Source organism: Cinclus cinclus, chromosome 13 (genome assembly GCF_963662255.1).
Source record: "Cinclus cinclus chromosome 13, bCinCin1.1, whole genome shotgun sequence".
In the NCBI taxonomy this organism is placed as follows: Eukaryota; Metazoa; Chordata; class Aves; order Passeriformes; family Cinclidae; genus Cinclus; species Cinclus cinclus.
Window position 1 is genome coordinate 13,652,897 of NC_085058.1, and position 69,517 is coordinate 13,722,413.

At 42.3% G+C, this 69,517-nt stretch overlaps 2 protein-coding genes across 5 annotated transcripts in view; both read right to left on the reverse strand.

The window, feature by feature from the left end:
• Window positions 1-6,559, reverse strand: part of FAH (fumarylacetoacetate hydrolase) — a 16,597-nt gene extending 10,038 nt beyond the window's left edge. The window contains exons 1-6 of the mRNA XM_062501571.1: window positions 6,464-6,559; window positions 4,109-4,219; window positions 3,373-3,494; window positions 2,214-2,263; window positions 669-759; window positions 48-145 (exon numbers count right to left, since the gene is read on the reverse strand). Coding sequence (XP_062357555.1) covers window positions 48-145; window positions 669-759; window positions 2,214-2,263; window positions 3,373-3,494; window positions 4,109-4,219; window positions 6,464-6,544 — 553 coding nt within the window. The 5' untranslated portion in view covers window positions 6,545-6,559. The remainder of the gene's footprint in view (window positions 1-47; window positions 146-668; window positions 760-2,213; window positions 2,264-3,372; window positions 3,495-4,108; window positions 4,220-6,463) is intronic.
• Window positions 6,560-9,656: 3,097 nt separating this feature from the next.
• ZFAND6 (zinc finger AN1-type containing 6) lies at window positions 9,657-45,731 on the reverse strand. 4 transcript variants are annotated; one of them, XM_062501743.1, is made up of 7 exons: window positions 45,664-45,731; window positions 42,901-42,991; window positions 20,951-21,120; window positions 19,764-19,875; window positions 17,527-17,627; window positions 11,218-11,331; window positions 9,657-10,624 (listed from the first exon to the last, which is right to left on the reverse strand). In XM_062501743.1, exons 3-7 carry the CDS (start codon window positions 21,099-21,101, stop codon window positions 10,476-10,478), a joined length of 627 nt encoding a protein of 208 aa, XP_062357727.1. In that variant the 5' UTR covers window positions 21,102-21,120; window positions 42,901-42,991; window positions 45,664-45,731; the 3' UTR covers window positions 9,657-10,475. The 4 variants fall into 4 exon arrangements, with proteins under 4 accessions (XP_062357727.1, XP_062357729.1, XP_062357728.1 ...); XM_062501745.1 differs by lacking the exon at window positions 42,901-42,991 and having other exon boundaries at window positions 45,664-45,700; XM_062501744.1 differs by lacking the exons at window positions 42,901-42,991; window positions 45,664-45,731 and adding an exon at window positions 38,793-38,863.
• Window positions 45,732-69,517: the final 23,786 nt, after the last annotated feature.

Genomic DNA, 69,517 nt, shown 5'->3' on the forward strand with positions numbered 1-69,517 from the left:
GAATAAAATAAATAAGAATCCACATTAAAATCCTCCCAGAGACTCACCGTTGTCAGGTTTCATTTGTCCCACAGGTCTCCGGATGGGCGTCCCAGACACCACAACAGACGATGCCCGGCCGTGATAACCCACAGGTAGGTGCAGCCTTGAGAAAGAGCACCACAGGGCCTGAGTCAGCTGTGTGCCAGAGCAGATTTTGGGGTGGCAGCACCACAGGAGTACAAGGTACAAGGAGAAGGAGCTCTGTATACATGGGCACAGATCTCAGCACCTTACTCTGATACAATGATGGAAACGAAATATAATCCAAAACCACATTGCAGTCTTAATGCACTTCTGTTGCACTGCTCCAATTAATTCCTTTGATCTTCTACTTTCTTTTCACTCAGCAAAACCTAATTTTTTTAAGTATATTTGTCTTTGAACTGAGGGGACTGCACAGTAACTGGTGTGGCCACTGCAATGAAGGGCAGGGCAGACTCACTTAGGCTGGGACATGTGGAGTTTGGTTCTAGTATTAAACTCTGGACAACACCAATTCTCATCTGCTATGAACTGAAACCTGAAGTGTGTTCCTGGAAAACTACTCAGACCTTTAAAACATCATGTATATGTGCAGATAAGCCTGCAAAATAATGCTGTCCTTGAGAATAATCCAAGCCACCCACCAGTTTGGCATCAGAGCGTTCTCCTTGCCCCTGAACATGATCCCAACATTTGTGGCATGTTGGCGTGAAGAATAGAAGTCAGTGTAATCTCCTGCACGAGGAAAAAAAACCCATAAAATAGGGATCAGTGGCAGCAAAGTCCCTCATCTGCGGGGTCTAAAGCACATCATATGGTGCTGGCAATGAAAAGAGCAGGAAAGGAGACAGCAAGAGTGCTCAGAGGATGTCATTAATAGCATAAAGAGGTGATTAACAGTTCACCTATAACTTATGCAGCCATTTTTTTTTTTTTTTTTTTTTTTAATCTCCGGTAGAGAAGAGGAGGGAAAATGCAGGAGATAAAGCAGCAGCCCCCGTTCCAGAGAAGGCAATTCCCGCCCGGTACCCGGCAGGGACTCGGGAGATACTCAGGACATCTGCTGCCCTCTGCTGCCATCCCTGCAAACAGCTCCCACCCTCCGATCCACGGGAAAACGGAGCCGTGAGGGTGTGAAGACACAAACTGGGAGGGTGTATCGGCATTCTGCTGGTTAGTGAGCTCAGGAAGCTATCCAGCAGCTCCGGGAGGATCCAGCAGCAGGTTATCCCCTGCAGCTCCAGCCTCCCTGAGGAGGACCAGCCACTCAGGAGAAGCAGGAACCACACGGGACAGAGCAGCTGTGGAACCCTAAATGCCTTGTGTCTGTGAGATACAGCTCGGTCACACCAGGGCAATGCTCTGTTCCCAGCACTGATGGGAACCAGGAGCCAGCTATCTTCTGACAGGATATGCTCAACCTGAAACTATTTTCAGGAAGGTGTCACACCTATGGGAACTCTTCATGGTTCTGCTGGGACAGGCTAGACTTTGTCCCAAACCAGGGCTGTGCCCCGTGGAAGGCAAAAGCCAGCTCAGAACAGAGCTTGCATGGAAAATGGGCACGTTCGCTTCCCTGTTCCTATGAAGGTCCTGCCCTCAGGTGACTTTGATCAAGTTGGTTTGGGTCCAAATGCAAACTCCTGCTAAAACCAGGAAATGCTTACGTATCTCTATGAATATAGCAAACCCAAAGCAGTCAGTGGCCTCATGAGAGTGGAGGCAAGGTTTGGAATGCAGAGTAATGGTTTGGGAATGGAAACTCCTACTTGTTCATGAGGCTGTGCTGGAGTATCTGCCTTGGAAACTTTGCAACACCTGCATTATTTTCCGATAGCAAAAGGAGAAATTGTTGGAAACTGAACAAGGGTTTCTTTCCTGGCTCTAGTCACAAAGGCTTTTGGTGATGGCAGTCTGATGGCAGGAGTTATGTACCACCAGACACCCCTGATTTAGTGGAAATTGCATCAGGAGTGTTCTGGCTGTTATTGAGCTTCCCCAGGCTTTTATTCTTGTGCCACAGTCAGCACCCACCTTTCATTATGTACAGTAATCTACTTCTGGCTGCTGCAAACCCCATTCCCTGTCACAGCTATGATGTGTCTGTCTGAGCAAGCTGGAAATAAAGCAGCTGCTCTGTGTGGGAGCAAAGGGCAGTGCCAAGGAGCCCTTGGCTGCAGGGGACTCACCAATGTGGGCAGGCAGGTGCATCATCGCAGAAGCTTGAGGTACAAACGCTCTGAAATGAAAAATTAGATCTCAGAAAACTTGTAGCTCCCACCTGTAAGAAGCATAGAAGAGGCTGAGTTGCTCTCCCAGCTCCTTCCTTGAGTTAGTTTGCAGAAAAACCCCTGGCAGAAAAGCTGGTGACTGCACAGGCTGCGGTTACTGGGATGGCTGCACCAAAAGGAGCAGCTGTCAGTGTGTGAGTGGGGAGGGGACATCCCTGGGGCTGGCTGCATTCCCGAGGGACACAGAGAAACCCCAGTGCCCACGGCCAGGACACCACTGCCACTGCCTCTGTGTGGGAAGGACGAGCTCATGGCATGTGGCTCCTGGGCTGTCTGATTTGAACTGAAGGCTCTGTTCAGGGCACAGGCAAGCAGCAGTTCAGACCTTCTCCTGCTCATGAGAGCCTAAATACTCCCAGTGCCCATGGCAGGACAGGGAGGAACAACTCCTGCTCACTCCAGAATAGCACTTGTGGTGTTTAAAACACCACTGTGGACCAACGAGAGGTGTGGGTAAATGGACACACAGAAGAGAACAGAGCACAGTCCTCCCCTCCTGCCCCTACACCACTGCACAGCCCCAAATCTGAAGCCAATTTGTGACCATGTACTCAATTTTAGCAAAGTCTGAAGAGTGGTTGCTGAGGACAAACTGGGGGGGGGGTGTTTCCCCATGCCTGCTCCAGGTGTGACAGGCAGGGAGGGAGGCACTGGGGGAGCTGGAAGAGGTGGAGACCCTTGGAGCAGCGTTTCTCCTTGGATGGCCACAGTGGAGGGGCCGTGGCCAGAGGACCAGCCCAGGCCATGCCTGTCCGGGCAGCCCCGCTCAGCCCCCACAGAGAGGGAGCAGGGCTGGACACACCCCAGGGCAGAGCTCCCTGTTCCCAGGTGGAGGGTGACACCCTGGATCTGTGGGCAGTCACGGGACTAATCAGAGATTAATCTTTACGTAATTAAGAGAAGGAAGCACTCGATGTGCACAAACCCCAGTTAATTCCCATGTAGGAGGCAGGTGGCCACGTCAGAATGTTGGTTTTGGTGTCCTGTCACTCAGGTGACACAGGCACAGCTGTGTCACACACCTCACTGTGCCTGCAGCCACCCCCTGCTCCCTCACCTTCTCCGCAGCTCCGTGTCGTCCCTCAGGGTGGGCTCTCCAGACGACAGCAGTTTTTGGAGGAAAGCCCTGGCCTCTGTCCACGCCGGCCAGCCCAGCCCCATGAAGGCATTCAGGGTGGGCTGGCAGTGACACAGACGTGGGGGCAAAGAAAAGAACACGTTTTGCTTATCCTTCACATGCAGGAAGATGTCCCACATTCTCATCCTGGTGTTGGATGCCCATGGCCAGGGTTATGTGGCTGTGGCTGCCCAGATCCCCCTGCCCACAGTTGCCCACACCCCCATCCACACCCCACAAGTCCCCTGCAGCAGGACCTGCTGCATGTTTGCATCACCCCATCCCAACACACCACTGCAGGCCCTGGTGGCTTTGATATCTTAACCAGTTGTAGACAGAGGTGGTTTGTATTTACCTTTATCCTTAACGCAACCTCCCTGTCATTAATATCCCATCCATGGAGTGTTGAAGGCACAAGCAGGAGTGAATTAACATTTAAGCTTGGTGTCAAGACACCTGCATTGCCACAAGCTGATTACACTTCCCTGGAAAATGACCTTTGGACCCCCGACGTCCCTGCTCTCCTTGATAACACCCTGTGATGGTTTTTGCTCTACCAGAATGCTCCTGACAACCTATTTTCAGTTCACATTCATTATCTCACCACAAGTTGCTGAAGTGCTTACAGAATATTTTTAAAATGTGTGTGGAAATTAAAACAGACTCTGATAAATACCTGGTCAAAAACGTGCTGGTGTTTGGCAAGAGCTGGTCCATTGAAAAGATGTTTAATGATGCTGAGATCCAAAATCTGGTCTCCAATTGCTACCCCAAGCCTGTGCCGAGGCTGCAAAGCAGCAAGAGGAGAGAGGAAGAGAAGAAGAGATTATGCTTGTTCCCAAAAATGCCCCAAAGAGGGCACAGGGGAAGACAGTGACCACAGAGAGTTTAGCCCATCCAGGACAAAGGTCTGGTACCTCAATGGGCCATCAGGAGCCAGTCTGAATCTGGCTAATGAAAAACATTAAGCCCTGTGAGCAGAGCATCACTCCAGACTACCTGCAGAACCTGAGGGGTAGAAAAGAGTCTCATTCCCATCTTTTGGGGAAAGGAAAGCACAACAAACTGAGGTTTCTCTCCCCATCCTCTTCCCTCAGAAAGAAGCTGACTTTCTCATTAACACCCCTCATTAATGACAAGCACTGCAGAATAAGCCCATCTGTCTGGAATATGCTGTGAAGTAGGAATTCTACAAGTGGGGAACAGTCACACAGAGAGGCCGTGGGCAGGATGGATCCCATCCCTATGGGTGTGCCATTGGAGAAATGGGAATTTCTGCACCCCAGCTCCTCCCCAGAGGACTGAGGGTGCTCTGGACTGCTCTGGTGATACCAGGAGGCACATGATGAGAGCACATCATGCTCAGGCACATGATTGCTGTGCCACATCTGCCCTCCATCACCCACCCTCACACCACAAGAGGAGCTCAGGACATGAATGCTGAGCCCAGCCTGGGTCCCTGCTCGATCTTCACTGCAGGAACAGCATCCCCACACTTGGGGAAATGTGACAGATGCAGCCCAGGAGACAAAGCTCCTGTTCATGCCCCGGGTGTGTGCAGAGCTGGTGGTGAGCAGCACCACGGCAGCTGCACAGGGCAGAAACACACCACAGCCTCCATTATTTGTGTCTTCGGACAAATACAGACAAACTATTACAGCCACTCTGAAAAGCAGCTCACCAAAATAACCATCTTCAGACATCCATGCTATTAAACCTATTTTTCAACCTTTAATTTCCAAACAAGATTCCAAATGTGGTAGTAAGTGTTTATTCAGCAAGCATTCCTGCAGAAAAAAAAAAAATCTAAAGGTCATGTCAGGTTAATTTGTAACTGGGATAGTCAGGAATGACACCAATTGTTTTAGCCTGAAATCATTAAAACATTCAGCTACTATCAGAACATTATTCTCCTAAATAATAACTCTAAGTCTTGCCTGTCATTTCACAGGGTTTGAGTGAAGATGGTTTTTTTCAGAGAATAGTTACTGAGGAAGGCAGAAAAATAATCCAAACTTGCTAGATAACAGCACGCACATCTAGGAATAGATTAAATGCATCATCTCATTTTATCTTTAGAAAATACCACATTAGAAAACACCATCTTCTGCTTCAATTTTTTTTAAACATACATGGGTAACTAGCAGACACCAGGAGATAATCATGAAGTTTCCATAAGCAATGACAAATAAATTCTCCAGATTTTCCTTCTGAGAAGCAGCTCTTGGCTTGTTTCCCTTTCTCCAGGAGGACACATCTCTGGAGCTCCATCCCATCAGGCACTCAGAGGTGTGAGGTTCAGCCTAGCTGGGCTCAGTTCTCATGAAAATTTGGAACTGGGAGCTACTCCCTTGGCAGAAAGGTTGAGCCGTGTTTTCTTATGTGATCATCATAAAACAAAAGGCCTGGAGCTGGCTCAACTTGCAGGCTTCGGCCAGAGCTTCAAACATGACATGTTTGCACACATTTAATGCAGCATTGCATAAATACACACCCAATAGAACACAACAGGTCAGCTGCAAAAACAGGTAGAACACACATTTGGTGCCCTGGTTTAATGCTTTGGCATTAACCAACAAAACATCAACAAAACTCCTCAAGAGCAGTAGTTAATGGGGCTTCTTAAGGGTAATGGTGTGATTACAGTCACAAAGAAAATGAAAGACTGAGTTAAAAACAAAAAGTTGAGTGTGAAATGTGCCATGCCTCTACATAGGGAGGGGAAGGGTCAAACACAGATTCAATGAAGTCACAGAAATTATCAAAACCACACAAGAGCTACTGTACAAATCAGCCAAAGTACTTCTCATCAGTATTAACACTTCTGGTTTCTTTTGTGCAGTTTCAGAGAAATTGTGATCAAAATAACCACACTAAGGAAACAGCTACAGCTTTGCCATCAGATCAGGAAGCCCATGACCTGTGTCTCAGGCTGGGAAGTCTTCCTTTATCCTACGTTTCTGGGAAATTCTACTGTGTCATAGCCCTGGAAAATTACAATAGCCCAAGAACAAAGTTTGCTGTTACTCACCTCCTCCTTCGTGGAGAAAACCCCATAGGGGAGGTTTTGGAGAGGAAAATCTGAGTCCTTGTCTACCCGGATGAAAGACATGGTGACCCCCGAGCAGTCCCTGCTTACACACAGCTCCCACCTCCCAGGTGCTACGTGCCTTCCTTGAAGGAAGAGCCTCTCCAGGTGGTGCAACCCAGAGCAGAGGAGCATCAAATCCCACCCTCCCTCCTCAGACACAAACCAATCGCTGCTCTGTCACCATCCCACCCCTCTGCCTGGTCCCTGGCAGTGGTTAATCAGTGCCAGGGGTTTGCCTGAGTCAGCAGCTGCTGATGGCTCCCAGCCAGGCAGTGACCCTGGTGAAATGGGGTCTTCCTGCTCACAGCTACCTTTCCTGGAGGTATTCAGATGTGTAGGTATGGCACTTAATTTAGAGGTGGACTTGGCAGCACTGGGTTAGCAGTTGGGCTAGGTGTTCTTGGAGATCTTTTCCAACCTTAACACTTCCATGATTTTACAAACCTTCAGATGAAGCTGAGGCCTTCCTGTAACAGGTAACTCGCTGTGGGTGAAGGATGCAGCAGCTCTAAGACCAGAGGTAACTGCCCTGGTTTAACTTTGGAGGGGTCACTTACGTGCCAGGGCCCCAGTAAAATGATTATGTCCACACTGATTCTCCCAGCACAAGCTCAGCAGCCCTTGGGAAGTTGCACAATTCACACCTGAAACTGCACCTGTTGTGGTTTTTAGTTTTGCAATGCTGCTGCACCTTGTCAAGTTCTTCCATCTTCTCCAAATTGTTCTACCATCTTAAAACCAGAGATATATGTGCAGCCAACCATAAAGAACAGGGAGGGTGGTGCTTCTGCTCCCAATTCCAGCTTTCTCCCACCTGCAGGAGAAAATTCACTCATAGTCAGAAGCAGAAACCAGAGGGAACATCCTTGAAATTAGAACATCATAGCAAAGGCCTCATCTTTCCAATAAGAACAGGAAGATGCTTGTGATTGCCAAGCTAAAGAATTGGTTTGCTGCTCAACCTTTTGTTTTTCCTTTCTTTTGGCAGAGGAGTCATTAGAAGAAATGCAGCAAATGGTACAGACTGAATTGAGTGCAAGATGATATAACAGTATCATCTGTGACAGCTGCTCACTCATTGAGACACAAGCTCACAAGGTGCTGTTTGAAAAGGGGTCTTATTTAAACATTACAATGCCTAGCTTGTGGAAGATTTCTTTAGATTCCTAAAATTTCCCCTGACTGTTGGAAATGTTTTAAATGTTTCACCATAGTGAAAATGTTTTGTGGACAGATTATAGGATCTGGGCTATAGAACCTGCATATTCCAAAACTGAAACAAAATCACATTGAAAACCTGTTCCAATACAGTGTCCAAAATGAGGACACAGATTTACTCAAGCATTTTGCACTGCTCTGTGAATGTGCTGGTGTTAATCAAAATGTTAATCTGCTAGCCTCAAGCTGATGACACAAAATACAGATTGAACTGCAGATCAACCACCAGGATAATGCAGGGCCACTGCTAAAGCAAACGAACGTGACACACCTTCTCAGGTGTCACAGAAAGGTGGACATCCAGTCTAAATGTTAGCTTGTACAACAGGGCCATGAACTCCTTCCATATTAACTCTTGAGCCCCCTGCACAAGCCAGGCTGAAGGAGATGTATTAGATGGCTGGGAGGACAGGTGTGGAAGCAGAACTCCCACTGTGGTTCTGCCCCACCATGGGCACTGGCAGGTGAGGATCCTACTGTGTCATCAAGAGCCAGAGGAGCAGTTGCTTCATAACTGGGGGTGGCAAAGGAAGGATGAGTATTTTTGTTGCACCTTTTCTTCTTTCAGGCACAAGAAAATACAAACTTAACAGGTTTTCCCCTGCCTTGTGAAATGAATGGTGTCTTTCTCTCTGCCTGGCCCAGAAAGCATCACTGTCAGGTGAAAAGCAGATTGGTCAGGAGGGCACATAGGAGAGAGAAAAGAATATGCTTAGGAAAAGGTGACACCAGAAATAGGGAAGAGGGAGGAATCAAATTGAGAAGGATTAGAGAATAGGGAAGTAGCAGCAAAGAGGAAAGCAAACAGAAACACCCACCAAAGGTGACACTGCTGTTCTTCCATGCTCTGTGCTGTGTAAGAGGAAGTTTAGCAAATGCTTTGAGGAAATACAGGATCTCTGACCCGTGATAAGGCAGACCATTACTGAAACTTGCCAGTAAGTTATTTATTCCTTCCTTCCTTTACTCTAAACTCCATGTGCTTCATAGATTGTGGTTAGGCCATTTCTGCAAGCACAAGCTACTTCATTTATTATTCTCTCTTGCAGATTACATTCTGTAACGACCATAGAAAGCACCTTCTGCTACACAGTTTATATCCTAAATGTAGTGCTTTATCTACTAATTGCCAGCCATAGCTTTTAAAGAGCATTCAGAATTTTAAAGGATGGGGCCAGTTTTGATTAAAAATTTAATGTTTTAAATAAAGCTGTGCAATCACATTTGTTTCACAAGTACTCCAAAGCAGCAGCAAGTCACCCAGTGAGATTTCAACTGCAGATCAGGACCATCTGGAGAGGAGCTGGTGCTACTTTATCAGATACTGTTATTTGGTGACAAGCAGCATTGGCTGAAATTCCCATGGCACTACATAAGCCACCTTTAAGTTATGGAGATGATCTGAGTTGAGGCAGAGACTTTGGTCTCAGGACAGGCAGCTTTGAAGAAACAAACTTACTGAGCATCCTCACAAGACAAGAAAAGAATTATTCTTCCAACAGTGCCACCTGCCATACAGTGGATCCCAAACCCACAGAACCACTTCCCAGAATCACACACACGACTCCACAGCCTACTCACAGCCACCTAACTTTCACCTTTAGGTCTGGCCCAGCTGAAGTAAATTGTCACAATGTCACAAATGCCCCAAGATCCTCCACATGAGAGACGTGCTGCACAGGAAGCATGGAGAGCTCCCTGGGCAGAGTGAACAGACAAGGTCTGGAAACTGCAGTGTCTCTGGAAATTACAGGTGAAAAGATAAAAAAAAGCCATCAGAATTTAGCTGGCATTGGGACACATGTGACAGCTGTGAATAAATACATTTCAAGTAAACGAACCACCAATGGAAGATCCCCATTAAAACAAAGCAAGAGAAATCCAACTTACATATGCCAGAGACAGCCATAGGGGCTCGGATTTTTCAAAATTTTATTTAATCAAAGTTAAGACGTGGATAAACATAAATACAGCACAGGTACTTCAGATCATTCTTCATATTTGTGTACAGACAAACTGATGGATGTAATCCCAATGAAAACTGCAGTCAATGAAGTGCATACAGCCTTCCCCCCACACACACAAAAACAAACCCCAATTAAAAAAAAAAAAGAAAACAACAAAAAAACCCCACACAATCTCAGCACACACTCTCATTACAAATGATTCATACATAAATAGGTAGAGGGTGCAAACAAGCTAATATGCGAACATGTATAACCTCTCGTTAATGGGAAAAAAAAACCAGAAGCAGCCATAATGATTAAAATACATTCAGTTACTGATAACTAGTTGTGCCATACAAGGCATTATCAATAAAAAAAAAAAAATGGAAATTGTGCTGCAGAGAAAAGCTATATACAACAAGAAAATAAACTGCAAAGTTAACGCATGCATGTCTTATCCTGGAAAAGCACAGCCCTCCAATATTTTCTCCATGTTTGTTATAAAAGCCCTCTGCACTCAACTAAAATTAAAATGATCTTAAAGGATAATACTTGTAAAGTTTACTTAAGTCTTCAGCCACAGAAAACTGCAATGAAAATAATGTTCAGAGTCATTTTCAAAAAAAAAAAAAACAAACAAAAACAATCTATTCATCTGATGACATGCATGATTAAAAGGTCTAGGCAAGATACACTGCTCTACGTTCCTGATGACTAAGGAAAAAAGCTCAAGTCAATTTAATCTGCAGATGGTCAGAAGATTTTTGTATTCCAGCAGAAGCAGCAGTTCAGATCTTCTGGATCTTTTCCCCAACAACTACAGGATTCTCTTTTCTGATTTTCTCAGCAGCATCAGCTTTGTAATTGTAAGAGCAACTGTGTACATCTGAGTAACGGTGCATTCCACAGTAAACGTTCCCACACCGACATTCAAACCCTGTGGACAGAAACAGCAGCTTAGACATTTCAACATTCTTAATTACACTGGTTTGCTTTAAATCCTGAATGGGTTCACTCACTAGCAATAAAGCTCAGTCACCAGTGTCAATCATTCAGCGAAAGAGCCTCTGCTGCAGAAAGCATAAGAATCACAAGTAATACATTTTTAAGCGATTAAAGCAAGCAAGATTGGACTTGACCATTCCTTCTTTTTGCATGACACTCTAGCACAGAACATTTCTAGATAACTCTCTGCTCTCTTGCTATGTTTATGAATCTTCACCCTCCAGAATTCAGCCCTTTCACTGGACCACTTCAAAGCTGGCTAGTGAATGGCAGCAAACTATCATCCAATTCCTTAGCTCAGCAGACTTCCAAAAGGAAGTATTTGGAATTATGAACTTCACTTAAGAAAGAAGGCTGAAAAACAAAATGATATATGAATGACTAATCTAGTAAGAGTCAGCTGAAAGCATTTTTGACTGTTATTTCAAATTAATAAATAACCATACCCCATTTTGCCTTTCAAGTAACATTTCAAAGGGCCAAAACCTAAACAAGCCTAAGGAAACTGAAATCAGTATTTCTTACCAGTCAGTCCAACCTTCTTCCTGCACATGAAACAACGATTCTTTTTCTGTTTTGGTTTGTCAAGCGACTTGTCCTGTTCTTCAGGTGTAGGCTCTGCATTCTCTGACACTGAAGCTGACATTAAAAATGTTAATAAGAACAGTGGAGAAAAAAGAGTCTGTCTCTCCCCTTTTAAGTCCTACAATAATCTGAAGCCCATGTTGCACATTTGGCCATTTTGCAGCAGCTCCCATGTCTGAAGTGCATTGGTCTCTCCACAGCGACTGAAACTCCCTCCTTCTAAGACCTTCAATATAATTTAAGGAAAACACTTAAAATGCTTGAAAATACCACAAAAACAACTAAAACAATAAACATTAGTTTAACAGCAAGATTCAGCACTATCAGATCCAGGAAGAAAATCCAACAGTCAAGTGTTTCTCTCCCACTTCCCACTATCTGCTTACAAGAAGCACTATATGTAACAGGATCAGTTGAGCCACCCTCTTTCAAATCCTGAATCAACATTATTTTTGCTGAGGACTACAACATGGAGGCCACACAAAACACAGTGTTTCAGAAAAATCTACCACTGTGACAGTGCTGCTCTTGCACACCTGGAAAAAGCCTACACAGGATATAGTCACTACCTGGGGTGAGAAACACCAGCTCAAGAGACCCAGGCTTGCAGGGTGGAACTACACTGTCCGGGAACCCAGAAGGAAACAGGTAAAAAAAACCTAATTTTAAATACATTTCTCCTAAGGCATCTTTCAACCTACTTTAGTGCACTCTCACATCTAAAAGAAACAGGTTACAAGCTGTGTGGGAGAGTATGAACAAGTAATAGTAGTATTTGGCTGAGTCAGGTAAAAATAGAAGTTGGCTGGTTTTCCTCAAGTATTTGCACATTCCTTACATTACAAAACAGAAATAGAAACAAAAAAAGCCCCAACTTCATTTCAACGTGGGCAAAGAGCCAATCTCTGCCTACTAGACATAGCTAGACCACAGCAGGACGAGTCTCCAGTGAGTAAGTCACACAGAAGTTGGGAGCATTTGCAGCAATGAACAAAAGCAAGCTCCAGCTGGGAGGAGTGTGGATGGAAGCAGAGCTAGAACCAGTGCTGTAAGGAAGGGAGTACAACAGCAAGCTCAGACATTTGTCAGGGAAAAAGCCACAGGCATCTCTGTGCAGCTGGACTTTTGCTTGTCAGAGACTGTCATATACAGTTCTGTGCTAGCTCTTCACCAGCTGACAGCTCTTCTGCATGACAAATCCAGTGGGGTTTTTCATGTGCTGTTATTCTGATTTTTTTTTTTGAAAGAAAAGGGCACTCATCACTTTTGCTATGTATCAAAACAAAGTACTCAGCAACATCAATGGATAGCAAGATACCTGATCACCAGCAAAGACTTTGCCTGAGGGGACAGTATATTCCACAGGTTAATCTAGCAAAGACACTATTACAGATGGTCTATTAAATCCTTCTAAGTCACCATCTATGTTGGAAGCAGAGCTTCTTTGTCCTGAAATTTATAACAATTCATATTTCACAAAAAAAAGAACGCAATGGCTTTAAATGGTTGTTAAATGCCACATTTCTGCGTGGGAAAAATATCAAAAGGATTGCAAAATAAGAACCAAGATCAGCAAGGACCAAAAGAGGTCAGATAAGTACCAGAAGGGGTAAGACTTACTCAAATGAACTTTTGTAGTTTTACACAACACAGATATTGCAGTGTTTATTAATTCATTATGAACAAATTCATGTCATGAGCTAACACTCTCCAGCTTGCATTTCCTGTTGTAGCAAAATCCAGCTACCTTTCACTAAGAGCCTCTGTAACTATTAGCTAAATTTAGGAAAAACTGTCACTCTTCCCAGCATAACAAGGCTCTCATACACCCTTACTTACATTTTCTTTGTGCGTATGGCTCTCACATTAAAAAGGCTTAAAAATATTTAAGAGCTGCTGCTCAGTGTAGAACTGAGTGGGAAGATTCTTCTACTGCACAAGTCACTTTGTATCTACTGTAGTAACCAAAAATTTTAGATCTCAATTTGCTTTAGAATAGAAGCGGGAGAGATTTGAAACAAAATCCTCTATGATAATTACAAACACCCCAACCACTTTAGATGACCAAGTGCCCATGTTCAGTCTATGAGCTACCTGCAACGACCACAGCACAACAAAGCCAGGTAAGATGCAATACTGCCCAGCCTGGAGCTTGCAGCCACTCCCAACTGCTGGACTTCATCTGGATTCCAGGATGCTGCTGCCTGCTTTCCTTGAATCAAGTCCTCTCTTCCCCCAGCCCTGCCTGCAGCTGAAGAACAGAAGCCCTGGCAGCACCAGTACAAGCTTCCAACTAACCAAAAAGGAGTAAAGTATGAACACAGTAATGCGTTTCTGGAGTTGACAACTAGGGCTGGCCACTAGAAGTTCCCTGATTGACAGAACATGTTCCTTGCTGACAAAAACAAGCAGAGCCTGGATTTCCTCCTAAAGGCACAAGCTTTTCCTGTTGCTTTGCCTGTGCTAACCCCTGCCTGAGCTTCAGCTCTGACTGTGCTCTGACTGACTACAAAAAACAGTATTCCCCATGATAAAATGCACTCCAGCCTCTGCACCCCTGCAGACACAACACAGCTCTGTGTCTGAAGCAAGACACCCAGTGCCTCGCCCCTGCACTACCGGCAGAGATTTTAAAAGAAAATCTTTCTTATTTCTACAGAAGAGCATGAACAGCTACATTTACTTAAGGGCATTTCACTAGACCTAGGAAAAAGAACCCCTGTACCTCCAGAGGAGTGAAATGTGAAGTTAATCCACAGGAGAGTATCACTACATTTAAACTGACATAATCAGCCTAAAATACACTGTTGCAATATTAGGAAGTGGCAAATTAAATAAAAGCACACTCACCCACAGAATTTAGTTTAATCTTTCTGTTGAGTGTTTCCTCTCTCCCTGGTGCATTCACCCAGTATATCAGGGTATTCTGTACTATTTTATACACTTGTATCACAAACATAATCTACCTCTGAGTCCCTGGTACTATCACAAAAGTGAGAAGTATCCAACAACTCCTTTCCAGTACTGTGTACTGAGCCAACCCTGATAAGGCCCACTCTAGTTGAAGTCATTAGTTCAACTGCATTCACCTTAGGTCCAAATTACCTCCACATAAAATTCTGTAGCAACCTATTTTAATATCAAGTTTTTTTAACTTAGTTTGAACTTAACTGTTTTACCTCACTAAAATCCAGATATGCACAAATCAGGTGACTTCATTTAGAACAGCCATGTATCTTTTAGACAGTTAATCCAATCCAACTTTGTACTTTGGTTTTTCAAATAATAATCACACCACATGACACGAGTGATGGCATTCTGCAATGCTAACAGTACATGCCCCTCTACAACTCACAACAAGCTTGAAAATCACAGAGGCTGTTTTCATTCTCAGAAGTTTTCAGCCTCAGAGGGGCTGAGAGTCCATCCATTAGTTGGATTCATAATTTTAGCCCCATGTTCTTCAGTTGTAGGAGCTCCATGTTTGTGGTAGAGTCCTCCTGCCTTCCATGACAAGCTTAACTTACCTTTAAGATCCTCCCTGAACTAGAAGTGTGAATCCTAACCTGGATGGTTTTACCTCAGGGAAGTGAAGCACCTGCCTGAAGGCAGCCCTGTTAATCCTCTGGCTAACAAATCAGGAATCCTGACTGGCTAATCCTAGCAGGGCCATCATGTTGAGCAAAAGGCACAACAGTCCAGGAGGTAATTAAAGTGACATGGAGAGATGCTCAGAATAGAAGAAAGCTGCTAGGAAAACTGGACTGTAATTATCGAGTTTCATTTTAGGTCATCTTTAATGATATGTTCATGGTATTTAAGAACATTAAAGTAAAAAAAAATTCTGTTAGTCCCTATCTTAGATCATCTGGGCTTTTGCACTGCTCCACAAGCATCATCAAAAAAACATGAGCTGTGAAGTCCACATTTAACATATTCTGGAGTCTTCCTCTGTTGGATTTATGCATTGCAGAAGAAATAAAGACAAATCTGAACTGCTCTTTGGGAATTTTATCCCTTGATAGTTTTAGCTTGACTGCAAACAGCAAGGACTGTGTTCTGTACAGCTCAAGTCTCATTTATCTGTCTGCTTTAGAAAAGTAATAATAGTAATCTAAGAAAGCTTAATTATTCACCCAGTCTTTCATTCAATGCTGTTGTAGCCTGGTAATTTTTGTTAAATGCCAAGTTAAGGGGACCTCAGCTGAACACAATACATTAACTTACAGCAGCAGCATAGAACAATTCACCCCAGAACAGACATTTCCACAAGGCAAGATTTTATCAAAATAAATACTGGCATTATTTAGCTTGTTCCCCTACATCAACAGAAGTACTGTTAGACACACTTCACTCTGGGACCAATCAGCACATGGCTGTAACCTTATCTTTCTCTACACGTTAGAAACTTACACAATGCTAAAAAAACCACTTTGATTCACATGCTTGTACTACCTGTTTGTCAGTAACCTAAAATTCAAATTCCAAAAAGAAACTCCAGGATGCACAGCTGTGACAGCAAGTCAGTGAAATCCCTCTCAGCATCCATTCTAAGCTGCTTTCCTTCCAAACTTACATTTTCAAATCAAAATGCTTTAAAACAGGAAACACTACATTTCCCATGATTTTCAGTTAAGCAACACAGAAGGAACTCTTAAGGAACTATGGCTGACCCTGACAGAGTTATAAATAGGAATGGTAATTTAGAACTGCAACTACATGCTGGTGATGTTCTTAGTTTAGAAAAGAGAGTACAAAGAAAAGGACAGAGGACACAGCTGAGTAATCCAAACACCTGATATACTTTGACCCTCGAAAAACATAGAGTGAAATGCAGATACATCCCTAAATTCAAAGCTTCTGGTTGAGAAACCTCTCATCTTCTCATAAGGAGAATGAGTTTGAGAGGTGGAGAATTAGAAGCAGCACAAATTTATCCAAATGAGTAAGAAGAGAGACATGCTTCTGAAAACTTCCTGGCAAAAGTATTTACATAGGCCCAAGTCAACTCACAGGTTCAATAAAGTAAAGTACTTCCTCTGCCTCCCAGTGAAAAGCCAGTAGATGCATTGTCAAAACTGAGACAAGGACTCTCAGCTCCAGAATACAAATTTCCTAACAGGCATTAGAGAGTACCTCTAGAATGTATCTTTTCAAGAGAAAACACATTTCTAATAACTGACACATCAAAAGGTTAGTAGAAGTGGTAAAAAACTGAATTAAAAGCTTTTCTCCAAAATGTATGTAACCAAGGAGATGGCACAGTAGCTGACTAATGACTCTTGTATTCCATTGTACAGAAAGGGACACTTGAGCTTTGAGTTTGCTGAGAAGCAAAACTTTGATACCAGAGATACAGTCAAAGAACTAATATTTAGAATGTTTAAGTAGAAGTACAAGTTATAGAATTGTGGGTTTTTTACAGATACGTTTAGACTAGTACACAAAAATAATCCTCTCCACTAAAACCTAAACTGTCTGAGCAGAAGGCAGAATATTTACTGACTTACCTTTAAATACCTTTTATAATGCTCATAAGGTTACCAGTCTGAGCACATTTTGTATACTATCTGGCATTTTTGCATCTCCTAAGAAATACTATTATTTTTTTTTTAGTCTTAAGCTCTGAAAGTCTGCACACAGAAAATAAGAAAAAAGTGAAAAGAAACTTTACATTGTACCAGCAAGAAGGATTTTAGGCCAATATAGTAAACCCACTCAGCCATTGTCCTTCAAGCCTGTGGTTTGGTAAATTTGTATTTGATAAAGTAAATTTCAGTAGTTCAAAATCTTACACCACTGCAGTTCAAAGGTGAAAGGTTTATGTAGGTGTTTCCTGTTTAAAAGATACTGGCCTTGTTCTTGCAAAGGCTATGTCAAACACCCTCTATCACAAATACACTCAAAATTCTGCTATGTGCTGTAAATGGTTACTCTGAGAAGTACACAGGTACTCAAAACTCTACTTAGATGCAATAGCCATGGCACAGAGACAGAACAGGATGTTTATTTATGATGTGCATTCCAAACACCAATTAACTTGTTTATGGCAGACACCGACATCACCAATTAAAGCCTCAGTTTCACTTGCCCTTTAAGAAAATAAACTTTTATCCTTATTTTGCCTTCTGATTTCACAGAATATTTGGGTTTGAGAATCAGCTGTGTCTTGAGCAGGAGTGTATTAAGAACACTCAAAGTATAAAAAGCATTATTCATAAGTTCTGTCACTGAAAACTAGGTACCAACCTTGCAACTCTTCTGTCTCAGGTACTGTTTTGTCCACAGCTGTGCTATCCGCTTGGGATGATGCTACAGATTCTGTTAAAAGTGACTGATTTGACACAGGGCTGCGAGGCAAAAAAAAAGAAAGTTATGATTTTTATAATGCATTTCCATATTCTTTTCCTGTAAGAGATGTATTAGGGCACCTCTTGATGAAAAGGTATCCCAGAACTTTTCATTCTGAAGTAATTTCTGTAACCACTTAAAACTACCACAACCTGAATTGACACAAAAGGTAAACTTTTTTTTTTTATTATTCATACTGAATGCAACGGAACAGTTCCACTATAAAAAGAAAAATATTTTGGGTGGTTTGGCATACCATCATTCCACACAGAAGCAACAATGCAACATTCAATATGCAAGGATCTTTCAGCAAGATAATTGTAGAGGAGATAGTTTCAATGTTCTGGTGATATGAACAAGAAAATTGCAGCATGTCAAATGTTTCCAGTAATAAAGTTGCAGCAGCTGCACACAGAACCCCTTGGATTTTCAGAGTGTAAAGTGGTGCAGGCCAAACCTCCCAACCCTTTAGCCATACTGCTAAATCACAGCATGGCTGAACACTCACCAAGGAACACCCTGAGCAGTTGAGAGAGAGCAGTTCAACACTAGCCATCACTCCCAGCCAAGCTGCTCATCCAGCAGCTCTCCTATGGAATAAGACAGAGCTCAAGTCCCAAGCAAGAAGTAGCACTCTCTCAGCTGCGTTTTTATTTCTTCCTTTCCACTGAGGGATTCACTCTGAAGGCAAAAACCAGATTATCCAGCAGCCCATGAACCAGCACTTCACAGCACAACCAGAGCACTGGAGTTGCAATTTTAATTGTCAAGAACTGCATGCAGGTCTTGAACTGCCCATCTGGACACCTACAAAAAGGCATTGTCAATTAATTTTATTTGTCCTCAGAGCATTGTAAGCCTGAGGTATCCCCAGAGACTGAAGCTGAATTCCTGCTCCTTTATTTTGAAAAAAAAAAAAAAAAACAAAAAAAAACAAACCAAAAAAAAACAAGCAAGGGACACTGGTTTTTTTGAAGAGCAAGTCCAAGAGCAACCATCCACTCATTTCTCCTGCAACCAGTAATCAAGCCAGTGATCAGTGAGGTACTTCTATTCTTTCATGGTTTTATTGAAGTTGTGAGAGAACAAAGGCAAGGCACTGTAATTGGTTCACATCTGTGCACTGACCTGGATGAACTTTTTTCTTCTTTTTACACACACCAGAAGAGTTGTTTCAGGGTAAGATAAGTATTTTCTACCCCAACTAGAAACCTCAGAATGGAAAGACTAAATATAGCATCAAGCATGTCACCTAGCTCTCAGTTCATATGCAGGATCCAAGCATGAGATAACACCTCCTATAAAAAGCTAGGGAGCAGAAACAGTCTGAGCAGAATCAGTCAGCAGTAACTGATTAAATCACCCTCACCCTGTGTTCTACTACATTCATTTTTTTTAAAGAAAAGTTTAAATGAGTATTACTGCAAGTTTAGCTATAGTATATAACACGCTAACACTTTTCACTCAAAAAATTTCCAAAGCACTTAACTTGCTGTTGGTTGTGTCATTCTAAACTGAAATGGAGCCACTAAGTATAAACAAATATTTAGCTTTTACAAATGGAGAACACTTATTAAGTCTGAGTGGTTTACAAGAGGACATTATGTATCCTTGAATAATCCAGATGGAAATTACTTGTTTAATAAGAGATCAGTTCAGTTGCACAACTTGTACCAAGACCCATGTCTTTACCCTGTTCTAGTACTCTCCACTCCTTGCAAAGCAACTGGCTTGTTAACACATTATCATACATTTATTTATGAGAGCTCTAGTAAACAGCTCCCTGCCATTTTACAAAATCCTCAGATTTCTAGGATGAAAAGAGCTCTCCTTTGGTAAATGCACTGCAAGTTGTGGAAGCAGAAGAGCAGCCAGACACATCTTCGTAGAACAGAAGCTGACAACTTCTATCTGAGGCTGAATTATAAAGACAAATTTCCATTTGAATGCCAGATGAAGCACAGAGAACTGCTAGCATTCACCCTGAGATCCCATGCTTTAAAGTTAGCTCTGAAATCCTACACCTTCTCCTAATCCTGGTTCCAGCATTTAATTATGCAGGATCAGCACACTTCATTTAATCATTTTGACACAGATTTTTCTGTAAAGACACAGAGCAGACCGAAGCACCTTACCTTGGCTGCATAGATGGAGTCGATGTAGAATCTAAAGTGGACTGAGTTTCCTGGGCACTGCCCTCTGTGCACTGGACCGGTAAGGACTCGGTGATACTACTGACAGAGGCTGCTGCAAGACACACCCAGGGAAAAGGTGTTATGCTACTTCCTGGGATTACAAAAATTACACATCGCATTTACTCTTTGACCCCTACTACACCAGTCAGGAAAGTAATTGACTCTCTCTGCCTACACCATAATGAAATGTAATTTTCCAAAAACTAATTATGTTTGACCGTATTTTGATCTCTTTCCAGCCCCAGGCCCCCAGAACTTACACTGCAGAAAATTTTGAAGCTGGAGTCTTAAAACATTTACTATTTTTTGCTAATTAAAGCATCTACAAAAGCAGCTTTCTCAGCATACATTGTTACTCCAACATGAGAAGCTGGTGTTTTGTCTAAATAACCAAGATGGATCTGTGAGAACACCAGTATAACATCCTAATGCCAACTCCAGATGCATTTTGAAAGTGCAGAATCCAGATGGCCAGATTTCAATAGAAGCTACTGCTTCAATTTAAAAGGTTCAGTTGAAGGAAAGGCAACAGGACACAGGGCCAAAAAGAACAGAAAGTATGTGAAGCTAAGGAAAAACTATTGTTGCCTTTTCCCAACCTGGAAATTAAACTTGAGAATTTTAGTAAGGAGGTAATGATAGAAGCAGATCTTTATTTGAGGGCCTCCAGGGGCAGTTTTGGGAAGATATCCACAAAAGCCACTGAAGGCCTTCAAAAGGAAAAGGCATCACTAGGCAAGTGTTTACAGGTTAATCCTTCAGCATGAGGCCACAGAGATGAAATACCTGTACTTAAAATGCTTTTCACGAGCATTCCCCAAGCCTAATCCTATCTCTAAAGTAATTTCAGCAAAAATAAAGCGTAGTGTTTTTGTGCATTTTTATAACTTCAAATCAGAAACACTCAAATGAATACAAAAAGGTATTAGCAAGGGGCTACTTTGAGCAGATTTGTGGCAACACAGTTACATTATGAGCATTCCATCCAAGCTCATTCCATAAGGTAAGATGCTGGAATGAAATGGTTTGCACTAATGCTCCAACAACCAGTATCTGGACACGGCCAGGAAGCTGCTGCCCGCTGGGTCAGGTTGAGCTGCTCACCACACGTATGTGGGGTTACTTACCAGGAGGGCTAATTCTACCATTACTGTTCTGCCTTTGAAGGTGTTCTTTGTAGCACACTGAACACATGCCATTTGTGCGAGGATTCCCGTAAAATCCGCAGCCAGTGGAACAAAGCATAGGCACTTGGCTACGGTTAGTTTCTTGGGCCATTCTCCCTTCTTCTATAAACCTGAAATTGATACACACAACCCAGTATTTAGAGGCCTGAGAAAAGCCTTCTTTTACAGCTGCCATTTGAAAATCTGGAATTTCCTACAGCTCAGCAAAAAGATCATCCAGAAAAAATGCCTTGCGGGTAACTCCATGCCCTTTCCCAAAAAAAGTCTATGAAGTCTTCCCAATAATACACGTACATATGTAAGGCTTTGCATGACCCACCCTTCCAGCCCCACCAATTTATTTTCAATGTATACCCCACAAAGAAAACTAATTTTAGCAAATATTAGAAGTGTTACTGCTTCTGGCAGCCAGGTAAGGGGAGTAGGGGAGGGGGACACTTATGCTGAAACCTGAACACCTGACACTGGGCACGAGAACTGTGAAATAAGAGACAAGCATGGTAATTTGTCCAATGCCCAATTACTTGCTGCACAGTAATTATAATTAACGACAGTCACATGAATTCACATGTCACTGTTTAGTCACTGCATCATTAGTGAAAGACGACAACTGCTTACCACAAACCCCGTGTTATGATTTTTCACACGCTAAGAGAATATCATCCTTACAGTCAAAGATATTAGACCACGTAAACATAACCTGCTATTTTTAAATTCTGTGTGAAAATAAAATAAAAATGAGAAGAGATACATGAGTCTAGAGAAATATAATACATGAGTTGCCATATGATTTAACATCCTTAACTTTGATTTTCATAAAAACAGTATCATTTATTTTTTTCCCCCGGCTCGTATTGATCAAGTTTACAAATACTTGCAAGTTATTACAAGAAAATGACATCAAATGACAATTTCCATCAGTGTTCTGAGGCTCTTAACTATTATCAAGTGGTCTAATTTGCAAATAATTTTTGACATATCATCTAAAAATTAATTTTCCATTTACCACCTCATAAATATACAACTGCACTTTTTTAACCTGGGTCTACCATTTCCTGATTAAAAAGTAAGCTGAAGCATAGGTAATTTTAATTCTTGTAAGTCACGCCAAAGATAAGCAATATTACTGGGGGAAAAAAAAAAAAAAAATCATCAATCTTGGAAGTAACATCAGTATACATTTCTAACAGAAAGAAAAAAATCCAGAGGGAAAGGGGTCTCAAGATACTTGAATACTTTACCAACTGCCATGTTATAAAACTAGATTAAACCACAGTAAGAAGTACCACAGCAAAAAAATATTTCCTTTTACATAAGATGCATTCGAAGCCAAACACAAACAACTTCCCCATTATTTTGTTTCCAGAGAAATCTCATCTGCTCTCACACCCACATCCACTCCATTTTGTTTTTATTTCCCCAAAACATATGAAATTGATACAAGTGCAAACCTCTGGGTTGCAAAGCCAACAGCAACACGGAAACAAGTCAAGTCTTCTCACAGCAGTAAGGTACTCTACCGATGGGGAAGGATACAAGACAAGGAAGATGTACAGGCAGGAAGACAACCAAAATCTGATAGTATCTTTTTCAGCTTCAACCTGCAATTAAGCTTATTTCAGCTGTTGACTATGCTCCCCCACCCCGAGAAGCATTTGCTTTTGACATACAAAGCCCCCATTGACCTCACATGACAGCTAAATTTGATTTTTGCTGAAGTACTGTACTTGTAAGCTCAAAGAGCACTTTCATTCCTGCTTTTCTCCAGACAGTCTTTCAGAATGAAACTGCAAGTAGTGCATGTGGAATTTAATTCTTATGCTGGGCCCAACATTTCAGAGAAGCCATTTCAGGGGAACACAAATGAATATGAGTTTGCTGTGCTTTGGTAACCAGAACTAATTTAAAGCTGAAACCTTATGCAAATCATTCTTTGGCACAGAATGTTTTAAGATTGAAAGACTAATTAAAAACGCTTTTGACTGAATATTTCAAGAGCTAATAGAGATTCAATGTCACAATACAACTATTAATCCTTTTAACTTTAGGCAGCAGCATATTAAAGAACCCTACACGAACTTCCAGATTGTACCATGATTTTCTTTCTGTTCAATATTAGATTCAAGCAGCACACAGAACTCAATAACTGCACTAGCCACTGCTAATACTCCCCAATACATTGCTGAAGGGACCAGGTGCTAACACAAACACAAATAACAATCTCTAACATTGATGTAAAAAAAAAAAAAAGTTCTGCTCCAATTCCATAAACAAACTGTGAAAGGTGCCCAAAGATGCCCAGACGAAAAACAGGAAAAGCTGGCCTGAGTTCCAGCTAAGCCAGTTCCCAAGTTCATTAACCAGTGGATCCTGTCACCAGTCAAAGCACAAGCCACTAGCATGAGGCTCCAGAACACTTCAATCTCCAAGGGGAAGTGCCAGGGATTCTTCTGAAGAGTTTTAATAAGGGCCACAGGAAGCGGAAGATCTTTCATTGGTTGCTAATATTTGAGAAATACAATGAATAAGAGATAGGATCAACCTGATGCAATGTTATGAAGTCAAAGTAGAACTTGCATCAAGACAACAGCTTGTGGGGTACGAAGGGGACAATTGGGTACAGTCCCCCTCACCCACATAATTACTGCTGTGAGCTACCAAAAAAACCCACCAGGAAAAGAAAGGATCATCACCAACAAAGTTTTCTGACAGTTCAGTGAGCTCAATCAGTTCACATGCAAAAACACAAACAGAAAGTCCAACACAGGAGAGCCTCTGGAATTGATGTGAGGAAGGATATGTGACCAGGAGGGATAACACATGCTTTAGCAGCCTGTAAGCTCCTGGGATAGTTGAACTCCCCTATTTGAACCCTAAAGCCACAGAATACCAAACCAGGATAGTAAGCTCTCCCATGCTTAGCCCTCCCTTCTAGTTCTCACACGCACCAAAATGAAACGAGGAAATGATCAAACTTTAAAAAAAAAATATCAACCACTCCACCTTCTGCCAATTAATTTCAACACAAGATTGGTTTCTGAGCTCATTTGTCACACCTGTGCTGTTTGGGTAGGGGAGAGGGTCTAGCTGCAGACACGTGTTCCAGCAGCAGAGCAGGCTTAAGGAATTCAGAGAACCACTAGCCAAAGGCAGGCACTGAAGGCAGAAGGAAAGAGACGCAAGCACAGGCAGTTCGTGCAGTGCCCTCGGGCCGTGCCCGTCCTGTCCACACTCGTCCCGTCCCTCGGGAGGGCAGGGGCCGGATGACAGCGCTGCTCCTCGGGCCCGGCACCGCCACCAGCACAGCAGCCGGACTCTGCCCCAGCGCAGCAAACACGAGCGGCCACACATCACCCAACAGATGTTTTTGGGGAGGGAAGTACCTCCCATCCACCCCGTTCTTGGCTCAGCTTCAGCTGATTTTTGTTTCAAACTGTCCGTAATGCCTCACGCAGGAAGACGCGCAGTATCACCGAGCCCAGACATCAGCAGCGACCGCCCACCTCTACTGCTGTACGGGATGTTCGCTCCCACAGCTCCGGCCACTGCTGCACAATCCCTGCCTGCAGCCGCATCAGCTCAGCCATCTCATGGAAACAACGCAAATATTTGCTCTGGTGCACTGGAGAGCTTGCTGATCTGACAGAAGATCAACTCCAGAGAAATGACATACACTGCACAGGAAGTGACATGGCTAAAAATAGGACAACCCTTTTTAGGGGCAGCAAGCCTTTGCTGAGCATCAAGCCAGTATACTGTGAAATAAAACCCAAGTGCATACACTATCCATAATTTCAAAAATGGTCTCCCCTAGCTTGGCTTCAGTATGACACTTGAAACAGCTTCATAGCTGAAATGACGACAAGGTCTTGGGATCAACATGACTGCATGTACGTCCTCCTCGGTCTGAGGTGTCACAAAACAAACGTGGAGCTTCTCAAGCTCCTGGAAATGCCTCTGGGCTCTGCCTGCTCCCCCAGAGCTGTGCCTGCACAGCATTCACAGGGTCATGCTATGAATTCTGAAGGTTATTCTGAATGCAGAGTTGATTCCTCTTAAAGAAAAAAAACCCAGAACAACAGTGCTCTTTACAGGATTTCAAACACACTCCCTGCTTTGCTTTACAGTATAGTTGTATAACCAGTTATAACAAGCACTAATGAGAAGGAAGAGCTGAGAGGGAAGTGCAAGAGCCTTAAAAAACTCCTCTCAGTGCAACCCCACAACATCTTCACTGAAGATTATGGAATAAACACCCTCTTTCTGTATTAGCTAAAAATTGCTAAACTTCAGCTGAAATTACCTCTGTTTTCTTAAAGACAATTATTGCCACTAGAAGCATGGCAGCACACAGCTCTGCAGGCTATGTCCTTTTCCTACAAATAAGGCGCTTACAGTCTACCTGTTCCTCCTGTAATACACAACTTCATTTATTTAATAATGTCCTTTTACTGCTGCTACAGGTTCTACCTTTCTCTCTCACCACAGCATATCCTCAGAATAAATTCCTCTCTGTACTAAACAAAAAATATGCCAAGGACATGCCTATAAAATGTATAGAGTTGAAGCTGTAGAAACACTAAAGCAGAGCAAATCTTCTGGACATCAAGTTCTCTGGAGAAAGAGACACATCTTCCAATATTCTGTAAAGCAAGTAACAAAATACTTGTGGACATCTCTTCCCCACAGAGCAGGCACTGTGATCTTGGTCTTCTTCCCCCCCCCCCCCCCCCCCTTTCTTCTTCTTTTCCTTTTAATTAAAATGTTTATATGCCACTAGTTTCAAATAACTGATACCCTAGCTTTATAGGTTCAAATGTTAATCAGTAAGATCAGAGAGAGCAGCATTTAGCAGGATTAAACACACAAGGTTTAAGAATAATCTCCTTCACACACCCCACACCTCCCCCCCCCCCCCCCCCCCCCCCAGTTCTAGACAAGAAGAAAAAAAAGTCTGGCACAGAAGCCAGCTTTCTCTTCATCTGTCTTCCTCAAAGAAAAAGGTCTCTTGAATACCAGTTACCCTCATACTTCAAGTTGTGGTAAGGAAAACAAGCAGATCCTTACATCTTGCAGTACAGTCTTGTGTTCTGCAAACACTCCTAAAATCTGTGACTGGTATGGGAAGGATCCCTCCCAAAAGCTAATGCTGAGACCACCCAAACAGCATTGTGCCTCAGCAGCACAGCAGACATAGTTTTGAACCATTCTGATGCCAGCTTCAAAACTGCTGCTCAGAGAGAAAGCAGAACACTGAGTGTGAGCTACTCTTCATTGTCAAAATCAGCACACTGACAGTTTTACCTGACACTCACCTCGAATGATAAATCCACTTTTAACAAGTGATTAAAATATTCCCTCCTCTGTCATAATCAGCTTTATAATGAAGCAGTTCAGCACTGAAGTAGCACCAAGACTAATGGTCATTTTCTCTTTGTGCTAATGAAGCAAGGAAGAAACTGCAGAACTGGTAATGTGTGCTTAAACATACAAAGCTTCATTCCAAGCACAAATAAGACACAAAGGTAGGCACACAAAAATACACTTCACCTTGTAGCATGTACTGGCACAGATACCCAATACTACATGTATCATCATACGAAAAGGCATGCTGGCACAAGAAGCAATAAACAGGAAATGCATTTCTCTACAGGCTTATCAAAACAAAGGGCAAATAAAAGCCCAAGAGCAAAGTTCTGTTGAATCCTGCTGCAGAAGCTCCCAAAGCACTGGCTGTGATCGAGGACACCAGTTCATATTGGAATTTGTTGCTTGTGTGTCCTGCTAGAAGCAGGACACTACTCAGGGTTATAAAGCACTAGACTCACCAATTAACAGCAAGTTACAGAACAGTCCTGTTTTTTGGTTGTTTTTTTAACACCATTGCTGTCTCCCAAAAGGCTCCAATTTACATTCACTGAGCAGTCATTTGTAGCTGCTTTAAGGCATTATCATGTCCCGGCAACTTGCTATGGAGCCAAGAAGAACTGGCAGATTTGAATAGGGGCCTCAGTCATTACAGCTCAGCCCAGCTTGCTGGTTGCAGTCAGACATGTCATTTCATCTTACAGCTCACCCTTGCTAAAGCACTGCAGCTGGTTCACATTTGCCAGCACAGCTACATGTGTAGTTACACTCTGACCCAGTTTCATCAGAATGCTTTGAGTTAAAAAAGTGAATATAGTTAAGGACGAGCTATGCAAGCAGATCTCTAAGGGCAGCGACCTCTTTGTTCCTGTAGCAGCAGAACACACAGCTGCTGCATTTTTCAAAGCACAGGAGTTGCAACTTCCTCAGCACCGAGAGAATCCATACATTTTAAAGCTTTCCTCTCATTCCACTGAGCCTCCAGTTTTCTTCCTGCTTAAACAAGCTAAAGTTTTAAATTGCATTTTGAAGTAGAATTTATATGACTTCGTAACAAAAACAAAATACGCTGGTGACCAAAGACTTACACAAGATGTTCTTTTAACTCACTTGACAAGTCATTTAATATCTACTATGTTCCTGTCTATTCCTGTTGAACAGCTTGGTATTTTTGTTTCATGCACAGACTTAAATTAGGCTAAAATCAAATACTTATACTAGACACTCCTAGCAGAAACTTTACAAAAAGATGTAAAGAGTTAAGAGAGTCTTTTCTTCACTTCCAATTTTTAGCAGTGAACAAGTTTAAATCCTTCCATACAAAAATTAAAATAGAAATAAAATTTGGACTCCCAAGAAAGCTACATCTCAGATTCAAGACATCAGAAAGACTGAAAGAATCACATTAATGGAAAAGAGACACAAACATGAGAGAAAGTGCCAACTCAGAAGTGGCAGATGGACAGAAAAGAGACAGTTCAGGTCATAGGAAGGGACAGAACATTAGCAAGTTTTGTAACTAATCTGAGCCAGAATATCACAAACCCAGGAACACCTGGTACAGACAAAGCCTCCAGTGTTAAAGCCATGTATGCTGCTAAGTACAACTGACTGCTCTTGTACACAAGGTTACACGAGGAACAAGAGAACACTTCACTACAACCCCTCCGCTCTTGCTAAGCAAGAACAAAGATGCACAGATTCTATACTGCTATCAAGGAGATCACTGATAATAAGGACTCAGCTTTCCATGCTTGTCTACATATACTATTAATAGATGTTACTTTGAAACTGTAATTACTACTTGTCACCACGCTTAACCTTTGCAAAGCATGGATTACCAGACCAAAGATTAAATTCTGTAAAAGTGGTACCTCACACTCTCATTCACCTCATGCAAAAGCATCTAATTGCTTGCAGTGACCACTTAAAAGTCTACAAATAAAAAAACAAGTATAAGCAAATTTTTCATATTTAATTTCCAAACTTTCTAGTATAGTCGACACACCAAATAAAGGGCCAATTCCATGAACTTCATTACCCTACTGAAGATTAATTCTAAAAAAAACCCCCAATAAATAACAAGCAATGTAAGAGGTACATTTCATTACCTAGTAGGAAGTATCATATCTTATTTTGGATTTCAAAGAGGTAGAGTACAGACAAAAGGATTTACTCTGGAATTGCAGAACACATTGCTACTGGTGTGATGCTGGGTTTTTTGCAGGAATGACCACTACTTCATGGAGCATCTGCTAAGACACCTAAAAGATTAAGTGTAGCACTCCGTATAAAGCCTTCAACACTCCTATTTATCATGCATTTCAATTTGAGTCTAAAGCACCTAAATACAAATCAGAATGCCAAGGATTATCACTGTGTGTACACTTAGGCCTGTACATTGGGACTTTCTAGCTCTATACTAACACTGCAGCACCACTAGAATTAGACCCTTGCATATGACAGTATCCAAACATCCTGAGATTCAAAGAAACATCATTTTCCCCTCTGATTTAGAAAACTTATAAGCTTCTTATTCCCCAATAGCACAATACACATGTAGGCAACCCCAGTTCATGCAGCAAACTCCAGACCAGAGCAACACAGAAATGCTTACAGAAAGAGGCACCACCATCATCATGTTCTAAGTTTCTGTCTCTCTAGTGAAGACTATCAGAAAAATCTAAGATGACAAAGCTGCCTTTTTGGAGAGGTCAACCTGAATGCAAGTAAAAACAACAAAACCCAGACACATAACAAAACTCACTTCTTGGATTCAAGAGAAAAAACAGTAAATAACCCTTGGAGCTAGACAGACTTGTTTACAAAGAGTCATGACAGAGACCTTCAATAAAGACAACTAGTTAAACATTGAAAGCACTGAGAGCAACACAGTAACTATACTTGTTCAGTACATAGTAAAGACAATTTCTAAGTGAGTTACAGACAAAGCAAAGTGAACACCAGTGAACACCAAAGATGTGTTTGATCTGGCATCTCTGGGAGAGCAAAGTTCAAGAGGTGTAGCTGAGGAACACAGAGAGAACACTGGCCAGCCACCCCAGCGGTCATGCTATCCTATCCAAAGCACTCTGTCCATACACAACCCAGAGAAGAGTGTCTCCTCCAAATATGAAGTTGTACTTACTCAGTTTAGCTCCCCAGCTCACCCAAGATTTAAGGCAGAGAGGCTGAGCATGCCCGTTTTTGGAAGATGGCTGTCTCTGAGACAAGACTGATGCAGAAACCTTACATGAAGCTACACTTGTGACAGAACAGGCTACTTTTAAAAGAGCACCCTTCTAGAGAGTGCTTGCTCTGGCATCTCTGCTCAAGAGGAATAAAAATTCTGAAGTTACACCCATTAGAAAAATCAAACCATGTCAGTAATTGCTCATCAGCAGTTGGCTGTGGCAGCTCACACAGTTTCCATCATGTGTGGCTGAGCTGGTGTCAAACCACACAAGTCACAGATACTGCTTGATGAGCCCTTTTCTTTCCTCTTTAGTTTGTGCCATCTCATGCCTGTATTCTGGCATTCAGGTGCTGCAGAAATCATTGAGTTGTCCCTCACAGCCCCATAAATTTAAGGTTTACTTCAAATCTGTCAAGTTATAGAAATACCTTCTTTAAAATGCTCTACAAAAGGTAAGAAAGCTACTCTAAGAGAGACCAGACAGGGTTGCATTCTGCTTTCGCTGGTATCAGATGTGGAAGCTGGACATTTCAGAAATCAGAGGTTGTATAAAATTAGAATCAGGAGATTCTAGAATTTTCTCAATTCCTTTAGAATACCAGGCCAAAAGAGACGCAGTAGAGCAACTCCATAAACTATCTCTGGTGCTGTATTTTAAAACAGGTTTGACATTACACACCGGTAAGAAATAATCTGTAAGAAGGACTCAAACATTTACAAGATTACCCTCATAATTACTGAGAGAATAGGTATAGATTCAGTAATCGCTTCTTTTGAGCTTCAGTGAATAAGTAATCTTCTCTCAATACAGCATAAGTTTCACTTATTTTAAGTATATCAAACCCAGAAGAGATAAAAGCTGCTTTAACACGAGTTCCCAAAATAGACAGCTTCTTGTTAACAAAGCACCTGTTGCTGAGAACTGACAGTAAGCACAAAACACATTATAATTTGTTTTCATAAACAGCACTATGTAGAATTTTATTTAGCTTATAATGCCACAGTTCTACGTGGGCCTAATGCTCAGGGGGCTCTTGCTTTAATATCAGGGTTCCTATGTGTTAATAAATAAAATAATCATCATTTATGGCTAGGACATCTTGAATTCAGCTTAACTTCCAAGAACACTGTGATTATCATGCAAGGTGTGTAGTTCTATTTAGAACTATGCACTCTGTCTAATTTAAGTGTGCAAAATTATACAATACTCTGAACTGTGGTTTGATGGGGAATTCAACCTAAAGCTAAAGCCTGACCAAAGAAAGAGTGTATGTAAGGACAAGTTTACAGCAGAAGAGGTGTAAGTACAATGTTCCCTGTGGCAAAGCTGCATTCCTCATATCCTGCAACATACTTAAATTTAGTCAAGGGACTCAAAGGTATTACTTTGTTTTAACCTCAATGCTATTCTGGGGGCGGGGGGAAGGGGTGCTGCTGCTTTTTTTATCCCTTAATTATTATTTCAATCACTGGGGAAGCCAGCTTACACTATCCCAAACAAATTACATGTAGTCTTTAGATGTCTACATACTAAAACTTATTCCCTGCACAAAGTATAGGAAAATACTGCACAGGAATGCAGCTGCCATGTTGGACAACTGATATTTATCCATCATTTTAATACACTGTCAAGTTTCACTGAAGATATGAATAGACCAAGAGGTCACACTGAAGTTTCGCATCTTTCCTTAGTTTCCTCTCAGCTGTCACTTTACACTGCCTGAAACAATGGAATGTGTAAACATCCAACTGCTACCTATACACATGCATTCAGTATCTATTAATATGCAACAATGCAATAGCTTTATGATACCCTGAAGGCTTCATTCTTTAAAAGCTTGGGTTGGCTCTTGTATCTGGTTTATGGGACAGCTTACTGCCAGAAGAGTCAAAGTAAACAGTGCAGAAGGAAGGTGAACCTACCAAGTCAGTAACAAATGAAATGTAAGGCATAGCTTCACTTACAGCTTAAGCCAAGGAAAAAGGCACCCATCACCAGGAAGTCAGAGTGAGAATTATTGAAAGTTGCCTTTGTCAGCTTTAACTATCTAAGGTTCAAGTTAATAGATAAGGGGCTAGGAAATTATCAGAAATTTGCAATAAGACACTCTCCTTTCTGAAGGTTTCCAAAAGTACACCACTTGCTCAGATGGAGAGGTCACTGCCTAAGAAAAGCTTAAAAAAATACTGGAAGCAACTTGATTGAGGACAACTGGCATTTCTTCCCCCACTGCCATCACGGAACAGAAAATAGTTTTTTACACTTCTTCCCTAAGCCCATACAGAACAGACTGCACATATTTCAGTTTCTCAGCTGAGAAGAAAGCCAGAGCTGACAGCTCTCCAGTAAGAGTCTGCATTGCAAACACCATGCTTTAATCACTAGGGCATCCTTTTAACCTACAAATACTCCAGTTACAACTCTGAACTGCCCTCCTGATAACCAAGCCTGCTACTCATTCTGTTTCCAGACAAGATTCCACTATGTGAGCACACATTTCTAGTATAATGTCTCCCCCACTCACTGTCCAGAACACTTAGATCAGCAAGTAAAGAACACAATCACCTAAAAATAGCATGGCTGGATGCCACTGTCTCCCCACTTATTACTATGCTACCTTTGTACAGAGTTTTTTTTCCACAATTCTACATAGAAAAATAAAGCCATAAATGGCTTTACAGGAGGGACTGATAACCAAAAAGGCCAAGATGTTAAGTAGTGCCATGGGATTTCCTCTTTTTCCTCAAGCCACATAAACAAAAATGTACATTTTTAGAAGCATTTTGAACAGTAACTCCTTAAGTAGATCTGATTTCTCTTTTTATCCTCTCGCCATAGTGATTGTATTCTGCTAGAGAACAGATTGACACATGGCAAAGAAACAGCACTTTCTAGAGAAAGAAAAGTTCACAGTATAAAGCAAAAGCAGACAAACAGAAAAATGCAGGCCAGATCGCCAACTATTTTGCTTGGCATATTAAAGCCAGTATCATGCTTCAGAATGGATAAAAAAAGGTGGGGGGGAAATCTGCTCACAGGATATTGAGCTTTAACTGTCAACAACATGTGGCTTTCTATCAGGATGCTCATTCCCTTCCATTCACAAACTATGGCCAACAGGGCTTCTATCAGGAAACAACAGAAAAAAAAGAACAAAGTATTTACCTTTTTATTATGGTACTGGGTCAGAAACAGGAGGTTTATCAGCAAGAAAAAGGCCCTTTAGCTTGGCCTAAGGATGCAGTCACAGGCACAGCAGCTTCAGCTAGGCTGATTCCACAAGTACAGTGTCCTCATCAGGGCTTGGAAAAAAGCCCAATGCCCTTACTCTGCTTCCCAGAAATCCCTTCTGTCTCACACCCCTTTTGTAAAGGCAAAAAGTCCCACACAATTGTTGAAGAGTATTTGTATCCCTTACATTAGAAGAAAAATTAATTTTAGCACATAACCCTGTATTTCAAAAACCAACTGTCCCATTGTAAAGCTTTGATGCTCAAGGAAACCCAGCAACACTGCAATTCACATTCTGCACTGCAAATGCCACTCTCTCTAAGTTCACCAGGCTGAGCTTTCAGGCCACACAACAAAGGTTTCAATAAATTCTTCATTTCAGGCCTTGACAGTCCGAGAAATTTAGGCGTCAGAGCTGTAGAAAGGACCCAGGTACTATTCAGAGAACACTGATGTTCCAAGCATTCTGATTGTGTAGTGTGGGATCTGAGGTTGAAGACAGGAGGATAAGTAGGTAGCAGCTAATCAGGGATTTATTTATATACAGAATGACTAGGTATAAACTTAAGACCATGGGTCACAGTCACATTATGACTTAGCAGGATAACAAGCCAATTCCTGCAGAAAGAGAGACCAGAGGCAACAGCCAGAAGTTCCACAGACACCAAGGAAGAGAAAATGCAGAAGGTCAACAAAACCAACCAAGTGACCAGAGTGTGAAATTAGATTTTTGTTGTTATACTGGAAGAAAAAAATTAAAGCAAATTACTCCACTGCCATGCACAGAAATTTTAAAGTCACTTTTAAACGTACTCAAAGCAGCAAGTTTGACTGGACTCATTAAGAAGACAACAAAGTCATGCCCAAGTGCCACACCATTCCACAACAAATCAAGCACTCTTTTATCTCAGCACCAGTCTTAGCCCCTGCATGGTTTGTCACACAGCTGACAATTTGTTATGTAACTAATAATAATACACTTACCTTGACCTACTGTTACTAATGCTGCCTTCCTCCTCTCCCAGTATACTTAAAACAAACCCCATGAAAATATGTTGATACTCAAAACAATTCTAAAGTCTCTTCCCTAAAAGACATTTCAGGTAAGTCCTTCCATGTTGCCACAATTTTTCTCTCTGTTTGCACATGAGCAATCAAATATTTTGGTACTATAAAACACTAAAATAAATACTTTTCTTGTCATCTTTCAAATGGAGAACAGTATTTGTTTGATAATTAACTCTAATTGATACCTACAAAATCACTTAAGGACTTGACACCAATATCCAACAGCATGTCATACTAGCATGATATTTGGATAGCATAATCCCAACATGAGAAGTCTGGTGAGATTCATTGAATGTTTTCATCTGGCAATCTAAATTAGAGATAGCCTTCTGTATAAAATGCATTACATTTATTATTATAAATATAATATTAATTAATATATTAATCATATATAATTAAATATTAATATAACAATAGATTTAATATAATTACATATTAAATAACATAATTAATATCTATAATTTATTATAGATATAGATATATATATATTTGTACCTAAGTTACTACCAACTTAGGTACAAAATGCTACATTTTTGCCTGAAGAATCAGTGGTTCTCTTGACACAAACATATTTTAAACCTTAAGTGGAAAATACCTGCCTTCCTCATGCAATATTCTGCTTTCATCAGCAGAATTATATTCCACAGCACACACATGAATATCATCCAGCCTCCTGTATTGTTCAAATAGTGAAGACTTCAGTTCTTGCTTAAAAAACCCATGCAATGCAAAATGTTTCAATGAGCCCAAAACATCTCACTTCCAGCTCAGAAATACCTCTCTTAAGCTCCCATTCCAATGTGATTATTAAGTTTGTATTTGTCTCCCTAATCCTTCACATAGGTAAAGATGCATTAGCATCATGAATTACAGGACACACTGGTGCACTGCTGTCTTAAACCCTAGGCTAGTTAAACTGCTAGGGTGGCTGCCAGGGCCTGCCAAGCCAGCCACACTGTTTATAGTTTAGTTCTCCAGATACAGGATTATTACGTTTCAGACTGACAAATATCATATCCTGAAGTTTAGAGTCCTGTGACAAATACATCCTGGCAGGGCAGAACAGCTGAGCAGGGGTGGTCTTCAGCACAGAGACAGGCTGAGCTCCTGTAAGACTGCTGAGGCATTAAGCTAAAGGAAGAACTGTGGGTTTAATAAAACTGCTGCTTAAAAAGGAGCTATTTTTAGGAAATACTCAAATGAGTGTGTTCATTTGTATAAGTAATACTCAAAATACTGTCTTAAGTTGATCTAAACGGAGCAGAAGATGGATCAGGTTAGGATTTAACTCAGTTTATCTCTTAATGCATAATTTAATAGCCAGAAAAGTTACTTCTCAAACAAAAAATACCCTCTGTTCCTTTCAACACCTGAAGAATAAGCAAAATACCCCAACATGATTAAGGAGAAAGAGTTTTTGCACTGTCAAACCTTTGTTTTAGCTAATCTCTGTTTAGCTCAAAATCCCTATAAACACACTTAGAAGAAGGGATCTGTTAAAAATATATCACCCCACCCCTTCAATTAAGGACTGAGAAGCTTATGACACATCAGAGATCCAACAAGAACAGGGAAGAAATACCTAATGTTCCTGATACTAAAGGTAAGAAAAAAACTAAGCAGGTTTAAAAATCCCAGATACATTTCATGCCTCTGTCAAATGGATTTTAAAGTAAGAACAGATCCCAACTCTTTTTATTCCTTTTGTAGGTCATGTGTAATTAACTGCTTATTTTCACAAAACCTCATTAGAGTGTAAACATCACTGGGTAGATGATCTGCCCCACCCAGAGCAAGCTCCACACCACGGGAGGACACACAACTATCTCCTGAGGAGCCCTTGTATCTGCAGGAGAGGGCTGGTCCTCGGCACCAATCTGCCCTGCAACAGCACTCCTGTGCTGAGATCACACCTCCTCAGCTCACCCCTTTCCTAGACACTGCAACAAAACCAGTTAGAATGCAAACATCACAGATAAAACCAGGGCCAGGTGACCCTTTTTGGGCATCCCTGACACAAGCTAGGATGACATTATTCTCCCCTCCCTCCCTCCTACCTTGGGCACAGGGCAATTAGCAGAAATGATCCCTAAACCACTTGGGAAACAAGGGGAGCAAGAGAAGGGGAAAAGAGCCAGTCAGTTGGGTTGGCTCCAGCCACTAGCTCAGAACAATTTGAGCCAGCCTGGTTGACTGTGCCTGCAGTGCTCACAGAACCCACTCTGCTGTGTGGCAGAGAGGGCCCAACAAGCAGGGGTATGCAAAGACCACATTATCCCACATTCCTGGTTTCAGGGTGAACACCAGCCCTTCCTTAGGCTCGGGGGTAAAATTTACAGAGATCACTCTATGGCAGGCACACAGCCTGCTCCAAGTAGCACTGAACAGAATCAGAGTGCAAGGTCACCATCCCAGCTCATGCTGGGCCACCCACCTCACACAGGGCAGTGCCACCAGCAGCCAGTGGACTGACTGTGAGGCACATATGTCCTTTGTCTCAAAGAGGGGAGATAAAATTTGGTCCTGCATTTTGTACACAGGGCTGCAGAGGATTTTAAGAATCTCTTATTCACATTAGAGATGTACATTCCATCCCGGCACAAGAAGCAGACACATAAATCCCACAGCACACAACACATTTACAGTGTTTAAGATCTGCAGATGGAGCATGTGCAGGAGAAGGTTTTATGAACAAGAAATGCTGGAACAACCAATTGTCATGCAGGGACAACACAGGTCCTGCCAGCAACGGCTTTGAATGCAGGCAAGAAACATTTGCTGTAGCCTGAATACAGAAGTTGTACAGCTGTGCCAGCAAAGTGGTATGTTTATCCTTTAGGGCAGATTTGCTTTCTACAAACAGCCTGCATTAGAACTGTATACATGTGGTGAGAGTTGAGCATTTCACTCCTGTGTTGAATAAAATCACCAAAAATGGTCCCAGATAATACATCTTTCTTAACTAAGCTGGGGGCCAGAGGGGACCCAAAAAGCATGGCTGCTCTGTGATCAAGCAATAGGAACAAGTTGCTTCACGTGTTCAGCTTTTATCTTATTCTAAGAGAAACCAGTTTTTTGGCTGAATGTAATGTTTAATAGCACACAAATACTTCAGTTGGCTTCCTTCAGTTTCAACAATTCTAATACACATAATTATAAGCCTGGATAAGTTTCAGCTAACTCTAGTATTCTTCTTGCCCTCACCTCATACACCTGATCTAGCCACTTAGTCTTGGGTCTAGCATCACATGGAAGTTGAGAAATTAATATCCAACTACTTAAACACTTACGTATCTTAGTCTTAAACCCAGTACAGGAAATCCAGCTCTCAGCTAAAAGACCATATATAGTCACTGCCCATTCTAAAATAGTATTTTCAGGGTTTAAATGCAATGCAAGACATTTAAAAATGGCATAAACAGATAGAGAAAGCAAGAGCAAATTAGTAATTCAGACCTATAAGCCGCTGGCCCACAGCAAGACACCAGCGTGTCAAGACACTGATATATATATATATACACATACATAAAAGTAATCTATAGCCAGCATTTGGGGAGAAAACAGAATGGCTCATTGTAAAACTGAAAGAATGAGGTATACTTTCAAAAGAACACTTGCTTACATTCAGTAAAGGTCTAAGTAATTGCTTTCCATGGTCATTTGAAAGACTGTTGCTCAATTTTTCCCATCCTTTCTTCTATCATTATGAGTAATCATACAAAACCCATCAAACTTCTTAGACTCAACAAGTATTAGGGACACGAGTATTTCTTTCCAATTCCCAGGAGCAGCTGTGCATCAACTCAAGTGATTTTAGAGAAACAGGAAACATTTAGGGAAGTAAGAAAATAGATTTCCCAATCTGAAAGCATTGTTCTGTATGTGGCCTCATCTAATGCAGAAAGGGTGACAATTAAAAGAAAGTCTTCATTCTCATTATAACCCCCCTGTTTCCTGCCTCACCACTTCCTGCTCTCCTCCCTCTCACCTTATCCCATGCCACCCATGGAGATTCATACCTTTCCTGTTCCTGAAGTCCTTTCAGATGCACAAAGTATCACTAAAAATACCATATATGATATAACTGGTACAGAAACTGACAACAGTCTTCCCTCAAATAAAACACCTGCTACCACTAGGCAATACAGGTTTCCAAAGAGATTCAGACAATTCCAAAGGGGGGGGGGGGGAACCCTCCCCTCCTTTTTTCCCCCCTTGACTGGAAGGGTAATATCTGCAACACAGAGCAGTAACACTTAATTTTTCCTGCCTGTGTTTGTAATCAGAGCTCTTACAGACCCAGACGTCCCACAAAACTGATTAAAACTGAGAAAAATTTGCCATGTTTTACATAGTTTTTACATATCTTTGTTCTAAATGCTGAAGACCTGTGAGACATTCTTCTCATCAAGAACAAACACACAGACAACAGCACAGCAGCCTTCAGTGATACAACAAAGGACAATTTAAGACAAATGACTTGGAGTAAATGCTACCACTGAATAATCCCACAGCAGCTGTCATAATTAGTTACCTCCAATCTCATCAGAATCAGGGAAGTTAGAGTTAAAATCGAGCTCTCTTCCTGTAACATTGTGTAACTCCAAAACAGCAGCATTATCCACGCTTTTTTAGAATTAACATTTCTCCATAAAATAATGTGGAACCGCTCGATTCTTCCACACCAGAACACCCGGTGCAAGCCGAGAGATGACAAAAGAAACTCGGTCAAGTTTGAGCCTCTCAGCACCTTATTTCCTGTCTAAAGAGCCCTTTTGTTCTGCTTCCCTGCATAAATGTTAATATCCTGCCATCATTAGAGAGCGAAACGACGAAGGAAAGCCCCACGCACATGAACTCCACTGCCCCGGAGGGGGGAACGACGCCACACGACGCGATTAGAACGGCAAAATTCCTACCAACACGATCTCCACAATTTTCTGTTCGCTTCACCCCAGATTAACTTCACTTGGAGCTGCACTTCGGCGCAACCTACCCTGGGCACGGGGCCCGCCCTCCCGCTCCTATTGGCCGAAGCGGTGGAGCCCCGCCCTGCCGGCCGGGCCGCGCCCGCTGATTGGCGGAGCGGCCTGTCCGTCACGTAAAGAACTTTTCCTTGCTAGCAGGTTAGGCTGGGCGGGCTCGGGCACCCCGGGCGCGCGCTCTTAAAGGGGCCGTGCCCCGCTCCCGCCGTGACAAACCCGAGCGGCGGGCGGGCGCATCCCGGGACCGATGCCCGGGATGGACCCCGGGCCCCGCGGAGCGCCCACCCCTCCCGGCACCTCGGGGCGGAAGGGAGGATAACACCCGAGCCGGCTGGGAACGCTTCTCCCGCGGCAATTACACAACTGCCGCTCGCTCCACTTACGGGATAAAATTAGCTGTGGGTTTGGAGCCCATCCGCGCTTTAAGGGTGACTGGAGTTACCCTGGGAGGCCGAGCACACTATATAAATTAGTAACCCCGGCTAAAAATACATCGGGTCGCCGGTTCCAAAGACTTCCACCCATTTAAAGCATGAGTCAGCAGGAGCTCCGCAGGAAGTGACTGTCTCCATCCCACAAGGTACCACGGCTTCTGCCAGAAACTTTTTGTGCTTATTCAGGCTTCACTTGACTGAACAAATTTGCAAGATCCTGGTCACGTTATGACAACAGCGTTTCTCACGGCACAGTTTCCCCTCAGCACTACACAAAAACCTGCCTTTCAGATTAAAAGTGGTTCTTTCTCCTTCGTGCAAATGCACATGTGGTTCCCTACACATCTATCCAGTGAAAAGATGAGTAAAAACAAAACAAATATTAACAAATATTTCACAAGTGCAAATATGACACCTGGTTCAAGACGAACCTTGCCCCATTCCTAACAAGCAACATAGGGAAGAGCCAGAACGCAGTCATTGTACCCTCCTGCACCCACAAATACCATCATAGCTACACAAGACTTACCTGGATAGCAAGGTTGCCTTACATAAAATATTTTCACTTGCTTAGTGCAAAACAACTAAAAATATCAAGCTAGAGGAGGATAAAGCACTTGTCAGCACAAGCACGTTTGGGTTGTTTTTGGCAGAGAGGAAAAACTTGTTTCTGGTTCTTGTCACCTTTCCTCTGCCACAGCTGGAGCTGCCTGCCTTCCCTTACTTCACCCGCTACCAACACCAAAAAACAGGGAAGTTTTAACTTCCCTAATACAGATTAATAAATTCCAAGGCAGTCCAGCACACTGCTTTACTGCAAATACTACTTAACATCAGGAAAATATTTACAGCTAAGTGCTCCCTTGAGCTGTGATACACCAAAAAGAGCATAAAAAACACCTTCAGGAAGGACTTTTACTTCTGCTAAAATGATGAAATAGCACATTTTGTGTTACCCATTTTAAAGCAACCTATCTATCATACCACAAATCCAAGTACAACTGAAAAGCAGCAATTGTTTTTAAGTTGGTATGTATGAAACACTACAAGAACAGAATTAACAATATTCACATAACTTCCCCCACCACACCTAAAATATAAACTGAAAGAACCAGACCTTAATCCTTGCATCTGAATTCAGTGCCCTGTGAGAGCCAGCGCTGCTGGAAGCTGATCTGAGGTCCCCTGAGGATAACTCATACTTGCATGACACATTTTTTTTTTGACCAACCCTTATCTAAGCAATCAAAACCAGGAACACAGTTCATGCAAACAAAACAGAACAGTAAAGCGTCCCTCAAGTATCTCAGTAACCAATCTTGGAAAGCTTCAATTTACAGCACATTAACTTAAGGCCCACAAAAAACAGCAGCGCAAGTCACAATCAAACTGCCAACTGCTAGAAGACATGACAACCCCATGGTCAACACTGTACTTGGGATACTTTAAAAAGAAGGCGGGGGGGAACCCAAACAAAATGTACTACTCCAAAAGTCTCCAGCTCTATTTACTACCACAGCAGTCTCACCACCTTGTAATGGCAATGAAAAATAATTTTTATCATCAAACATCCCACACTTCAGCTCGTGCTTCTGTCATACAGGCAACTAGCAGTTCTTATCACTACAAGGGAGATGTTCCATCCCTTTTCCTCCCCACCTCTTCCCCCAAGCCCTGCAGTCTGGCCAACTCCTGAACCCAGCTCTGGTGCTAATCAGCCTCTTCCACCTGCCTCGAGTCTCTGAGCTGGCAGAAATTTGGCCAGCCTCTGGTGAGCAAGAGTATGGCCTACCCAGAGCAGAAGGGGGATGGCAAAGCAGACTCTCCTCTGCTCAGCAGTGGCCTCCCAGCTTTGGTCACCCCATCTCATTTAAAACCAAAACACACACACCATTACTGTCTTAATAAGAAAGCTCCAAGAGTAATTTGCTGTCCTCATAAAAGTGAAGATCCCCACATTTTCTGTGAAGTGGGGTATCCAAACTAGATTCAGGGTTGACCCTAGGTCACTGGATTAGAAATCACGGGAAAACACATCTGTACCTAAATCCAGGGAATCCTAGCATTAAAAAATTGCTATTCAACTCATTATTCCATACTGAAAGAAATGTAGTGAAACTAGATTTAAAAGCCTAATTTTCAGTCTAAGTTTCTGCAAAAAGTCATCTATTTTCCCCTCTGAACACATATACATTCTGGAAAAATGACATAGGCACATTAACTCAGGCTCAAGTTAAACCTTTGCTACTCTTACAATATCTGTAGCAATGCAGAAAAAACAAAAACAGCAGATTGCAGCTGCAAGAACACTAAGCAGGGAAGCTTTCACAGCAGTGTTAAAAAAATCAGTTTGCTGCCACCCAACTTTGCACTTGGACACTAAGCGGGCACCTGACTGTCATTTGACTATGGCAATCACAGAACAGCTAAAAGGCCATTTGTTCTGTAATCTTACACATGCAGAAGACAGCAAGTTTGGGAGACTTGACAGCTCAAGAGATCAAGAACAAAGCCTTCCATCTGTAAGTCACCAGTTCAAACAGAGACAAGAATAGTAGTGATCAAAAGCTACATGTGATGGCTGTTCAGGGATTAGATGAAGAGATGGTTACTCAACATCCAGGTCCCAGCAGATCAGTGTGAACCACAAGAGCTTTCTTCACTATTCTGCACCTGGTTTTCAGTCCTGAATCCATTACACCTCCTGGATTCTGTACATGTTACTAAGTAGCAAAGAAACTGATCTGCTGCATACACACACTGAACCGGCATTGGAGGAAAGGACTTTACCCTGTGCTTGTCAATGATGTCTGCACTACAGCATGTGCTGAATTTTTACATTATTATTATAATAGCTCACACTTCCAGCTTTTCTTATTACTAGAGAAAGCTATTGAAGTAATATTTAGCTTCCCATGCCTTTCACACCTTCAGATGCTGTAACCCTGTTTATAAACAATAGTTCTCAAACTTGCTGTGTATTTCTGAAAATGTATCAATTTTTAAATTACATTAGCATAGCAATTTCAGAACTTTGGCACTTGAGAAATTACTCAGTATTATTAAATTTTTTTATCAAACCTAAAAAAAAACAAAAAAAAAAACCAAAAAAACCCCAAAACAAATTATTTCATGAGGGCCACGTCTACATAAAGGCAGTGGGGACAAAAAATTCCTATGTGAAGAAACAAACATTCCTTTTCATATTATTCATTCTTCAATACATCAGTGTGCAGTCTCTACAAAATCTGCTAGCAGTAGCTCCCTTCCAGTCTGACTTTAGTTTTGAAAGTCTGCAAAAGTACCTGGAATTTCCAGGCTGGATAAGCAAGATGAAAACAAGTTCAGAGTGTATGTTGACTGAAGGTCTCCAGAGCTTGGGTTCATTGTCCTGCTTCAAACACCACTACCAAAAACAATCTTCTACAGAAGCCCAACAATACACAGCTCATAGCTCTTAGTAGCACATTACTTCCTGAGAACGAAATTGCTGATGAAAAGCCAAGATCCTAGAAACCTAGCAGGAAACTTATCCTTAGCTGTAGCTACGGAGGCCCTCGCATACAAAGAATTCAACTTGTTATTCCAGGAGTTTGAAGAGAACATACCAGACTGATGAGATTTCAGTAATCTCGAGCTTCTGAGATTCCTCTTGCTGCTTTCAATCCCAGATGAACTACTGCACTGCAATAATCAGATCTGGAAACAACAAAGAGGTGCACGTGGTAAATACAGAGAGCTTTGCTGAGCTGTCTGGACAGCAGTACAGACACACCAGACAGACACATTCCCCTGGATGTTTTAGCAGCTATCTCAAACCACCCAAAGCTTGACTAACTTGATATTATCGAATTTCCAGCATGTTCAATCCCAACTATTTCTATATAGGGAATAAACCCTTAACACAATCATTCGTCCCTGCCCTGTGGCCCCCTGGCCTAAAGCTAGAGATGCCTAACAGGTCTCAATCTCTCAGCAGCTGCCATATTGCTTTGCTTTGGGGTGGTTTTTGGGGGTGTGAGATTTGGTTTGGTGTTTTTGTTTATTTTTTTTTTAATCAGAACTTGGAATTGTATCTTGTACAGCTTGCACAACCAAGGTCTCTGGTGACACAGGGCTACATCACATGCTTCAGCCAAAGTCCTTGAAAAAGGATCTAGACATTTTAAAAGACACTTGCTTGCTATCAGGTATCTCTTGGGTGGAGCAAAAATAAGTATACTACAGTTCCATTTAATTCAGCATAGTCCAAGTGCATTTATATGTAATCTATAATAACCTTTGTAGGTCAAATCACGTATCTTGAATGCAAGTCACAGCCCATACAGTATAAAAAAATTTTAAAAGCTGCATAGCAATTAACTGCCATGAAAAAATGGAGGCAGAAGTTTGTATACTTCCAATTTCCTCAGAAATCAGACTGATTAATATAGCTGTTAGAAAACTACACACTTTCACAGAAACAGGGATTACCTTTATCTGTAACCATAGCAACTTTTCAGTAGTTTGTGTTAATGCTACTCTCTCTGATAACTTGCCACTATCTCTTTTAAGCTATTTGTGTAAGGTCTTGAATGTGCCATCTGAAACCACGAAGCAACAAGAAGTTGAAATGTAAACATACACTCTTCAATTACACTCCTGTAAGTATACTATGTCACATACAATGTTGTTGATTTTTGCCATAAATTCATGATTAGTCAAGAAGCTAAAGAATAACAGATTAAAATAAATTTAACATGATTCACAGGTTTATAAGACAAACATTTTAAGAGGTGATATATTTCATATATTTATGAAATATATACACAAGACAGTTTTTCCAGTAGTGAAGACTACCTTCTTATCTGCAAACTAATAAACCCAAGGAATTATGTCACTGACATGTCAGAGACTATGCTATTCAGTACCTTCAGAAACAAAAACCCTCCCATTATACATTTATTTTGACCTGAACAGATGCAAGAGAGATCAGAAAAGAGCCAGTCCCCTTTTTCTAGGTTAGGTGATAGCAAAGAACAAGTGTGGATACCTCTGCACCACAAAAACAAATCAGATAAAATTCAAAGAGAAAAACTGTAAAAGTTAGAGGACAGACAAGAGACAAAGGAAGGAACTGACATATTTACTTCCTCAATTGTTGACCTACCATCATCCACAGCTCAGAAGAGGATTAGCACTCTGTGCAAAAAATTATTTAAGACGACACAAGACAAAAACATTTACTGTAAGTAGGAGGAAGAAGAGAATAATTACTTCTTTTTTTTTTTTTCATCCACTGAAGTTCACAGGGCAGCTTACCAAGCTGTGCCATTCTCTTTTCAGTGTAGAATTTGGCACAGTTAAGATGTGAGCACAGAACCTTAGAAGAGCGAAAGAAACTCGGCACGCTCTTTGCTCCCTGTAACTCTTATGCAATGACACCTATTATAGGACAAGCCTGGACAAACACTCGCGAATGGACTTCAGAACACAACGGTGCACTTGAAGTCAATCCATGCAGGGGGTGAAACACGTTACACCAGCACATACGGTGGAAGCTTCTGTATTTCGTTGTTGCTGCTGTTGTTATTAGCAGTAAGGTAACTGCCCTTTTTATTTTCCAAGGTTACCCAATCCTAACATCCTGTGGAAACACGAGTGGATGTTCACACCCCTTATCTATCACTCCAGGCTTTTGGCAAAGCCTAGGAAGCAAGTTGGGTTAAATCTCCCGGTGCTCCTGGTCGAACACCAAACAACAACAATAACTTCCCATAAAGCAAAACGCCAAAGTACGACAGACCGTGCCAGCGTTAACCTTCGGTTTAAGTAGAAGAGCGGTACAACACAAAGCGCACGTTGATGCCCGAGCACCCGTCCCCACAGCAGCCAAACCCGCTGCGCCGGGCTCACCCGAGGGGCAGCGGGGCCCGGCCCGGGGCGGGGGAGCGCTCGGGCGGGCAGGGCAGCGTCGCCGGCTCCAGCTCGCCCCCGAAACGCCGCGGTCCGCGCGGAGGGCGCGGGGCCGGGCCCAGCGCTGGCGGCGGGCCGGCTCTGCCGCTCCCTTCCACCCAAGGACACGAGTACAAACACCTCTGCCCCGGGATGGCTCCTGCGCACGCAGCCACCCGCCGGGGGTGGGGAGAGGAGGACGGAACCACCAAAAAAGGCAGAGAAAGAGCCGCGGGCCCCGCGTCCGCCGTCGCCCCGCAGCCCCTCGGCCGCTGCGTGCGGGGGTCGGGGGTATGAAGAGGGGACTCTCCCCGCAGCCCCTCCGCCGTTCCCCGGGGCCGGTGGGCGGGCGACCGCCGTCCCCCCCGCCCCGTGGCGGTGCGGGGCCACGGCCGCAGCCCCGGCCCGGCCGCCCCGGCCCCGCCGCACTCCCTCACCTGCGCCGGGCCCGCCGCGCCCGCCGGCCCCGCTCGCTCCTCACCAAACTTTTTTTTCCCCTTTCTCCGTGTTTCGTTGCCCTCAGAGTGACGCGGGCGGGCGCTGATTGGCGGAGCCCAGGAAGGGAGGCCGCAGGGAGCGGGAGGCGGCGCTACGGCCCGCGAGCAATTATTACACGGCGGCGGCGACGTGAACCAGAGAATGCTATTTAAAGGGACAGCGCCCTCCCCACGTTCCCACTCCGCCCGCCCGTAGGGGTGACCTGAGGCGAACGGGGCGGTGGGAGGGCGAGCGGGCAGCGGCTGCTGGGGCGGCGGCGTCCGCCTTCTTGCCCCACAAATAAATTTATTTTGCTGTTAAATACCCCTGGACGCGCCTGCTGCCGCCTCCTCTGCCCTTCAGGTCCGTAAAGGGGAAGGTCTCTCCTAGCGGGGTTGCCTGCGGGGCCAGTCCCTCACAGCCCTCTCCCCTCTGCGCCCTGCGGGAAGGCAGCGGTGGGCTTGGAGTCTCCTGTTATTTAGAATGTCACCTGCTTGTTTGTGTTTTCTTACCTCCTTGTGGGGCTCTGAGACAATCTGCTACAGCTTCTTTATATGCACCACCATTTCCACCTCACGCCCGATATATATGGATATATTTACTTTTTAAAATACGCTTTCCCCACTTGTTACAGCCGGCTGTAGTCCATACCATGCAGGGAGGTTTTAAAGATGAGATTTAAGGATGATGAGTGAGTTGGCGGCTTGAAACAGATAGGGAGTAGAGGATTCCGGGGACATGAAACAAGCCAAATAAAAGGATAATTTTATCTGTGGACAGGGGAGAGGAGCAGGCCAAGGCTAGAGTAGCTGCCAGGAGGTGAGTGGAGTTTGCAGAGAGTTTTGGAGGAGGGAAGGAAAAGTGTGCTGCTGTGCAGCCAGAGAAGTTGAGGCTGGGTAAAACCTGTTCTCATTTCATACAGTCACGGAATGTACTGAGCTGGAATGGACCCATCAGGATCATTGATTTCCTAGGGGTACTGTGAAGTGATTTTAAATTTTGGGTCTTTTTTGATCAGAGGAAAGCATTGCAAGGGGACACATAAAGATTTCAGCGAAGATAAAATCCAAGCAGAGGCTTCTCATTGCTAGGAGATTGCTAACACCCATGTTGAGAGCTGAGTAGGTAGATCCATAAACCTGGAAAAAGCACTAAGGGGAAGAAAACACCTTGTTTGTTTTGAATATCTGAGCTTGGATCAACACTAGAAAATGCTGGTGCAACCAGCATGGAAGTGCTAACATAGCTTTACAGCTATTTTGGTAGAGATTATTCAGTCTTGACTGTCTTTGCTGATGCAATAGGTTTTCCAAATGCCAGGTTGCATGAGCAGAAGATGACCTGCATTGCATGTGGGTATCACAGCATTCACCACAACATTATTTGGAGCGCTTTCATGGTCTTGGCAGTAATCATAAGGAGCTGCGGGGAATGATGATCACATTCCTCCCAGGCTCTCCATGATCATCTCTTTTTAATATGATTTTTTTAAACCCGAATTTCCCTCTGGTTGTTCTGGGACTGCTTTCTTTGTGTCAAGTTTCATCTCATTATTGGAAATATAAATGCAGAATAGTAGGGCACAACATCCTCAGTGTTTAGGAAAAGGCCAGCTGATTGTTCTGCAGTTGTGAGTGACCAGCGCAGCAGCTGGGAGAACAGCAGCGTAAATACAAGGGAAATGCAAACAGTGCCAGGAGTTACTGACCAGCAACACATGGTGTAACAAATGTTACGTTGTGGCATCAGATGTCAAGGGGGAGCAGCAGAATGTTCAAATAGTGATCTTGCTCAAGTTGCAGATCACTCTTGTGAGTTCTCATGTGCCGAAATGAGAAAACTCAGTTACAATATTGCGGGAGTAAGTGGGTTTCTTGGAGCATTCAGATTCACTTTATTTGGTACAGTCCAAACCTGCCACAGTTCAGAAGAGGCAAAAAACCTCTAGGAAAATAGGAAACACAATGTTTTATGCCATTTGCATTTTAAAAAGCCAGTAGCCAAACTCTCTCTGAGGAAGAAAATTCCCAAACAAGATGGCCAGGCTTATTCTTGGGGTAGCATAAAGGGTGCATTTAAAAATAAAATGTATATGTTGTTCCACTGAAAATTAAAAGCATAATATTAAAGAAATAGTGTTCAGTTTTCTAATTTGAGGATCTAGGGATTGATAGGCTAAAAAACCTTGCTGAAGTCAAGTAGGATAAGGATTAAAAAAGAAGTGCATAATCAGAGAAATGGTGTTAACCACCCAGAGAAGGGCATCCTTGGCTTTGAAATCAGCTGAAGAAGTCAAAAGTGATTCTGAGTCAGCAGTTGAAAACAGAAGCCTGTTTTCTGTGGACCACTGCAGAGAAGGAGTTGGAGGCTATTGGTCCACCTTAAGTTGATCAGAATAGTTTTTAAGTGTGCACAAATATTCAATAGGGCACAGGACTGCCTGAAGCATGGGGAGCCTGATATTCAGTGGGATGTTCTTCATGGAACAGCTTCATTCTACCAGTCATGATTTTGCTTTGACAGAGATATACAAAGAAGCTCCAGACAATTAGTCAGAGGATCCCAGTCCAAGCTGAAATACTCTAGAGAGAGGTGAAAGGATTCCCTTTCCCTGTGCCAGTGATTTGATGATGTACAGCAAAATGATGAGAGGTAATCAGTGAACATTTCTTCCTCTTCTATAACATCACAACTGCAACGCTGTTTATTCTCCTTGACCTGCATTACTCAGATCTGCTTTCGTATATTAATGCTCCCATTATCTTCATTCCCCAGCACAACTTATTTTCATGATTTTAAAGACTATCTATTCATATACCTCTTTAGAAAATATGGTCACAATTTTTCTGAAAAAGGTTTCTTCTGATTTTTACTCCCTTTTCCCAAATCCATTTAATCTATTTGCTAACACAGAGGACCTTTTCCTTTGACTCCTTTTATGTTTGCTTCTGCTGTAGTGGCTTGTTATTTCTTTTGCTAAAGCTTTAGAAATCACTAGAGGAATCTTAGTAATGTATTCATTTTGAGGTAGATTTATCTTCAGAGCTGGTAAATGGGAAGTCTCTTCTTCACCTCAGTGGGCTTTGGATCTGATGTTGTGCTAACATAACTTCAGTTCTAATCTTGTTGTTTGGGGCCCATTGTGCAGCTCCTGACTCTGCCTAGATTTTCACCATAGGTTTATTGAGAGCAGAATCAGCGCCTGCTTCCTGAGAGACAGCCTATAAAAATACAAAAGAAATAAGCACAAGGTTCTCTTGAACAAGTGAATCTTAAATTCTATTTTATTTGAATCTAAGTCTCACTGGATTTTTTTTATCCACAGGTACTTTGACCCCTGCTCCAAACCTTATCCTAACAAGATGAGCTGGAGTTTCAGCTACCCAGGCCTACTGGAAACTGGGCCCAGCAGTTATTTGGCAGTGGCCTTCATGAGCAGCAAAGCCAGATTTCCATTGCAATGCCCATATTCAGAGATTTGCAAAATTAGAATCCAAATTCTGCTTATATTTGCAACCCCAGAATGCCACTGACTTCAAGGGGGTTGTAAGATCTCAGCCAAGAGCAGAAATTGGCCCAGGATTTTTTCAGACTCCCTCATGTTTCTGTTTATATGATATTACCATCAAGCTCTATTAGCATGCTCCATGATGCATTTTACTTTTAAATTACATAAAGGATATTTACTGTGCTGATGCTACATAGTTTGCAAGAAAGATGCACATATGGAAATGAAAAAACATCAATTACCATCAGGATTTCCAGCTTTCAGCATTCATTTTCCAAAACAACCCAGGGACTATTTCTCATTTAAAAAAAATAGCAGAAATGAAAATCCAATTTCTTGGCATTTATGTATGGCATTCTGGAGCCTTACTCACCAAGTCTGTTGTGAAAATGGTTGGAATAAAAAAGCCTCATATTGTTCAAAACTTTAATACTTCTGCTTTTATTTTCCATATACTGGTTTCCCAGTCAGAGACATGAGTCCATCCCTAAAAATAACGAAATGTTTTTCTGCCTCTGAGAGGATGGGAGGAAAAAATCATCTGGTGAAAACAGAGTGATCACCAAGGATAATTGGTAAAAATACAGGCAGAAGTTGAAAACGAATGGACAAAACCCGTGAAAACAGGCAAGGGAGATGCCAGACATCAGCCAATGCCCACCGCTGCCCGAAAGTGCCCGAGGGGTTAGAGTGCACGGCTGAGAGCAAACCTGCTGCTCCGTGACTTCTCCTGAGCAGGGCAGTGCGGGGAGCAGGGATTCCCCAGGTCAGAGTCGGAGCCACCGGGCAGCTCAGCATCTTTCAAAATGAGGCAGATTGTGCTGCCACGCGGTGACAGATCTGGGGAGCTTCCTTCTAGATAGCCTTGTTTAGAAATCTGGGCTGGGGCCTTTTAAAGCCCTGCTTAAGCTTTTAATATCCATGTCAAGTAGTTCATTGAGCATTCAGGAGAACAGTGTGCCATTATGGGCTGATGAGTAACTTTAGGCAAAGAAGTTATTTTGTACCTCTGTGCTTTTTCTTCTCTCGCATCTGCTTTGTCTGTGCAGATAGTAAAGTCTTTCAGGACAGGAGTAGCTCATACTGTGCATGTCTGCTCATCAACACAGCAACTTCAGTCTCCCTGGGAGCCTCTTTGTGCTCCCCAGTCCTGCCCATAACACAGCCCTCTGAACACGTCTGTCTATGCTTTGTATATGCTACAGGCCTTGAGTATTAATTACTATTTAAAATCTGGATTCCTAAATTCTGTAACATTAAAGTAGCCATATACCATGTGTATAAACCCCTCCATGAATGGGTGACTGCACAGAAAGCCCAGAGGATATCAACTGGCAACCAGCTGCTAAATTGTGAGGACACAGGGACCAGGGATGCTCTAACAGGATGGCTTCAGCCACTGAAATGTCTCCATGTACTCAGGAAAGTTGGCCCTACCTGTTTCTGCTTTAGTCCTTGAAATTTAAGGGAAGCAGAAATCTCATTGTCAGGGCAGGACTGCTTGGTGATCCTTTAATAGCAGCACTCCTTCAGAGACCTTTAAATCCAGCATAATTTAATGCATCCCTGAAGATACTCTGAGCCAATTTTTGCTTTTGCAACTTTTTGTTGTCGTCACTACATGTAGGAGAGCTCTTAACTCATACTGTGGATGTCAGTGTCTGGACACATCCTGGTGTCTAGAAAGCAAACAATATGCCTGAAGCACCTGTCAAGGCTCTAGATACAAATGTCCCAAATGATAAAAATGTCTGTTTAGCCATTTTCTCACCTGCTCAGGAGTGCCAGGAGCACCAGACTGCTATGGGTTTGGCACTCTTGTTTGTTCTGTTCCTGTCTATCTGACCTTGCTAGCTCAGATAGGCTATTTGTCAATGCCAGAGAAACCTGCTGCAACAAGGGAGGGAGTATCTGGTGTCAGTATTCTCCAGCTCCTTGAGGGAACTACCTCATTAGGGAAGCTGAAACATTGCTTTGATTGCTTAGAAGCAAGCCATTTGTTTTGCAAAACTCTCTGAGCAGTTACTCACTTCTTGTAAAATTATAATGCCTAAAGTCCTATTTTAAAGCAGTCTTGGATGCTTGAATGGCTGGAAATTTGAAGGTGATAAAAAGTTTTACAGCAGATCTGATCAGTGTTTCCTTAAATTAGAAAATTATTCTTCTCTATCAAAATGTCATTAGATTTGATAGATATTTAAAAAATAAAATGTTCTACTGGAAAAAGTTATAAAACAGGGCATTTCTATAGCTTCACAGATCCTCAAAATGCATTTGAGATTTTGTATGGTTTCTTTAGGAAATTTGAGGCTGAGGCTTTTAATATACCTACAGCATATATTTTTGTCTCACAATATCCAGGTATTGTGCCATAATCAGTTTTGATCTCTCTCATTAACTTTGGCAGAGGACATCAAGCTGAGATGGGCTGACTGCTGTCCTGGTACTCTCCCTCAGCAAAGAAGCCTTTTGGAAGACTGATAGCTGGGGCTGCCTTTGGGTAGTACTTTTCATTCAAGGATTCTAAAGCAATCACAAAAATTCCCAAGTCATCCTAGCCAAAAATTTGGCCCAGCCTTCCTGCTTTTCTGCAGTGTACTTTGCTCATTGTATCATATCAGGAGGGATAGAGTCTGTCCATCTTTCAGCTCTGTGCTGGCAGTTTCCCAGGGAATTGCTAGTGAACACAGATTACAGACTGTGATCCCTGCACTCTACATAGGGAGAAGGAAGGTGCAGAGAGGCAGAGGTGTCGTGGTCCTGTTCTCCTGTAACAGGTGGGAATCCCTTGGATAGTATCACGTTGGAGCAGCTCCTACACAGCTATAGCCTATGTGAGAACCACAGTGACAGAATCAGAGAAGAGGCCTGTCCACCCTCATTCCTACCCCATCCCTGATACACTTTATAAAAGCAGATCTGGTCCAGCTCATATACTGTTTAATTTAATTTAATATGAAGAAACTCTGATGCCTGATTCCATATACTGTATTTTCATGCCTTGTGCACTGCCCAGGAGATATTAAAAAGCCATACTAGCAACTTACCTGAGTTACACACAAGGAATCCCAGTGGACTTCCTGAGAAAAAGTACACAGAGAACAAGATTAAGGATTTGGATCACTGACAGGTCTACAGTTGAAGAGCAATAAATCACGCCTCTCTCCCAGCTTGCTTCTCCCTACTTCCTCCTTACTTTTCTCCTTCTCTTCTTCTAAATGAAAGGGTACATCTCACAGGCTTGCAAAATCTTCCCTCCTGTGGGAAATTTCTAATTATCAGAGTCGCCACAATAAAGAACAAGTTCTGCAGAAAGAGAGAAACATACCACAGCAGAGGGCTGCAGTTTTTTTCATTTTTACTTAAAAAACTCTGGTACTTCTGAAAGTCACACCTCCTAGAATATAGTGCCCTGCATGTAAAGATATAATGGGTTTCTATGCAGTTCAGCCATGAAAATGTTGGGGTGTGTAAGTAATGTAAGGTCTTTGTAAATACTGCCTTATAAAATCTGCTTTATGCTCTGCTTTGTTCTTTTATCCTAGCATTGTCTAGAATGTGCTTGGGAATATCTGTTTTCCCTAATTTCTTTTCTTTAACGCAAAATATTTACACACCCCACACCAAGCTCACAAAGAATAGGGCTTAGTACTGCTGCTGTTCATTTGCTGGCATACCTAATTATACAGATGAAAATGTCAACATCAAGTTATGTCTGCATGGCAGGCATTGATGTGGCTGTTATGGAACACAGGTGTGCTCAGCCCACCTTCAACCAGAGCTCTGGCTCTGCTACCAGCAGCTGTCGCTGAGCCACGTGGGCCACAAAACCAATCAGAATAATATTCATTGAGTCACTAAATGCCAAACTCTGGCTTTAACAACTTGACTGCTACTGGTAATCAAGCCAGCTGGTGAAGGGCTTGTCCAGTGTGTAGCTACACAGCAGTGATCACATCCCCGGGTCACAGATCTCCAGATGAGCACTGGTGGGCCTGGCCACCGAAGGAAGGGTTCATCACCCCCTCTGCCTGCATCTTCCTCTCCATGAGAGGGTTCCACCTCTCTGGTAGGGATTGGAGAAGGGGATGGTGACCTAGTTTATAACTCAACTGGCCCAGCTCACAGTTTAAGGCAGTGATGGAGATGCATTGGTGCTAAAATGCAGGATTATGAACTGTGGTACAGACACACAACCTTCTGTGCTATTTTATGCTACAATAATGTTTGCAGAAAATACCCTGAGAAGCACTGATCATTTACAAAACTGCTGCTAACTGTGCTGGAGCTGGGCTGCCAGAGCCCATACTACCAGAAGAGAGGAATTGAGAGAAAAACAAACCATAAACCAGAAAGTTTTCTACTTACAAAACATCCCATTGTAGTTCAAAATCAATATTAAGTCTTGAGTAAATCAGAGAAAGCAGAACAATAAGAAAAACAGGGGAAGCAATAAATATTAAAGACATATGTATTAGTCCATATGTAATAAAAAGTTACTTCTCTGGGATGTTTTTCTGAGTGCTGCAACAGATCTTCTGTATGATCTCAAGCAAAACACATAATTTCTCTCTGCCATGATGTTAGATAATACTTCCCTACCTTTTAATCCCTCATGTTGTGAATTTCTGACTGTCAAAGAGTGCTCACTACGTAGGATTATATCAGCTCCTGAAGAAGGGAAAGGACCTACAGAAGGCAGATAAAAATGGGATGAGTTTAGCTGTCCTTGCAGTCATCAGGAGCTGAGGGCATGGCAGATGCTCAGATGTTCTCAGGGTCAGTCTCTTGCTAAGGAAGCATTTCTCTAACCAGCATCCACTAAGCAGATCTAGCACAGGTGCAAGTATTTACATTCACAGTACTCAGGGGACAACTTGATTAACTGCCAAAAAATGTGGTTTGATTTCTCACTGACACCACTTGTAGAAAATATTTCAGTGGAGTCAGGACTGATTCTTCCCCTGAAGAATGAACTCCTGGTAAGGTCTTGAGAAATGTCTGAGTAAATGTCTGGAGGAAGACAAGGGTGGGTGTAGCAGGTGACTGGGCATTTTACCCCTTACAGTGTTACATATATTAAATTGAGTAAGACACAATAGGAAACACTGTAGAGTGCCAGCATCTGGGAAGACATCAGTACGTGGAATTCATCTGATGGATAAATCAAGTGGTATTTCTTTTATGATTGGTTTTTATACCCTTCAAAATGACTTCCACCTGTTAGCAGTGTAATAACTATGGGCAGGTGAGAACAAACCTCATTGGCCATTTCTGTGCACAGATCAGAATCTTCTACCTGCAGCTCAGTTCCCTTCCCTGTCTGTTACCTTTATTGCCTTATGTATAGCAGAGAATTAACACTTAAGCTTTGCAGCATTCTTTGTCATGCCCAGGTAATTAAAAGAATGCCACTACACCTGGTAGAACTATAAAAATGTCCTTCTAACAGTCTTCACAATTTGTAATATTTTATTCATTGTTGTGTGGTGTTGTGTTTTGCCTGCAGTAAAGCAGCCTCATGGAAGTGAGACAGCACCACTGAAGGCTAGCAAACATTTTCCCTTCAACATCTTACGTTAGCACCATGCCTTTTTTTGTCTTTACGTTTTGAATCCTTGTTCTTAACAATCTTTCTGTTTTCAAGCAAGAAAAAAACAAACAAACAAAAAAAACCAAAAACAAAATAACCAAACCAACATATCTATTGATGCCAGGAGGGAACCGGAACAAGCAATGTTGAAGCTTTCATTCCTTTTCCATATGTGGAAAAGACTGTCTGGAAACTTCATTTCCTGGGGAAATATAGTCCGCATTTTCATCCTGTAATGCCTGAATAATTGCCTTGCCTGTAACACTATCTCCTGTTAGTGACAGAGGAACTAGAAGAAAAAATAAAACAAAGTTTAACATATACAAAATAATATTGATAACTTTATTAGAGAAGTTGTAGGAAGCCAAACCACACAAGCACAGACACAGCTATTAAAGGAAAATTAGGAAGTTGTCAACACAAGCTGTTCAGAAATAATTTCAGGTCCCCCAAAGCCATGTGATTTGCTTGCAGACTTTCAGTCTTCAAAATACAGGTTCAGTGTGTTCTTATTTGTCTTTGCTTTCTGAGATGCTGGGGAATCATGTGGAACCCACTTTATTTTACAAACGTGGAGGCTGCAAACTTTTTCCTTAATAGAGATTCTTGAATGTTATCACGACTTTAAAATCCAGAGATTTCAGAATATCATCACCAAGGCCACATGGCCAGCAGTAACATGCAACGTTAGTCTATATTTCTAGCAAATCCCCCTCATATTCCACACATACAGCTCCCTGTGGGCATGCTGTGTTTTTCATTCAGCAGTCTCATCTCAGAGAAAAAGGGCTCTGTCTAGGATTTGCAGACATGTTGTTGCACAAAGTGAAGCAAAAGCAAGTTGGGACATCATGAAAATCCCATTATGTTCTGTGTACGCTCAGATTGCCCATAAGTGCATATGCAGTATGTGTGACTCATCCCCAGATCCTGGATGTGAGTATAGGAGCCCCAGGTGGAGAGTGTGCCAACAGTGCAATAAGCAACATGACTAACATCTATCATATGTATTTTGTTTTCTCACCCTTTTTTTCAAGGGAAGGCCCACATGTCTTGGCAGGTACTATTAGTGCTGTCTTTGCATCCAGGAACACAAGCTCTAGGAATTGCATCTCGCACAGGAAGCAGAAGGTGGTGATGTTAGCGATGGCCATGAGTCCCTGGGGGAGTTCATTATCTACTTTGGGATGTGGTCTGTCCCCTGCCCAGACAAGCTGCACTGTTATCCTGTAGAATCCTATGTACCTGAGGGATGCAGCTGCCAGCGAAGTGTTTAGTCTGAAGGTCTGGAGGATGGGGTGTGCCAAGTCCAGCCATTATACCATCTTGCTATGATATCCAAAATTTACAATGAGAAAATTAGTCTTCTCTCCATTTTCCCCCCTTATTTTTCTCGTTATAAATTCAGAATAGCATTTAGTCTAAGTGTATGGAGCTGTGTGAAGGTGAAGAGGTGAAACCAATATGCCAACCCCAAACCAAATCAGTGGGCACAGTCAACCATAGGCTGAAAGTGCAGAACGGGGGACAGTACACCCCACTGTTACTTTCATCCAACACCAGCCCATTGATACAATTTTTAAAAAGCCTCAGCAAAAGCAATCTATACTTTCTCAAGTAGTTTGACATATCTGAACACTGAGACATTGTGCTGAAGCGAAAAGCAAAACCCTCATTCTAGATGGAAAGGGAAAAATCACACATTTAGTTTCAGTAAGTACATTCAGTGTTAGCACCAGTGCTGCCAATTCTGGCCATTAGGTCTTATAATATTTCCTGTTTTTCTGAAAACAAGAATTATGTGTAGCTCATGACAAATGAATACCCTGAATTTCTAGCCTTAATGGTTGCAAATCGGGGCTTGAAGACCTGAAATGGGTGTGCCCCACAGCCTTAGAAAACCCAAAGGCAAATTGAAAATATGCATTTTATTGTTTTTGATCAACCTTGTGATTTTAAGTCATGCATGACTTTTCTGAGAGGCCTGACTCACAGCTTTTAAATGTTCATGTGGGGCTGCAGTGCCCCACAAAGAATGAAATGCAGCTACAAGAGCTGTACCCAGGTGACAAGTATGGGGCAACCAAGCAAATATGCAACATTTGTATTTCTTAGCAACTTTTGTTGTATGTTGGCAGGCATGAGGAGCCTGACACTCTGGTGCTCTATGGGGAAGAGAGAAAGCTGAGGAAGAGCAAGGTAAGGAGAAGAAGGATTCCTGCCTAACCCAAAAATAGGTGAAAGTTCATCTTGAGAAAAAAAATAAACTAAATCTAACTGCTACCGCTGTTTTAATGAAGGGTTGGGAAGGCAGAGAGGGAGGGCATGTGTTTATATCACAGAGCTGGTAATAAGGGATTCCTCTTCTCGCCCTGGTTCTGCCACTGACTCATCCAGCAGGGTTAGGCCTATGTCAGTTCTCACTTCAGAGCAGATTAGGCTTAACCATAGACCCAGCTGCTGCCACATTTACTTGTGTTGAGTAACACTTTCTTCCCTGGTGACAATAGTTGTGATGGGATAAACTCCACAGTTCACAGGAGGTGAATGAGGAGCCCCATTGTAGTTACAGAAAAGAAGCATCTGCAGCACACAGGGCTCTAAGACTTGATTAGCTCCATGCCTAAAACATCTCTTAATTAGTTGAGCCATATGTAGATATCAGGATCTGCTCCTCTCCAGGCTTTTCTTTAGGAACAATCAGGAGTTAAGGAATATCTGCAAGCTGAGGTTTGCTTGGTTGGCAAGCCCACGCACTCCGCCAAGTGGCTGGCAAGGTGATGAAGGATCACCTTGCCCCTCTTCCATGCAAAACTGAATCAGCAACAGAAAGGCTGAAGATGACTATATATTCATGGAGATGCTTCTAAAAATTATGGTACTTAAACTTAAGATGCTTTGCTCCAGGACTGTGCTGAGTTTGGAACCCAGTACAAGTCCCCTTTGTAGAATTTCTGCCAGCCTTGAGTGCACACAGAACAACAACACCCAAAGTTGTTACCAATCACTGACAGCACAAGAGCTGGAAACCCTTCCACGGAGGTTTTCTTCAGGCTAAACAAATGTTTGGTTGAAAAATAAAGTTTCAACAAGTAGCTAGTTCCATAGATCCCCAGGCATCATTTGTTCAGGAATTATTTGGTTAATAGTGATGAGAATTATCAACATATATATATATATACATATATAATTTAGAGGTGCCTATGAATATGATATATCTTTTTTTGTCAGTGCTGGCACCCTGCCTTTTTAGAGTGGCTGCAGATTTTTTAATAAGCACTAGATTAGAAACTAAATCTCATAGAAACTACATTGGTTGTAATTCTATTATTATGGCTATATTGCTTAAATATCAATGTGAACTTTTCTATGAACTGCTCCTCAGATTTCAAACAAACCATGTGTGTAGTGAATTTAGGCCAATGCCTCATTTGTGCTCTTATGGAGGCCTGTACATTTTTACTTTTGATTTGAAGTGTTTCACATCTCCCTTTGCTATTTTCTCAGAGAAAACATTGCCTTGCTACAGTTTCCAACTCTTACATTATCCGCTTCACCTTTATTGTTATTAGTCAGGTACACAAAAATCAGACTGAATAGCTAAAAATTGTGCAGTATTAAATGCACACTTCAGGACTTACAGCTGCTGTAAACCCCTCACCTTTATGCTTACTGGCTCAAGAACTTCATGTTCCCTTTTTATTACACACCCATCACTTACAGCAATATAAAAGCACATCATTGTTTTTCCTGATAATTTTGCCACCCTGCTATTTACAAGCCAGTTGGTTGGTCTGCAAGTACATGCACCAGGTACTGTATCTTGATGAAGGAACTGGATTATTGCCAAATAAAACAGTCAGACTATTATTATGGCTAATATGCTAGAAGTGTTTGCAATGGGTTTTTAAATAACCCTCTACACTTATATAGCACTATTCATCCTGAAGAGATCCAAGGTGCTGTGGAAGGCTGATAATGGGTCTTTTTGCTCATTGCTAGAACATGACTGCTGCTAAGCTGGAGAAATAGTGACCATCCTGCACAAACAGCATTAGCGAGCACAGCAGGTAATGAAGCAAACAATAATATTGCCATTTGGAATTGTAAAGTAATTGCTTGATTTGGAATTTGATGAGGACATAAGAGCTGATATGCTGCTGCTTGTAAAAATATGCTCCAAAGTATTTTGTGGTCGTTTCATCACTTGTGAGTGATGATGGCACTTCCACAAGCATTAGGTTCCCCGTGACCATGCTCGGCACAGTATTTCCAACTGAGCTCAGGAACAAGGCTGTGACTTGGAAGGTTGATTTCTAGCAGTGCATGAGTTTCTCTAAAATATTTCCTAAGCAGTTCAGTGACTTGTGAAGCCCAGCTTTCTTTGGCTCAGGACCTGAGCACACACAGCTTTACTCACTACAGCCCAAACATGTGATATGTGTGGGAAGGTGGATGACAGGCAGCCTTCAGCCAGGGATGTGTAGGTGCTTTGCTGATGTCTGACTTGTAATGCAGATAATAAGACTTTATTTAACAGACAGCAAATCTTTCCTAAGTGTGGTAGGAGGATATGTAGCATTCTACTGGACTTTGAGAGATGAGGCATCCTTAGTGTGTTCCCACAGTCTGCTCTAATTTCTGCTTTGGGGCTGACTCTGCCACGTATGCTTGAAGGAAAAATCAGAGCTGAAAATAGGGAAGGTGAGAAATTCTCCTATTATGTCACTTTTAAAAATTCACTGTTTTGCTATATGTAGTTATGAGAGGACTTAGTAACTGAAATAGCAGGTTGTTCCTAACAGAACAATCCATATTTCTAACAGAACTGTACATATCATGATGCCTGTATAACCTATCATTATATTAATGGAACTGTACCACAAAGAAGGACAACTGATCAGACCTTCCCTTGAAAAAATATTGTCAAAGGCAGACTGAAAATATTAAACCAGTATACATCAAAGCTGAAATCTCATATACAGGGAAGATATAGGAAAAATTTACTGTAAAAGTAGTGGTTTGTGTCTAAATTGGATACAATGCCAAATTCTTTTCAAATTAAAGATTTCCTGGATCTTACAGTTGAGTGTCATTTTTGAAGCCAGGAGCCTAAATCAGACAAGTGTTGCCCAACTGGACTCTTGAGATGAAAGGTAAGAAAGGTCCATCCCTCACAGTGGGATAAAAGCCAAATCCAAAGCCTATGCCATGGATCCATGACAGTGTGCACTGATGTCCCAGGATATGTTTATCCTGAAGCCCATCTTCGCCCCTCACTCTCAGTACTGGGAACTGAGATACTCACATTGCAGAGCTCTTTTCTCTCTGGCTCCCATGCATCAAGCACTGTAAGTCAAACAGTTTCTGATGGTCCTTGTTTTTTGTGCTTAACTGAAATCATTAGGTGAATTATGTACCAGGGTGCCCATGGATTTAGCAGTAGGATTCCCATTAATATGGTCAGACGTACCAGGCTAAATTCTTGGCACTAAAATTTCCCTGCACAGTATTGCCTTAATAATCTTTTTAACTTCAACAGATTGTTCTGTCTACGCAGAGATGCTACAGACAAACTGGAAGTAAACTTTTGCAGATTTTAATCACTCAAATGTCAATATTCTCTTTCTTCAGACTCCTCAAGCAAAAAGAAATCCTGTGATGACAAAAGGACAATGTGCCAAATTAAAAGCACTGTAATTATTGAAACCAACTGCTGTCATTTAGTTCTCTGGAGGCTGATAGCTCAACTGCTCTCTAGAAATAAATTTCTACAAATTCCTTAGGAGTCAACACTGATGCAATCACTTATTCATAGTAAAAAGGCTGTGCTCACTCAGCATTCTTCTTCATCTAGTTATATCAGAAGGTACCAAAAATACAAACTTTAATAAAGGATGGGATGGAGACCAGAGACAACAACAGTAGTTCATGGAGTGTTAATAATGACAGAATATTTTTTCACCATGCCCTAACTCAAATGAGTACAGGGATGCATAGAAAAACAGTCATAAAGACATCACCAGTGAAGGCATTTAGCTTTAATGGTGAAATTCTTATCTATAGCTTTTATTGTTTAACCATTGAAGCCCCTGTAAAACTTACCAGTGATACAGAACAAACTTTGGCTGAGTATCAAACAGGTGCCTCTGGGTAGAAAGAAACTTTACATCACTGCACCAACACTCAGGTAGCTCCAGAGCCAGTGCAAAAGCCAAGGGGGAATGTTCTGGGAGAAGAACCACAGCAGTTGTTGTGAGGCATGCGTGAATCACAGCATTCTGGAATGTTGCATTTCTGCAAAACCATTAAAAGGAATAAAATAGTAAAATAGTGAGGATTAATCTAGGTTAGCAGAGCCTGTATTAGCTCATTTATGAGCTACACACAAAAAGTAATAACTGAAATTCTCTGCTTTGTGTTATTGAAGAGGCAGACTGGATGCTCCAATTCTAGCAGGTGTACATTTATCAGAAGGAAGGAACCTGTTCTGACCTTTTTCACACCCAGTTGCAACCTCTCTGACCTCCCTGTTGCAAATACAAATACAATGCAGTGGCAAAGCATCACCAAGTGATGACTACTACACCTCCTGGGGAAACAACTACATCAGCTGTAGGGCAACCAACCTAGAGCATAGGCCCTTCATATGTCTGGCAGCTAGTAAATATTGTACTTTTGATTGTAAACTGCTTACCTTTGGTCTGGACTCAGTGAGAGAAGCTCCCTGCAGCTTGCAAGTAACACTTTTACTGTGTCACTTTTCACATCAGAACACAATTTTCAGTGTGTTATTGGGGTTGTAAATGTTTGTCTCAGCATTCTTATCTTGCTAATATCACCAGGAATTAAGCAGTGTGTTTGCTAAAACTGATCCCTATTCAGGAGTGTGAGCTTCCAGGCCAGACTTTGTTAGCCAGCCCTGCTTCCTCAGAAGTGTTCAGAACCTTTTAGAATCAAGACAGAAGCTGTTCAGGTTGGATCCTGCAGCTGTATTTCACCTCCCTCCATGCAGGAGGATGCCCCATCAGCAAACCTTACGCACGTGCATGTGAAGCTGTAAATCCACAGAAAGGAACAAAAGGATCAGGATAGCATGGATGTTTTAGGATGAAAACAATGTCTCAAAGAGAAACAATAGCTAGAGGTCTCCAATGCACCTCAAACACCTCCTGATTTGACACAAGGCCATGGCTAATGGGGACAGCACTGCCTGGCAAGAAATTGCTGCAATAAACCCCCAAACATTTTCTTTGTTGGGTATCCAGCTGGACACCATGAACAGAAAACCTGATGACATCATGCAAGTGTGTTGGGTTTTTACCTTCCAGGGGAGATTAGTTTCCATTAGATTACAAGTTAATTAACAATAAATGTAGTTTATTGTTGTTGCAGTTGTTTCCAATTTGCCAAACATTACATACTAGCAAAACCATTTCTTTATCTTAAAATGGGATTTTTACCCTTTTATGAAATCTATGATTCTAAATTATTTTGGAGAGCTACACAACAATTAATTTAGTACACTAGACACTAAAGAATCTGACCATGACTGAATAGAAATCCACTCACAAAGTGACTATCCAGAAAAAGTGATTAGCAAATAACAAGGAACGGAATAGAAAAGAAATGCTTTTCTCCACCAATTTCCAATTTCTACAAAATTAACTTCTATCTAAGTGGTTAAAAAGGAAGAATGTTTTCAGGAGCAAGTACCTTGGATCAAAGATCAATGCACAAGAAAACAAATTGCCTCAGAGTGTGGTAACATAGTTTAATGAAATAATTTTACAGCTAGCAAGCCATATTGTGAAAGAAAAGTGATTTGAAAATATGAGCTTGATAAAACTGCCTTTCAGGTTGCCTCACTAGCACTCAGTCTTGGGTGACTGAACCAAAACACTTGTCCAAAGAATTACAAGCTCTACATCTTTGGCATTTCTAAGGCAGATCTAGCTTCTATCTACAGTGTCATGTGGGAGAAAAATGGGATTCAAGACATAGATACACATACATATAAAAGCCAAACCCAGCCTCTCACTCATAACACACTACATTAGGCTGTGTACTAAACCAGCACCTAGGCCTGGCCAAGATTAAGGCTCCAGCATGTCAACTGCTGCATAAATAAACAGCTCCACTGGCTTCCAACAAAGGATAGAAAACAAATATTAGGGCTCTGACTCACACACAGATGGCAAATGACTGGAGTGATGCACCCTTGAGTCAGCTCTTACCTGCTCCAGCTCCACTGAGCTCATGGCTGCTGAATTATCATCATCAATAGCCTGAGCACAGTCCAGCCCAGCTGAGGCATCACATACAGAACCTCCTTGCCCCAAAACACCTCTTTGGGAAGGCTTCTAAATACAGGCAACAGGCACAGACCTGAATGCAAGTCTCAAATTTCCTCCGTTTCAGAAGTGGGGAACGGGGTCATAGAGACACCAATGGTTTTCTCCAGGACATGTAGGCATAGCTAGAAAGTTAAGTCCTATTGCAAGAGTCAGCAAATCTTCTGGACAAGCTTAGCCAATAGATGAGAAAACCAAAACTCACAGGTCGAAGGGGTCTGCCACGCCACAGGAACTCCAAGTTTTATGTTGGATATAATGATTCCAGATTTTGTGGTTTGACACCTTTTGTAGCAAATATGGCCCCTGCTGACACACCCAGCAAACACTCAGCAAATGACTGAGCTGTGCTCAAGTGAGAAACAACTCTCAATCCCCCGCAGGCAGCCAGAAAAATTAACTCCCTCTGGAACTTCAGTGGCCATTTATTAACTCAGGAATATAAAGGAGAGACAAATAAAGTAAACTAATTATGTTTTGTGGGGACTTTTTGGATCTGGGTTCTAAGTTACGAAATAGATTGGGAATGGCTGTTTATTGTCAAGCCTCCAAAAGGAGATGGAGGGCAAAGGAGAAACAAGGATGTTGCTATTATTTACATTGCTTGAGCACTGGCCATTGGAAATGCGTTTCTCATTGAGTGATTAACAGTTATCCAGCACAAAGACCAAATAAAAACCTTGTCTAATTCAGTCAGTCCCATTCTCTCTGCCCTTACTTGCATTAAATCTCGTGCATCTGCCTGATTTATTTACTGTCGCTTCTTAATATCATTACTCTGCTGTGATGCCATGTTTCAAAATCAGGAATAATTAAAAAAACATAAGAGATTTTTAACTAAAGTTCTTCGCTCTTGAAAATCGATAACTTGAGGCTTCATTTAGCTCCCTGTGGATAGATTCACATCCCTGCACAGATGAAGTTACCAAAATCAATACAGCTTTGCAGAGGCACAGGGGGTCAGTCTGTGCAGAGCTCCTCTGACTTCATGAGCAAAGCACTCACTGCTGGGTCCAAGCTTCCATCTGCATTTGGGTTTCAAAAGGTTTCTCAGCTCCAGAATACACTGTGAAAGCCCTTGATTAAGTCATTATGATGCATAATTCCCTGGCATGCCAAGAATCTAGTCCCAAATTGATACAAAGGCTAGTCTGATGAGGATGAGTGGGTATTCTGGGGTTTTATTGTGAAAACTCAGAATTACATGCACTAAACTGCTGGTATGGAGTTTGCTTGCTGGTGCTACCAATAGCCTTTAAAATGCCTCACAGATTAAATGCAATCACCCTCACCCTTGCCTAAGGAAAGACTCTCACAGCCCCACTCCTGTTGTTATGAGAGGCCAGTGGGGTTTGTGTTGGCTCAGTGCTTTTCCCCATGCTCAGTGAGCTGGGGCAGGACACTGCTCTGGGCTTGGATGGGTGAATTCCCACCACAGAGCAACCCCCACTCCTAGCTGGGGCATTTAGGTGTTGCATTATTGCCCGTAACAGCTGGGAAAAGTTGAGGTTATTTGGAAGGATCTAAAAGAATTCAGCTTTCATAAAGACAGAGCATTTTAGGGCCTGAGCAGGCCCTGGGTTCAGTATCACTGCTAAGGTGCTTATAGGCTTAATTCCCTCAATGACCCTAGGCTCTGTACACAGCCATGGCAATGAAAATGGACAAATGTAATTCAAAGCACAGAGCACTGTAAAGATCCATCATTAAAAAATGAGCTCAAGAGCAAATCTCTTTTTATTCTGCTTTGATTAAAGAATGGCAGCAGGTTTGGATAACTAGTCACAGTAGCATCAGCTTGCTTCACACTTACTTAACAGACATAATTTCACTGAAAAAGATCGAGGGGACAGTGTTACATGCTCAGACAGCACAGCAATGAATGTGGCATAAATACCTGGGGAGACAGATTAGTTTGCTATTTCTGCTCACAGCCTTCTCCTAGGAGCACAGAAATGCCATCTCAGCATGCTTTTTGGAGGATTAGAAATTCATAATAAACACAAGGATAAAAATATGCCATGGGAGTTACAGTTAATTTCTTGCTATAATTCTCAGCAATTTACACATAATCATTTGAAAATACTGCAGAGTGCCAACAGCCAAGTGTCTGCTGCAATGGTGGAAATCAGGAAAATGAGAAATGCAGTTAGGGCTGAAGAATCCTCCAGAAGGGTCATTTGGGATATTAAGTTCAGAAGCTCTTCCTTGCAGTTGAATAATGAAGGAGATTTTATTTTACCACATGAAGCCCAGTTTCTTAGGCTGTAGGTGGACAGAATGACCTTCATAACAACTGACTTCAGACTTCAGAAAAGTCCTGCCAAACAGCAATGTAGTCTGTGTTTTTTCTTGAACATGAAGGGGTTTTAAACATTTTTTATTATAAAAAGGAGGCTGCAAGCAGTAGGCACCAGCACCACGACATTTTCATGCAAATACACATTTGAAAAGGTAATAAAACTGTAGTAAAATTACTGAATAAGGGTTCAGAACTGTGTTTTAATATCAGTATTTATTTTGAACATACGAAAATTACTGAAATCCCATTATGCATTCATTTCCTAATCATAATTTCCATCCAACTATCTGGACTGATTATAAAAGAAGATATTTGTACACTATATGTTTGTATTTTTGTCTATTTTGTAACTTTGAATATTTCAAAACAATTTGAGAGGGGAATAAAGACAATGTGCCCCCAGACCAGAACCCTGCATGTAAAGCAAACTACAGGTGAGTTATGAACCTCCATGAAGAGGAATTTAGAGTAGAAATACCAGTGCTGCTGCAACACTCTTTTATAGGGTCATCAACAGAGGGGACATGGAAAAAGAGGGGCTGAAATGATTTAATAAGAGACTACATTCTCTTCTAAAGGAAAGGTATTTAATCTGTGGATCACAAACACTTGACCCAGGGCAAAGGTCACCAGTAGTACCAGGAGCAGATGCAGCCTTGATTTAAATAATGGAGAAGTACAGGAGCAGATGTAGGGCTGATTTAAAAGATGGAGAAGCACAGAAGCAATCACGCTCCTGGGAGGGCTGATATAGAGGACTGCAAAGCTCCAAGGCACCCAGGTAACTTGTAATTGGTAAAGTGAGCTTGAATTTTAAAGTGATTTATTTTAGAAACATGAGATATATAAGCTTCTCTTGGCACATCCAACAGCAAAGAATTTAAAATCACCCCTAACTTTAAACTATTAGTAGCTTTAATGAACAGCTTGTTTTTTGTTTTTTTCCAAAGGCACCTGAAGGAACTGGGCACTATATCTTACATGCTCAGTCGAAAATCTTTACCTAAATCTTGTTCATATTTTGGAATTGTGATTCTCTGTATGCTAAGCAAGGCTCAGATATGTCACTGAACTGCTGTCTCACCACATTCTGAGTATCACCAGTGTCTAAAATAGGTTTAGGTGTTGAATGCCTGTCTCTCCTGGCAGCATTATGTTGCTGAAAGACACAGATCTGAACTAAAGCTGCTGATCAATCACAAATGACTGTGTACATGTTCATCTGCCCCAGGGGAATGAACCAACACTCAAGATCACCCTCGACTTGTGACACCCTTGACTCGTGGGCGCCAGGGACAAAGTTACCGTTTTGAGGCATGAGCTCTTGACTTATTTCATGAATACTCAAAAGCAGATTTTCATTTTTTCCCCTTCTGGGAGCAAGTATTTTCAGCCATGAAGCTGACTCCAGTGTTTCTGCTGGCATCTGCAAGAACTTACTAAGCTTCTACCAAGACTTGTTCATGCTTCATTGTCTGGGAAGCTTAGGGACCTTTACATTTCTGTGGCTCACTGCTGACACGGGTGACTATGTGCTCAAATTCTCCTAATCCAAGATAAACATTTGGAAAGGCTTATGAGAATGTAGAGCATGTGTCTATGCACATGATGACACGTGATACAGGCACAGTGGAGAAGTATGTTTGGCTGCTCCTTGACTTATGGTGATGACATAACTGAGGATTCAGAAGAAAACAGGCTCTGACTTGAGGTGGGGTACCAGGGGAAGTGACGAGGCAGCAGCTGAATCCTGAGTAACACAACCAAAGCTGGCCATTCCTACAGTTCCCTTGGGTCCCTGGAGTGCCGCAGAGGAGTCATAAGGGGAGTTGAACAAAGACCTTCTCGTGTTTGACCAACGAAGAACCATGGTGTGCACCTCCATTTTATCCATCCTCTCAGCCTTTCCTGTGTGGTATTTTGGGAGCAGGAAAGAGCTTATGCCAAATTGCTCATCCCTCAGTCATTCTCGATGGCACCACAGCTCAAGAGTGAGCTGGAGTAGTTACTTGCTTTAGTTTATGCTGGGGACCACTTTGGCTTTCCAATTAGCCCAGAATGCCTCAGCTGGCCCAGAGGATGCAAAACCAGCTGCATCCTCCCATCCTTTCTGGAGCTTGCCTTCGGTGCGTGGCTGGCACACAGATTGCAAGCTGGGTCAAAGTCTCTCAATTGCCACAGAATTGGAGATCCAGGATCCTGATATTTTGTCTCCATCCTAGAAACATTAGGAGATGGTCTTAAATGTATAAAGTTAACTGCTCCCAAAATTAATGGAGATGACCTTTCCGTGCTTTGGACAGGAGGCCTCGGTGCTTCCTGGCTGGCAGAATTCATAGAATCAGAGAATCTGAATGGTCTGGGTCGGAAAGAACCTTAAGTATCACTGAGTCCCAAGACCCCTGATGTTGGCAAGAGCATCTTCTATTAGATCACACTCCTCAGAGCCCCGTCCAACCTGGCCTCGAGCACTTCCAGGGATGGAGCACCCATAACTTCCCTGGACAACTTGTTCCACTGCGTCACCACTCTCACAGCAAAGATTTTTTTCCTAACATCTAATCTACACCTACCCTTTTTCAATTTGAAGCCACCTCCCCGTTGTCCTGTCATCCGTGCCCTGTAAATAATGTCCTGCCATCCTTCCTGAAGGCACCCCTCAGGCTCTGCAATGAGGTCAACCCAAAGCCTTCTCTTTTCCAGGCTGAACAATCCCAGTTCTCAGCCTTTCCTCATAGGAAAGATGATCCATCCATTTAATCAACTTAGTGGCCTCCTCTGGCCCTGATCCACCAGGTCCATGTCCTTCTTGTGCCGGGGACCCCAGAGACGGACACAGCACTGTCCCAGAGAACAGTGGACAGGGACAATCCCTCCCTGGCTCCGCTGCCCACTCAACTTTGGCTGCAGCCCGGGGCTTCAGGAAACACAATATCACTTATTAACTTAGCTCATTAGCGGGGCTGCATCCCAATCCCACGGGACTTCAGGTCTGCCGCACAGAGAGCCCCAAACCGGGGATGTGCGGCGCAGCTCCCCCGGCTGCGACTAGATGTCAGCACTCCACTGGGCAAGCGGCCCCAGCGCAGCAGCATCCACGGCAAAGAAAAGCCATCAAACCTCCCCAGGTCTCGTACCAGGGCTCTGCAGGACAGCTGCAAAGCTACAAGTGGACCGAGCTGGTCTTATGCCATGAAATGCAATACCACGCCAAAAACAAACAAACAAACAAACAAAAAAAACCCCAACAAACAAAAACAAAACCAAACAAACATAACCCCACCCCAGTGGGGACCTCAAAAAGGGAAGAAAAGGAGGGGGGGGGAAAGATCTTCAATCGTTTCCTTAAGGTTTTGGACTGTTCTTCCAGACAAAAAAAAAGTAATAATAATAAAAAATCACAGTTCCCACAATCACCTGGAACTGGATCGACTCTGGCAAGGCAGATGCAGCACAGATAGCTCAGCAAAGCTTTTGTTCTTTGGCTTGGTTTTGTCTCGAACGCGATGAGATAACATCGTCTCTCACAAGTCAGTTTTATGAGGATCTGTCAACTCAGTCCCCATCTGTTCTGGAAAAATAAGCCTTTTCAGGTTAGAGTAGGATGTGAATTCAAATCCACAGGGCACAGATTTAAATCAAAGTATCTGAAGCCCCTTCCAATTGCCAAGAAGTGAGGGGAGGGTTTGCATTTGAGCTTCCCTGTTGAGCTGGTTTCTGTTTCAAGGCTTTTATTAACAATTAACACTTAAAGTATATCCAGCAAAGAGGAAAACAAGGGAGAAGCAGTGCAGTGTATGAGAATGCAGTCTGTGCAGCACCGAGGAGACAGAGCAGGTAGGAAACAAAGCAGAGTTTCATTAATTCAGAAGTATTCATTTACAACTACAACATGAGAATAAAGTCTGCTAGAAGCAAGCAAGACACTGCCTAATGCAGAAAATGAGAATAGAAGCATTAGAGTGGCATGATGCAAGAGATCCCAAAGCTGATTCCTTAGAGTGCTCAGAGTTGACCACTATTAACTTGTGTGTAGACACATCAATTGTCACTGCTA

What these genes read in the sequence shown, in the direction of transcription:
- ZFAND6 (XM_062501742.1), bottom strand. An exon ending in ACTCCATCTATGCAGCCAAG is followed by an intron (nt 17,628 to 19,763) that starts GTAAGGTGCTTC and finishes TTTGCCTCGCAG; the next exon opens with CCCTGTGTCAAATCAGTCAC. An exon ending in GAAGAAGGTTGGACTGACTG is followed by an intron (nt 10,625 to 11,217) that starts GTAAGAAATACT and finishes TTCTGTCCACAG; the next exon opens with GGTTTGAATGTCGGTGTGGG.